Here is a 72089-nt window from a genome sequence, read left to right on the forward strand (position 1 = left end):
ATATAGTAATAGGTCTTGTATTCCTAGTGATCATTTATAGAATTATAAGAAGCCTTTCTATACTAGTTAGTGTCTTATGCAAGCAAGGACAGAAAAAGATGAAAAACCACGGTCAGAAAAAATAGACCTAAATGTCCAGCATTTTATAAAAATTTAGAAGAGGTGACATAGTAGGTCAAGCAAATTATAAGATACCGGAGATATCAGAGGGTGGATTGATGTAAAACGGTTTGAATATTCAGTCTAGATTACAAAATGGAGTCTAGCAGCCATTATTGTAACTATATTGTAGCTTTAATGAAACAAAGTTTTGCAAAAAATGTAAATGTTTATACCTTTCATGCTTCATGGAATGTACCTTTTCTCTAAGACCGTACTGACTCGTACTAGTGCTTATTTAGAAACATTGACAAGATAAACCTCAGAGACAAGGCCTCATATTTTAACACATAGGGGTATATTTACTAAGCTGCGGGTTTGAAAAAGTGGAGATTTTGTCTATAGTAACTAATCAGATTCTAACTTTCATTTACTTAGTGCATTCTACAAAATGACAGCTAGACTCTATAGGCAACATCTCCACTTTTCCAAACCCGCAGTTTAGTAAATATACCCCATAGCGATTAAGGAAGCATATTCTTTGAATAGAGGTGCACGTAATTAATAGTTAGCCAATAAGTATAAATGCCAAGCTAGACGCCCTTCTAGTTAGCCAATAAGTATAAATGCCAAGCTAGACGCCCTTCTACGCAAGGGGGCCAAGATTATTGCTTGTAGAACATATGTATAAATGTATTATTATTACCTCCTGCTTTAATCAGACTAGTTGGTCCGTGTACATGAGAGCTTATAAAGTTTACTCTATTTAAAAATATACTGTTTTCAGACTCCTCCTTTGAAATAGCTATGACATGTAGCTACTGTGTAGCAAAGAGCCTCTTTCTGTAATTATAAGACTGGCAGGAGGGTTTGTCCGACTTTTGTGATTTTTGAGAATAGTGTAAATCATAGGAAATACATGGTCAGTGTCGTACACCGAAGCCACAGCAAATTAGGATACTTATATAAAATCATCAGTGGTGAAAGTTCTGTAATTATAATATAATGTATGTTGCAGCCTTTACAGACACACATCCATTAATAAATGTATGTTAAACCTATTGACGATACATAATGAACTACTACATAAATAGTTTAATTTCACATAAACTGTTCCAGGGCTTACAACAGGTGATGGAGAGGATTATAATAAGGGAAATAGGGTGACTGCCTGAGGCTCATGGTAATAGGGGAGCCCACAGATCTGGCTCATCCACTCTGGGGACCCGCTACCACCTATATATTTTTATTTTACTGCTTGAGGTTGCTGCTCTTCTCTGCATACTGCCAGTGGCAATCAATGGCTTTCTGCAATTCTTTCCCACAAGGTGCACTAGCAGTGTGAACTACTGTGAAGAACACAAGAACTGTCCTCCACCAGAAACCACAGCTATGTGTGGGTAGTGGGGTTTGTGCATACATGACGAGGGGGAGAATGGTGAAGGAGCATATGTGACAAGGGGAGAGGGTATGGGCATATGTCCCCTCTCTGCTCTTGCACATGTGACCCCCACCACCCTTCCTCCCAATGTTACATATATATATTTTTTACCCCAATAATAATATTTATACTACAGCACACCTGCCATTACTAGACTCCTCTTTCACTAGTTCAACAGTCAAGAATCAGATTAATGGATAGTCCCTGCGAGTAGGGTACTGAATCTGCTCTCTTATCTAGAAGCAATGGAGAGCTGATTTAGTAGTATAGTAGTTCCATTAAAACTGATAGTAACATATATGTAACAATGGGAGGCATGGTCGGAGTCATTTGTGAGCAGCAGTGTAAAGGTGAAGGGGCATGTGTGAGAAAGGGAGAGAGAGATGGGGGGCATGTGACAAGAGGAGGGATGGGGTATAATGTGTGCCACTGAGTGATGGGGGTTTATAATGTGACCCAGGGCCAGGATAGAGGTACCTACAGTAGCACCATACATGTCTTGAGTACATATTAAATGCAGTCGAGACTTGCATTTAGGTGGGGGCCCATAGCATATGTACAGCCCAGGGCAAAAGATCATCTTAGCCACCACTGACAACAAGTATCAACAATATACCTGAAGCTGAAGTGAGTATCCGGGCCCTCTTAAGAACATCTTGGGCCCCCGGGCACAGCAGTGCACCGGGCCCTTATATATACAAAAAAAAAAAAAAAAAAAAAAAAAAAGATTATATATATATGGGCCCTGCAGCCCAGGGGGGCCCGTCAGAGGCAGCAAAAAAAAAAAACCTGAAAAAAAAGAAGAAAATACTTACCTTGCAATCAGCTGGCGATCCGGCTCCCTCCCTGGTCTCCTCCTCCGTCGCACTCCGCAATGGATATCGGGCGGGCGTGAAGTATTTTCTTCTTTTTTTTCAGGTTTTGGTTTTTTTTGCTGCCTCCGACGGGCCCCCCTGGGCTGCAGGGCCCCCGGGCACCTGCCCATTGTGCCCAATGGGAAAGACGGCCCTGGTGAGCATGGTACCTCTTAAACAAATAAATGGCAGGGGGCCCAGGGCCAATATGTTGTTATGTTGTGTTTTGTTATTCTCATTGAAAGTAGACTTATCTGTATAAGTAATTTATAGTCAGCATAAAGAAGTAAAGGGAAGTGGGGAGAATTGAACAATAAATTGCAAAAACAAATGATACAATACACAGTATGGGTTCTGAAGGGAAGGGTGTTCGCAGTTTGAGGGTCAAATAAAGGAAAATAATAAGCCATGCAAACATTTACTTATATTTATTCTATATAGAGTTTTTCATAGATACTATCGATTTAGTGAAAATATAATACAAGGAACTCTCAGCTAAAACTAAACTGCAGTAGACTCAGTATAAGAATACATTTTATAATATTCAAAACTAGTATATACAATTTACAACCATGACAGTATTTGGGATATATAGTATGATTTGCCTCATGCAAATCTTCTTTGGGCAATGATACCAGTGTCGAAGTCATCAAATTGGATAAAGTCATTTCAATTAAAATCGAGCAAACTTGGTTGTCTTTGTCTGAAAAGATGTGTACGGTACGCTACGGCGTACAAGGGCACGCTACGGCGTACGCAGCTACTACACGTGGCAGCAACAGTATTTGGTCTTTTACCATACATTCGCACAAACACGCATACTTATAAAATAGTACACATTAATGGTAGTTGCAACACATAGTCAGTTATGTCGAAATATAGTAGTATTTATGTGTTATATTAAAGTTACAAGCATATTAGTGAAATATATGGAACAGGTTGAAGGAATCATATCATGAGTGGTATCATAATAAACCTCTTAACATTTCCTACTGTTTGGTTCACTCTGCAAAGGAATCGCAGAGTGCATACGCAAATTATGAATGATAGGGAATTATGAACTACTTAAGACTAAGGAATCTTGGTGGGAAGAGCAGAGCATACCCCCTGGAGAGATGACCCCCTCCTTTGGATTTCTTAGGATGAACTAGCCAATGATTGACAACCCCTTGGACCTTCCTGAAACCTGGACCAATAGAAGCAAGCTATACCATCTTCATTGTATTACTGTATTTCTGTGTGCATATAAGCAGCAGCTTCTCATCTAGTGTTCAGACATCTTGTCCCCAGACTTCAGGATTGAATGACTGCACACTGGATCCAGAGCGCCTGCGATAAGTAACGGCTGTATTTATTATCACTTCGCTTGAACATATTATACTACTTTATGCGAATAAATCTTTGTGCTTTGGAAACACAAATCGAGGTTCGACAATCGTTATTGGTTAGCGACAATACGCACTTAACACCAGCAACAGCAAGGAATTGTTATTTTCATCTATGCGACACCAAAAAATATAGGTACAGCCTCAATTTTAAGTTTCTGCTGTCTCACATAAAATAATTACAGCTATAATAGGAACTTTCACTCTTTGTATGTGGTCATTTCATAAAATGAGCTGAGAAAGTGGACACTGTGCACTTCAAATTACTTAGAAATTCCTAACCTGGATGTGATGTGCTTATAAAATTTGTCTATCCTTCATGTTGCATGCTTCTCATTAGCCTGCAAAATACTATCAGAACATTTGCATATCTGGTTCCTGCAGTTTTTGTATCATGTCCCTCAACATGCTGTTACAGAGAGCAGCATATGGGTTTAGGAGAATTAACTGCTGTTTGGCAAAATCACTGCCTTGATTGGCTGCTTTCTGAAGGTCTTTTCTAGCTGCTTCATCATCTCCTTTTAGGCGCAGAATTAGTCCTCGCTGTACCAGAGCCTGACATCCTGCAACACCTTTCCCTCTACTCAGTTCCACTGCATGGTTCAGGTCTTGCAGGGCACCTGGGGATGAAAGAGGAAGAGACAGTTGTTTCAGTATAATTTACAAATACTTGCATAATTATTATTAACAATTTATTTAATAACTATTTAATACAAATTTGATAGTCCAATATAAAGAGGCAATCCTAAAATTATCTCCTATTCATCTCAATATGGCAAAAATTTAATTGATGGTAACAAACACTTTTATTTATACTAAGATATCAAGTGTTCCACAGCATGCTGTCTCTTCCCATAGTGAACTAAACTATAGTCAAATTTTACATAAAAAAATGCAATATCACACTGTGCAAATGACAGCATTGAACATTACATAAAAACAGATATCAGATAAGATCAGCATATAAGACACAGAGCATCTGCTGGGAAGTAATCGCTCTTAATGTCTGCTACAATTATAAGACTCAAACTCAAAGATATAAGAGCCTTTCAAGGTCATTTAACTAGTCAAGCATTTTCAAAATTGCACATGTTACAAAAGTGCACAGCAGATTTTTTGAAACAAGTTTCCGGGAGAGGAGGCGTGACTGGAGGGCAGGAAGGGGAGGGACGAGGCCAATAGCGTAATTTTGGCCCCGCCCCCGCGAAACCGTAATTTAAGCTGCGGGGGGCAGGACCAAAATGACGCGATTGACCTCGTCCCGCCCCCTCCCGCCCTCCAAAATGACGCGATTCTCTGTGAAATCCAGGATGCGGGAGAAATGCCAGCTCGCCCGGGAGACTGACCCGAATTTCGGGAGTCTCCCGAACTTTCCGGGAGAGTTGCCATTTATGAGATTGACACCAGGCAACACTCACTAGACAACTGGCTGACATCTATTGCCCCACCTGCAAAAACAGTGTTTTATCCTCCACCCAAGCACTGCAAACCAATCACAGAAAACAAATCAATTACACCCATGTGGTGAACCTGTGTGTTTGTGTGCTGCAAGAGAATCCCTGAGGGAATTTAATCCTGTATGCAGACTCCTTTGCATTGTACCTATCCATCTATAGTAGGCAAATAAGTTTGTCACATACCCCTCCCATTAGTGTCATCAACCTCGGTGAAGGGGACACCACAGAGAGCGCATTTGGACATCTCAGTTTTTATGCAGGCTCCCGGGCCTATGCTTCACTGTATAATTGTAGGGCTGGATCGCTAGGAACCACCAAATTAACCAGGCAGTCACTTCCTTGTTCCTATGCATCCGCTTCAACAGTGAATGATCAGTGACCAATGTAGCTTGTACCCAGAAAGTAGTATCTGACAGCCTCTGTGGCCCTAGTTTGGGGTGTACTCAGCACCAGGCTATGAACCCCTTATGTATCAATTGATATGATTATTACCCAATATAGTTCGGGGAGGTGCTCCAGTACTGTTTGGGAACATTAATACATAAAAGAGAAAAAAAGGAATAGTACTGAAAGGAGCACTCTTTTTATCAGATAATAGAATTTTTTATCATTTGTATATATTAAAATGAACAACCTTTATTGGTAAATTTAAAATTAATAAGCGAAATGTTTAAAATACGAAATATGGTGCAAATTGACCTGAATATTACATCAGTTAAAAAAGGTAGAAAACTACCATGTTGGCCTGTTGCTATGTATATCCCTCTTATTACTTAGTGGAGTGTATTAATGATACGTAGTAACTCAGGGTAATTATAAGCAGGGCTGTGGTAAACCTTATTATTTTGAATCCACCAGGAGGCAGGCTTGTGTCCGCCTACTGAATAGACTTAGCTAGTCCACATGAATCCTTATTACCACTCTCTAATCGTTATTATTATTATAAGGAGTGAGGAAATAACAAATCTAATGATTCATCAGTGAGAAAAGTGATCCCTGTCAGGGTATCACTACTCACTGGTTATAAGGGTAGAGACTAATGTGCTATATACATAGTCTAAGGAAGGTCCACTGGTTAATATGTCCACCAGCTTATAGAGCCCCTTGGTTCTAGACTGACTGTATAGATTGTTGTAAATTCACCCTAATATCTTCTATTTGGTGTATTATAGCGCTGAATTATCTGGCTGAATACATCGCTACCTATTGGTAGTGATTCTTGGACTGCTAAACCCTATGATACATTTCATGAATATAAGAGATTATATTGTTGTAAAACACAGATACTCTTAATTATTAACTAGTGAGGACATAGCACACAGGCTCAGCGTGAACGCCAACGCGCGTTTCGCTTATGAGCTTTAACGAGGCAACCAGACTGACGGTTCCAATTGGCTTTATAAAGGGATAAGCCCGCCCACTCTATGACGCTCGTGTGTAGCGTTAGATAGGATACTCTGCATTCCCCTGCCTCTGTGGCCCAGTTGATTGCTAAGCACTCACGTTCTACCATGGAGTATTTCTTCTCCCGTGGCGGAATATTGCAGCTTTTAAAGAGTATGGGTTTCTCTATCCCATCAAACCTCTGTGAGAGCTCAGCTCCCAAACCCACTCCAGTTGCATTAATTTGTAGATACAATCTCCTGTTGAAGACTGGTGCTTGGAGTATTGGTGCTGAGCTACTTAAAGATCTTGCTAGACAGCCTTTGCTGCCAGTTCAACTTGTCTGGACAAGACTTTTTAAGACGCTCAGTAAGAGGATCAGCTCTGTTGGCAAGGTTCGTCATGAACCGGCAATAGTACACTACTATGCTCAGGAAATTTCTCAGCTGGGTATTCCACACCAGTTTAGGCCAGTCTCTGACAAGCTACACTTTGTCCACTTGAAGCATGTGGTAGGATAAGGTGAAGTCACCCCCTTAGTATTTAGCTTCTAGCATGACCAATGCACACTTCTCAGGATTGGCAGTCAGACCGCCAACCTGACTGATGCCAACATTGCCTGCACCTTGGGTAGATGTGACCCTCTACCATGGGAGTGTATTACTATATCGTCTAAGTGTGCAGCTGCATACTCCTGGTGCGGCGTCAAGAGCAGATTCATGGCCCTCTGAAAGGTGGCAGGAGCCCCATGAACCCCGATAGTCAGTACCTTATACTGAAATAATCCATCTGGGGTTGAAAAGGCTGTCTTAGCCTTGGCAGATGGCATGAGGAGGATCTGCCAGTAACCTTTGGTCAGAACTAATGTGGTAAGGTACTGACTGTTGGCCAAGGTTTCCACTAACTCTTCAATTCTAGCCACTAGTATGTGTCTAAACAGGAAACTTCATTTAGCTTTCTAAAATCAGTGCAGAAATGAATACTTCAATTTGGCTTCGTTACTAACACAACAGGGCTATTAAAGTTGCTATTGGATTCCTCAATGACATAAAGTTCCAACATTTTATTAATTTTCTGTCTCACAGCTGTATGCCTAGCTTCAGGAATGCAGTATGGTCTTACTCTCACTACAACCCCTGGAGGTGTAACTATATCCTATTCCATGCAACTGGTAAATCCAGATACTTCAGAAAACACATCAAGGTTCCTCTGAACCATTTCCTCAATTTGTCATCTCTGCTCCAGCGACAGATCGTCCCTTATGGGAACTTTGTTTCCTGCAAACTGCGTTTATTAATGCGGTTTGTGACTCCTCCCTCTCATGCATTGGTTTCAGGAAGTTGATATGATATGTCTGGATTGGTTTCCTCCTGCCTGACTTTATAATTAACAAGCCCAACAGTCTGAACCACCTCCTACGGCGCCCCTGCCAATGTGTGAAGAGTTTACTCACTTGTGTGGGTACCAGAACTTTGTCACCAGGTCGGAAAGTCCCAATTACAGCTGACTTTTCATAGTTCTATTTCTGTCTTGCTTGCACCACATGGGTTCTTCACAGTGTTGCTCCCAGGCCACCTTAAGAACATCCAAAATGCCCCTTGGCTGTCTGCCATATAACAGGAGCTAAATCTTGTGAATGCTTGAGGCACCTCTCTCATTGTGAAAAATAAATAGGGTAACAACACATGCCAGTCCCATTTTTCCTGCGCTACTGCACCCTTAACAACCGGCACAGCTCTTTCATGATGTGGGTCATAAAGAGAATACACTGATCAGTCAAGATTTATTTGGGAATACTCAACCAGGTGCAGTACAGGTGGAGTTCTTTTGCTATTGTACTGGATTTTATATTACTGGGTCTATACCATTGGAATGGGTCCGACGTTGGATAAATTCTCTGACATACCAGACAAGTCGGGCAAAACTTCTTTTTTGCATCGTACAGCCCTGGTTAATAAAACCTGAGTAATATAGACTCCCAGGTTTTGTCTTCTCCCAAGTGTCTCCCACACAGATGTGTATGTGCAGCATTAAGTACAAGTGGTACATGGATTTGTGACACGAACAATTGCTCTACAATTTTATCTTGAAATTTAGAAATTCTATGCAGCAAATCATTTTTCAGAAATTAATAGGCAATACCTTCTGAAGGCCTGTCAGCCATTTCTACCTAATTTATCTCAATGACATTTTTATAGACATTTGCAAAGGTAGCATCTCCAAGTTGGTTTCGGCCAAATCTCTCAGTAGAAACAAGTTGGATAACATTGACCAATCTGAGTCTTTGTTGGGAGACGTGGCAGCTTCACCCAAGCTCTCGCTAACAAATGATGACAGGAACCAGTTCTGCATTGGAAATTGCCTAGCCTGCCTTTGTATTTTTACCATCCATTTAGTTGGTGGAGGTTTATTCTCCTGAACAGTACTCTGTTCAGGTTTTGTGGCAGAGCATGACACTTTCTCTCCCTTTCACTCAAGCTTGTTTGATAAAGTTGGACCTTTAGATGGTGGTTCAATTGCCGAGATATCCAGCTGGTCTTGCTCCTGGAGGATCTTTTTCAACAGCTGAAACTCTCTGCCAAGTATTAAAGGGTCAGATAGCTTTGGGGCAACTGACGCTATTACCATGACTGTTTGTCATCTCCCATCCGTTACTGTGAACTAAGAGACTGTATTTAGCCTTGGATCATCATTGTGGAACCAATTGGTACTGTTAAAACTTTTATTATTAAATATAGCCAGGTGGGCTGCACATGGACCAGTTCGAATATAAGGGGGCTGCAACACTGTTTCTGGCTACCCCCTCCAACCATGAGGACAGGAGTTTTGAAGCCACTAAAACCCTTTCCAAGTCATAATAGCATCCGAGGGGTTTAAAGAGGGAGTTGCACTTCATCAGCTAGGACCAAGTCCTGTGTACATTAATTTAAGCAACTATTGTTTCCTTTCAGATTCTGTCAGACTTCTGGGCTTCATCTCAGCAGGGGAAATGACTAACATCCATCCTACTCATTTCCAACCCTTGGTCATCTCTCAGCCATTCACAGGACCTTAGAATGACTTTTACAGGATGGAAATTTTCCTCATGGGGATTTTGGACATGTTAAAAGGACCCTGCAATGGAAGTTCCGAGTGTTTTGAGGATTTACTGAGCCTGGTGTTAGAGCTTTGAATCTTACCAGCTCATTTGTTATACCTGAATCTTGCAAAGGGCAGAGTAGCGTGATATCCTCAACTTCTAGAACCACTTCGCTAGATGTTCTCCTTTAGCAGCCCCCTTTGTGAAGAAATTGTTACATTCCACAGTACTCGGTTGCCCCTAGGACTTAGGTTTGGGTAGTAGCAGTTGTTGACCTGCCCGATGGAGAGAACAGAAAATCGTGGAGGTAATGAGCAATCAGGATATATTAGCCGAACACTGAGCCAGACAGGCAGTCTGGCACTTGTCTGATGGAGTGGACAGCTCACGGTAACAGGTAGTGAGCAACCAAAATGTAGTTGGAGGAACGCAGAGTCAGACAGGCAGGGATCACAAGTAGAGAAGACAGCGGAATCCTTTAAACAAGCCAGGGGTCAGGATAGGTAGAGATATAAGATCAAATCCATTTAACAAAGCCAAGAGTCAGTAGTGGAGAAGACAGCAATTCTTGTAAACAATCCGGGTCAAACACTGGTAGCAGAACAGGCACAAGGCACATTGGGTCAAGCAGGATATGCTGCCGGGAAGAAGTCTATAGAGGCAGCAGCACCAAACAGAACTGCAGGATGATTAGCTGCATTAGTGTGATAGGTGACTGCACACCTGAGGCTGCTAGACTGAGAGCTGAATGAAGCTTGTAACTATTTCCCTACCAACTAGTTGAATCTGTGAACTACAGTGTCACGAGCCGCAAGTCCACTGCTGGTCGCCGCGGCTCGTTTCCGGCTGCCTCTAGCATCCCGGTTGTAACTTCCATCTATACTTCTCGACTGTCAAAAGGGAACAGCCGTGACGTTTTTCACAGCTGGCTAAAATGACAGCGGCCTGGCTATAATGACAGTTGGGCACACGCGCACTGGGGAAATTAATTAACAGCCTCCCTGCCGGTTATAGTTCTCAGTTCCTGTTAACTATCCTGCTCCTGTGCCTTGTATCTATTTTTTTGGATTGGATTGCTTGTGTATGACCCTTGGTTTTTGATTCCCTGCCTGTTGCCCTGACCTCTGCTTCCAGTGGCAGCCTGGGCTGGGGGGCAGGGGGTGCATCTGCCCCCCGGGCTGGTCCCTTAGTGTACCTCCTTGGGCTGGTGCACCTGTGTTTTCCATTAAAATAGGCTGCTGAGTCGACTCTTGTCAGCCCTCCCCTGTCTGCTTTGTTTATGAACCTTCCTTATTTGCTGCCAGCCCTGACATCTTGCCTGTTCCTGACCACAGTATCTGCTTCGGACCTTAGACCACGCTTTGTTTACCTGCTACTCTGCGCTGCAGTACATACATAAACTTGTACTACTCTGAGTATAGGACCTGGGGGCATCCGAGTACCTGTGAGTGTAACGAGCTCTATGGGAAAGGTGGCTGCTATAGGTGAAGACCTCTCCATCTTGTTCTACAAGTGCATGATAGTAACCGCTAGCCGTAACATACAGGAATCCTACACATAGTAGTAGCAGTAATTGCACAGATGATAGACCAAACAAGCAAACAGAAAAACTCCAAATTTTTAACATTCTTCTTGAGGAGGGGTAGAAGGATCCCAATACAGATGTTTCCAAGTGTTTCTTTTATGGAAGTTATCCATTAATGTTTTAGCATGAAGATCTCTGGCTGGGACCCGGGCCATATCTTTCTAGTGGACAAATTTATTAGAAGGCTGCTGAAGAAGATTATACATAATCAATTATTATATATATATTTCATTTTCCTTCCTTAAGTAGCCATTGATAAAACTGGTTTCTATCCTCCCCACTTTATATAGCAAGACAGTAGCATTTGTCTGTGAGGTCAAATACATTTACATATGAAAACAATTGGCTTCCAACCACTTACATTAGTCCCTCCCCCAGAAGTGTCAGTAATTAACTTCTGCACAATTTTTTTTTTTTTACAGAGACCTGCTTACACAGACACACGAAGAACCTCACTCTCCCTATTTGGACACATGAAAAGTGTAACGTATATGGGCCCATCTGGGCTGTTTTAATATGTGTTAATAAGGGAATATATACTGGTTAAAAATGTTGAATATATGCAGTGTATAGACCCAGTGTATACTGGCAATGTTTTACTGGTAAAAGCTATAAACTATAGGAGCTGCATTAGGACAACATGAAGGGCTGGTATATTGGAAAAATCACATTGTCAGTAATGATGTGGTGTTTGAATGTGAATTGTACTTTGGTTTGTAGAAATGTTTGTGACTGTGATATTGTAACATTGTAATAAATTATAGTGAATACATTGTTTGTAAAGATATTTTAAATAGATGTCTTACATTGTTTGTAAGTAAGTGAAGATTGTTAAGAGATATTAGATGGAAAAAAAAGGTTGTTGTGGATATCTGTGTTGTAAGAAGATTGCAAAAAGTTATTTCTAAAAAATATCTGACAGAGCCATAAGCCATGTGGTCTAACGTTTAAGAAGTGTTAGTTTGTCAGTGATTGAGAGATATTGTTACATATTGTTATTTAGGAAGATACAATTAAATAAAATAAGTTAGTTTAAGTGTTTGGGAAATTCTTACTTGGGAAAGATTGTATACATTGTATATATTGAAATACATTTTATTTGACTGTGCCTATAATATAGCTTGTGTTATAGACCTCTCCCTAATGGAGAGTACTGGACAATGTGTAATGGCTACTAGTTAGAAATACAGACAGTATTGTGTAACACTGTCAGTGGCGCACGCAGGGGGGGTTTCTGAGTCTCTAGAATTTAAGACCACTTATTAAATCATGTACCATGTTAATTCGGTGTCTAGTTTCCTTGCTGGACAAATTTCTTACTCTGTTATTTCCAAATACAAGAAGACTTCAGTGGAAAATCTCCTTCACTCCTCTGTGTGTCCTTATCCCGCTTCTCTGTCGCTTCTCAAACCTTTCCCTGTCTGCTGCTTACCTCTGGAACTCTATCCCTATTCATCTGTGTCAAACTCTGTATCGTTAACGGTCTTCATGTTTATGCTTAAATACCATCTCGGCTGCAACTCGCCTATAACTGTTATAATTAATTAGAACCAATGCTTAGCATATCAAACTACTTGGCGACTATAATGTGGTTATATGAAATTCCAAATGCTTTCTCCTAATAAAATACACTGTATTCTGTATTGTAACTGGCATGATGCTGAGAGTGATCTAGTTTTGCTTTAGAATCGGTCACTCCTCTATGAAGTCACCGCCGAGAGACTTGGTTATTTTTTTTATTATCAAAATGGGTCTCAAAGAAATAGGACATTAAAGAGATCTTATAAAGTCCAATTTTAGCACATGCCATAGGTAAAACGGGAGGGGGGGGGGTTCCTAGTGCATGGAAAACCCCCCTCCAAGCCTGGGGCACTGTATAAATGAGTTGGCTGGACCCTGCCCCCGGTTCACACAGCTCTGCTTGAAAAGGGAGAGCTGCGTGCACCCAACAGTAGTCCACGCAGCATTGTCCATGTATATTATGGGGATAGGAAGAGTTGGAGAGCAGCCAAGCACTGTCTAAAATTATAGCCACGCCCCCATGCATGCTGGCCACGCCCACTGGCGACGTGGTGTGGAAACCCCCCTCTACAAATCCTGTGTTTGCCCCGGACTGTAAATATATGGTTAAGATAACAATATAATTGAACAATATGGCTAGATCTTCTAGTGACTCCTGGAATTATGGGACTCAGTAAAACAGGACATGTAATAATTTCAGTTTTGTTATTCAATATGGCAGGAAGGTGATATTTATACAGACTGTATTGTATAATATGCTTTATATATGATTGTGTTAATTAGAAGTATACTGTACTGGTTTTATAGCCACATATCTTGAGTGGCATAAAGCAGGCAATTAGAAAAATGGCCTCCAGGGTGCCACATGCTGTTCAGAAAGCATGAGATGAGGTTGGCCATTTTAAACAGAGACGTTGATGCAAGACTTGTCTGTAAGATAAGTTTTAATTTTATAATTTATTTTATAAGTTTAGTAGAAATAATAATTTTGAAAAAGGTTATGAATATAATTTTCTCTTTAGTTATTATCTTTTTGATGTAGTATAATAAGAATTTGTGAAGAGCTGCAAACATTTTATGGATTAATAATATAGATTAATTACAGTAATGATAAACCAAATCGGCGCTAGAAGATACTTACAGCTATAAGAGTAATAGAATAAATTACACCTTAACTATATCTGCTGCTCCCAGTGGGCAATCTACTAAAATTGCCCCTTAGGAAAACAAGAAATAATGAAAAAATGGAAATGCTGATATAGTAGATGATATATATTCAATAATTGTAAAATATTCAAACATGTAAATACATATAGTAAAAAATTGTGCAATAATATCCACAATAAATTGCTAATTGAAATCACTAAACCGGTATAGATATGCAGTCTGCAGGCGCCATTCTAAATTCCTTCTGTGAAAAAGGCCAGACAAATGAATATACGTATATCCTTACTCCTCAATATAATCCTCAAGAAGCATTGCCTATTAGTGAACCAGTAGGACAATACTGTTAAGAAAAGTCTCAGATGAACAGATCAGACATCGAACAGATCTTGTAGAATCCTCTGTACACAGATATATCAACGTCAAATACCTTGAGCACGTATTATAATTCACCTTAAGTGATTGATCTCAAGATAACGTCCATAGTGGATTTATTCGATAAACACAAGGCATTAATAGACGTGTCTCATTCCAATCTCCGTTAATAGGATGACAGTTCTTATTAGCCAATCTTGGCAAAAAAAATCTCATTTATATATGCACAAATCTTAGCGAGGAGTCACTTATCTGAGCTGGAACACAAGGACGTTTAAGGAATCCAGTCTTTCCTAATCCCATGCAAGTCAGCCAGCATCCAAACAGCAATGTTAACTGAAAGTGATTACATCACTTAACACGTTTCTCTGCCCGTGGCAAGGTTGACCTGTAAGTCTACAAAAATCCCTGTGGAAGCCCATTGGTATCTACCACACTTTGGGGTATATTTAAGAAATAACGGTAGTGCACTATCGTGCACTTACCGTGTAAATTAGTCCGGGATGTCTCATACTCAAATTTATTAAAGGTGCATCGCAGCAGATATCATGGATATCTGCTGCTTTGCACTCCTCATCGTTTTTGCGAGCAGTCACCATACAACAATATGGTGACTGCTCCTGGCCGCAGTCTTAAAAATATTTTTTTCGGGAACTTGTTGTGTTAATGTACGCCAGCTGAAGCTGGCGTACATTATCAGAATTGAAGAAATCCAATGCTGTCAGCTCTGCTCCGAAGAGCAGAGCTGGACAGCGCATGTGTGGAGGGATCACATGATCCCTCCCTGTCACTCAGCGCTCTCTCTCTGCAACGATTGTTGCAGAGACAGAGAGGGGATCTTTGCGCGCATGTCCAGTTCTTGGAACTGGACATGCGCAATTGAAGAATGAAAAGAACGAGGAGAAGACCCGGAGACAGCGCTTCCGAAGAGGGGGGTAAGTATGTTTTTTTACATCTTTTTTTTTTTTACAGTTTTTTTACATCAGTTCCGAAAAACTGCTGTTTCTGTGCAGGGTTGTACATAAATGTGAGAAATAGTTCAATCCTTATCATTGCGATAAGGATTGAAAACTACTTTTCACTTTATGTGAATATTGATAAATGTGCCCCTTTGGCTGATATCTTTATCTTCACCACACACCTACCAAGACTCGCACGATCGAGAATCATTGCTTTGAATCATCTCTAACATGCTATAACAACCTATGTCCCTACTACATTGACGGCAGCAGCAAGACAGATTCAGTCGGCGGATATACGAATAGAGCGCGCATGCGCCACTCCCCGAACAGACTCCGACTACAGGCAATGTCCACCCGTTATTTGGGAGGAAAAAGAGCACCTAAACCACAGGAGGAGAACATTATCCCCGACTGGCCGTGCCCTCAATGAAATGTAAGTTCATTGAACTTTCTATACGTACACAGCATTTGGACATTTATGGTTACGTATCCGTCTGGACTTATATGCATTTTATATTCATTTGATACACATCCCTGCATACCAGCATTATTGATCCACCTTGTACACCCCTTCACGTTTATAACTTTTATGGACTCCAATCATGCCTAGCTGGATTGATATCATCATATTTGAACTACGAGTTTACTCTTTTATTCTGATCACATTAGAAGTACCTCAATAAGAGTTGGGACTTTTATGCTTTATTACAATCTTGAACCACATTGGAAGCCATTGTGCCTATTCCAATATTTTATTTTATCTATATCTGTACCGGCCGGAATATGTTTATGTATGTTTTGTACAAGAAATAAATCCCAATATAAATCATATATTTACTTTATGTGCCCAGAACCTATTTCCGATTTCTACATTATCTCTTTGGGAGGGTGGGGATTTCCCTCCACACACCTCTAGGTTCTCATTTGTGGCTGCATATACATCTTGAAGGTAGCGCGGCCTTACCCATTCTTTTTTCTTGGCTTCTAAGATATTGAATAAGTACTCGATTAACCCTCTCAGTTTGTCCATTAGTTTGAGGATGATAAGCGGACGAAAAGTTAAATTCCACATCTAAGCTTGAGCAGAATGATCACCAGAATCTAGCTATAAACTGTGAAGCCCTGTCAGAGATAAAAATTAGAAGGGATCACATGGTAATTTAAAGATGCTCTGGATGAATAACAAAGCCAACTCTTTGGCTGAGGATAGCCCATGTAGAGGCACAAAATGTGGTCAACTACCACCCATATGGTGGTGAACCCCTTAGAGGGAATAAGGTAAACATTGAAATCCATTGAAATAAATGTCCATAGCTTACTGGGAATAGGGAGTGGCAGAAGATGTCCCATGGGGGGTCCACTAAGGCTCCTTTTTTTAGCACTTTTATCACAGGCTTGAATACATTCCTTTCTGTCCTTCCTCATAGAAGGTATCACTGATATAGGTAGGAGATGGTAGTTACTTGCAAGTATTTACACTACTGAGCTAGGAGATGTGGAGTCTAATGCGCCAATTGTGTTCACCAGGGAACCCCGCAAGGAGATTTGGACTTTGCTGCATGGGAAGTGCAGGACATGGTGCTCTAAGTCAGTTACTAGTGAAGTAGCTAGGTGAACAAAGAATATACACAGACAGTCTGAGTTTAAGCCAGCCAGGAATAAAGTACAGATTTGATATCCAAAGAGTGGTTGGGGAAGCCAGAGGTCAGAAGCCAAATGGTAGCAGAAGTACAGGAATCGGAATCTAAGAGAGTAGTCACAAACAAAGCAGAGTGAGGAACCAGGGGATAACCAGATAGTGAGAACAGTGAAAAGGTTACCAGGTGCAGGATACAGGAACAAGGAGGAGAGCTGGAGCAGGGGATACCTAATACTTTGACATCCTAATGGTGCCAGAGTCTCCTTAAATAATGAGGCAGGCTAATTAGGGGCTGATTAGGAGTCTCACGCGGCAGGTGATGTCACCGCCGCCAGAGCTCAGGATCGTGTCCCATTGCCTGGCAAATGGATTGAGCATGTGCCGTAGTGCTGCAAGTACGGCTGGGGGAAAGGTGTCCTGTTGCTGAGCAAAAGCCACCAAAAGACCGACGACTGTCCCTGCACGGCAGCAAGGAAGCAGGAATGGCGCCTGACAGAAGGCCACTAAACGGTACAAGACAGATCTTGGAAATTCTTATAGATTCCTGGTTTTCATTCGATTCTCTAAAAGCCATTTGCATCAGATGCTTAGGGACAAACAAGATATTTTGCGGAGTTTACGATGGAGCCTGATTCTGAGATGATTTCAACTGCATAGACAGATTCCGGTTTAGAACAACAACAATTTTTGTGGAAGGTATAATTGGAGCTGGAGGTTTCACTTCAGGGTGTTGTTGCAGAAAGCATCTAGAGAGGGCGTTAGGTCCAAAAGGTTATACTGAAGTTGAACCTGGAAAAGAATAGAGCCCAGTGAGCTTGCCTTGAGTTTAGTCTTTTTGCAGACTCAATATTCTGCAAGTTCTTGTGATCGATATACACAGTAATGGGGTACCTTGCCCCTTCAAGCCAGTGCCTCCATTCTTCGACGGTCAACTAGACGGCCAACAATTCTGTGTTGCCTACATTTTAATTCATCTCTGCTGAGGAGAATTTTTCATGAGAAGAATGCACATGGGTGTAATTTGTTTTCCAAGGGGTTAACCCATGACAGGATAGCACCGGCTCTGAGATCAGATGCACCCACCTCAATGATGAATAGTTGCTCGAGATTAGGGTACTTGAGCACGGGTGCTTTACAAAAAGCCTTTTTTTAATATAAGAAAAGCTTATGAAGCTTCTGAGGACCAAACCGACAAATCTGCTCCTTTACGGGTCATAGCAAGAGGAGTAACATTAATGACAAAATAAAAAGACAGTTGTTGTTAGCGCTTATCCTTACACTACATATCTGTGTGTATCTAGCAAAATGAAAACATGAGGTATTGGTTCATATTTTGATCACAACATTTAAGCTTGCATCCCAGCATCAGGGGCACCTCATTGTATGCAGGTCCTACACGGACGCTTTGAAGCAATATTAAAATGCAGTTAAAATCAGATGTACTCACCTCCCATATATAGATGTGTTGGAAGAGTACACTGTAAGGGATAAAAACAACAGCTAGTCCAGGATTTACTTGTAAACAGCTTCGCCGGAGAAAGCCATTATTGGAAATATACAGTGGACCTAAGTACCAGTTACCATGACAACTGCATCAGGACCACTTTGTTCGGAAATACATCTTGGCCAGACAGAAATCCCATAAAGAGTATTCTGTCTTAGTGAGGTAACTGTGAAGGACCATTAGCCACATTTTGTTAATTGAAAGTAATAATGGCTTAACATAAAATGACTCCGATATACTGTAAGGACTCCTGTGGGAATTGGCAACATACTGGGTGTTGTTTTAATTGTTCCATATTATTGTCTTAACTGTTGTATCTTCCATTCGTCCTTCCCTGTTTGAACAAAGAACGCCTAGATACTATGGTTGCCTATTGAGCATAAGTCCTAACACTCTAGTATTATCACACCACCCACAGTCAAAAAACATACTGGTAGGTTAATCTGACAAAAATGATGTGTGTGTCTGTGTAAGTGTATGTGTACTTGTATTCCTATGCTTGTGGGGACATTGACCTGTTTACAGCGGTAGGTGAAGTGGGCATGCATTTGCAACATAGGGTAGTGTGTGTTTGGGGGGGGGGGGTAACAGTAATGTGCATGTTGCAGATCATTGGTGATCCGATTGGAATTGAGTGAAAAATGGATGTTATGGGTGTATCTCAATCCACTGTAGAAAGAGGCTGAAGTGGAGAACTATATTAGGGTGGGGGATGGTTCCCATGGGCAGGGTTGGGAAGATGTTCTTGTATGAGCAATAAGCATTGAAAGCTTTAAAATTGCACCTTAAGACTCACACTATATACACAGGAACTATTTTCAAGCTGTGAACTTACACTCCTTATTTCAAAAACTATAAACTAACTATTCAAAGTATAAATATTAAAGGCTATAGACAGCAGACAAAACAGCATTCAACCCAAGAGCTCTACACTACACTCTTTTGCAAAAGTGCTGCATTTGCTGCTATCTAAAAAAATCTTATCACATATGATCTACTTACATCACAAGCTATATACAGAGTGCAAAGAAAAAAATATTTAAACCTACAGTTACAAGAAGATTTGAACTTCAAGGATAACAGATAAATTATTCTAAATAACACCCACAGAAATCTCCCTACAAGGATAATTGCAAGTGCAGACGGTCCAGAACTCAAAAATAGCCCGGCCTATCAGTGGCGCACGCAGGGGGGGTTTCTGAGTCTCCAGAAACCCCCCCCCATGCGTTAACTCAGTGCCCACCATATCGGCACTGTCCTATACAGCAGCCGCGGCGCTGTCAAAGAAGCGTCCGCGGCGGTGCTGTATTGTATACAGCAGCGCCGCGGACGCTTCTTTGGCAGCGCTGCGGCTGCTGTATAGGACAGCGCTGCCGAAACGGAGCTGCGCAGCAGCTCTCTCTCGTGGTTTTTTTTTTTTTGGTCAGGGGGGGGAGGAAACCAACCTCCTTCCAGCCTCCCACCTACCGCCCTCCCTATCCTGCCCTCCTCCTGCCTCCCTCCTCGTCATTCTCCTCTCCCCCCTCTCCCTCTCTGCATTCTCCCCCTTTCCTCCTCCTACCCTTGTGTCTCTGTCCGTCCTACCCTCCTCTTAGATTGTACGCTCCTTCGAGCAGGGCCTCCTCTCCTCCTGTTCTCCACCACCTTAACTCTGCTCTCCAGCTCCTTGTCTCCTCCGTGAGGTCCTCCTGCCCTTCTACCCCTCTAGCTACACCGCTGGGGGCTCTCACCTCTCATCTAGCTGTACATTGAGCTTCCGAGTTACTGTGCTTTTTGTTAACTGTTCCGTGCTGTCTCTCCCTGTATTGTGTTTCTGTCTGTCCCTGTACGGCACTACGGATACCTAGTGGTGCCTTTTAAATAAAAATTATTAATAATAATAATAATAATAATAAAAATAAATGTTGCCTGGGCATTTAAATTTCCCAAGCACTTGAAGGAAAGCTGCATGCAATTTCAAATTCTTTGGAATATAGTAAATTTTGCATACAACTCTGAGGTAATAAGGACAAGATGCAGTGTTTGATTCCATGCAAACAACCAGAAAAAGACATGGTAGCAACACATGAAGAAATATAAGCTAAACCACAGGTGCGACAAACCCAAACCTAGAAAAAACAGTATCCTGTATATGTGTCTTTGCTCAGCCTGTGCCACTTGACATCAACGGTAGGTTTTGAATGACATGACTAGGTGTCAGTGTAGTGCTTGTATATGATGTCCTCAGACAAACTGAATACATGATACTGTCTCCACAAGGCAGTGAACTGTAAATCTTTTGGTCTATGTCAAACTGAAAATCTAAAGTGATAACTGTGGTGACAGAAGGCCTGATTCATTAAGGATCTTAACTTGAGAGACTTCTTATTTCAGTCTCCTGGACAAAACCATGTTCCAATGCAAGGGGTGCAAATTAGTATTCTGTTTTGCACAGAAGTTAAATACTGACTGTTTTTTCATGAAGCACACAAATACTTGATAGCTTATTTGTACACTGACATTTAAAGTTGATATTTGTGTGCTACATGAAAAAACGGTCAGTATTTAACTTATGTACAAAACAGAACACTCATTTGCACCCCTTGCATTGTAACATGGTTTTGTCCAGGAGACTGAAATAAGAAGTTTCTCAAGTTAAGATCCTTAATGAATCAGGCCCCGAGTCACTAAACATACGCATTTAATTGTCCTTTGACAGGACATAGTAAATGGATCTCCCCATGTGGCATGTTCCAGACATGGGTACCCACAATGCAATAAAAACAAGTGTATGTGTGCGTGTGTGTTTAGATTGTAGGCTTAACATGAGGCAGGACTACATATTCTCTATTCTGGTTGGTGCTATATAAATAAATAATAATAATACTCAATCAAAAGAAACAGCACACCAATCAGGAATGGTAGATAACAGATTCAAGGAGAAAAAAATATTCTGAACCAGTTATTCAATATATTGTATATTATATTTTAAAGTGGCTATACACATTGCAATGTTTTAGCCAATTCGATTGATTTAGAACTGGGCACAAATTGCAGTGTGCTTCGGACCAACAAATTGCTGGAGCCAATCAAAATTTTGATGCCTGGTAAATCTAGATGACTTATAACTACATATGTCTATGTATGCAGTCATTGTCTGACCATTATAACTGTGCCCTATATGATCTGGCCATTCAGCCTGAGTGACAGACAGTTTGATGTTCCAGACTTGTCGACACACATCTATGTTTGTGTATGATCAAACCAACATAGATTTGGAAGCTGGACAGTCAATCTGAGCAGCCAAATCACCCTGTGAATGGGCACCTCTTTGCTATATTCAAAAGCTTATACTTCCTGTATTTAAATAAGTTGTATGCATGAACAGATCATATAGAGGTGCATTTGACACATTATTTGACAAGAGCCTAGTCTGATTATTTTGTGCTGTTGCTAACATTTACATGCTCAGATTGGTGACTGGTGGGTCTAGCCATTTTACATGTCATATGCACATGCAGGTGTATATGTATATGTATATGATGTATGGAACATGGCATACCCAAGCCCCATAACAAAATTTTGGCGAGGGCATGGCAATTCTATTCACCTCTTTGCCGCATAGAATCCGCACTCCCTGCAAGGGGCGGTAGCTACGCCATTGGGCTGACCTGACCTAAAATACTCTGTATTGCTGTTTTAATTCTATTGTTCTGAATCGCAAGAGCCTCACCCATTCTTCTTCTGCTTGTCTATGTGACTCCTGTTTTGAAGAATGAAAATAAAAGGTGCTAAGGTCAAAATCAAAACTCCTATAGAAGATTAATGAAACGTGTTTCATTAATTAGCATCTTTAAACCTTACAAAAAGCCTCTTACATGCCAGAGAAGCATACATACAGGCAGAGCCTGATTAACGTTTTGGTCTCTCTGGGCTATACAGATTAAGGGAATGGAGGCCTCTGGGCTAAGGCCCCCCCCCCCCCCCGTGATCCGAGCTGCCCGCGCCCCCCCCCTGTGATCCGAGCTGCCCGCGTCCCTTCCTCCCCCCGGCACTTACCTCCTTCTCCGGCGCGCTGTACGCTCTTTACTGAGGAGATCTCATGAGAGTGAGACTCACGAGATCTCCTCAGTAAGGAGACTACAGCGCGTCTGAGAAGGACCACAGTGAAAGTGCTCAGCAGCACTGATCACGCCGGGTGCCCCCCAGCCCCCGACCGATCAATACTGCTGCTGAGCACTTTCAAGGGCCGCCTGGATGCCATAGGCCCCTGGGCTGTAGCCCAGTTAGCCCTATGGTTAATCCGGCCCTGGCTATAGCCCAGGGGCCTTGGACAGCCGGGGGGCCCTAACAAAGATTATTACTTAATGTCAGCGATCAGGTCCCTTTCATTCAAGTTAGGCGGGCGCAGCTTACAGCAAATCTGATACTGTTAGCTGCCCTGGTGTCAGTGCAGGCGCAGTGCACAGCATGCTGCTTAGTGAAGAGGTATCATAAGACTATGACATAGTCTCATAAGACCTCCTCACTGACCAGCACACTGCGCACCATGCCCACACTGACAGTAGAGCAAGAAGAAATAAGAGGCGCCGCCCGGAGGCTGAACCCTGCAGCGTAGAAGAGCAGTTAAGTACTGTTTATCTATGTATGGGGGGAGCGTAGGTGATAGACTGGGGCTGAGGGGGGTCATGACGGGGGGATGGGAGATGAATTGGATGCAGGGGGGATGGGGCACTTTACAAATTACTGGTAGGGGTGTGCACCGGCCACTTTTGGGGTTTTGGGTTCTGATTTGTTTTGCCAAAACACCCCACGAAAGGTTTTGGTTCTGATTTTGGGTTTTGGGTTCTGATTTTTTTTTAAAAAAAGCATAAAAAGTGCTAAAATCCATATTTTTTTGTTTTTTTTTCACTCCTACACTATTATTAACCTCAATAACATTCATTTCCACTAATTTCCAGTCTATTCTGAACACCTCACACCTCACAATATTGTTTTTAGGCCAAAAGGTTACACCGAGGTAGCTGGATGTCTAAGCTAAGCGACACAAGTGGGCGGCACAAACACGTGGCCCATCTAGGAGTGGCACTGCAGTGGCAGACATGATGGCAGTTTGCAAGAGTTTGCTAGAGGTGCAAGATAGAATTGTCCTTGGGCCCTCCCACCCACCCTGATGTTGTTGAAATAGGACATTCGCACTTTAACAAACCAATCAGGAACAGTGAACGTAGTTTAATCTCTGGTACTAATATTTCTGGACAGCAGGAATAGTGAATGTAGTTTAATCTCTGGTACTAATATTTCTGGACTGCAGGAACAGTGAACGTAGTTTAATCTCTGGTACTAATATTTCTGGACTGCAGGACTATCTCTGATCGAGATGGTGGAGGAAATTGATGAGGAGGGTGTTGTTGGTGTGGATACAACAGGACCAAGGGATTTAGGGGTCCCTGGGCTGCTGACGGTCCTAGTCACAGGTCCTGAACTAAACACTGAATTATGAAGGTTCTTCAGGTGAGGTATAAGGGAGGTTGTCCCTAGGTGGCCAAGATCCTTACCCCTGCTTATTTGAGCTTTACATAAGGTACATATGGCCATACATTTGTTGTCCGGATTGGGATAGAAATAACTCCAGACCGAAGAGGTGCATTTTTTGGTCTTCTGCCCAGGGCTTTTTCATCCCATGGACAACAACTGTTTCCTTCCCTGGTGCCTCATTTAAGATAACCACATCAGCATCCTCCTCGTCAAGTTCCTCCTCAGCGCCAGCTACATCAATATCCTCCTCCCAGTGTACAACATTCACACCTTCATTAGCCAAATCTGTAACTGGACTGTGGGTGATCCTTCCAACATATGCAGAGGGCGTGCTGCAAATGGTGGAAGGAGCCACCTCTTCCCGTACAGTGATGGGAAGGTCAGGCTTCGCAACCACCAACACCCTTGGACTCACCTTGGGGATTTGTGATGTCATCTGTTTAGAAGGCAGAGTTGTTTGCTGTGTTGTTGATGACAGCTTAACTCTCTTTATTTTTTTGGAGGGGGGGGGAGGAGGAGGGCTTAGATCCTTGGGTGAAGCTGAACCACTAGTCCTGAACACGGGCCAGGGCCTAAGCCGTTCCTTGCCACTCCGTGTCGTAAATGGCATATTGGCAAGTTTACGTTTCTCCTCAGATGTTTTTAATTTAATTTTTTTGCTAATTTAAGTTAACTTTGGGTTTTTGGATTTTACATGCCCTCTACTAGGAGATTGGGCATCAGCCTTGGCAGACGACGTTGATGGCATTTCATCGTCTATGTCATGACTAGTGGCAGCAGCTTCAGCACTAGGAGGAAGTGCGTCTTGATCTTTCCCTACTTTATCCTCCAAATTTTTGTACTCCATTATAGTTTAATCTCTGGTACTAATATTTGTGGACTGCAAGAACAGTGAACGTAGGTAAATATTGCAGTACTAATATATCTGGACTGCAAGAACAGAGAACGTATTTTAATTTCGCAGTACTAATATTTCTGGACTGCAAGAACAGTGAACGTAGGTAAATATTGCAGTACTAATATTTCTGGCCTGCAAGAACAGTGAACGTAGGTAAAAATTGCAGTACTAATATTTCTGGACTGCAAGAACAGTGAATGTAGGTAAATATTGCAGTACTAATATTTCTGGACTGCAAGAACAGTGAACGTATTTTAATTTCGCAGTACTAATATTTCTGGACTGCAAGAACAGTGAACGTAGGTAAATATTGCAGTACTAATATTTCTGGCCTGCAAGAACAGTGAACATAGGTAAATATTGCAGTATTAATATTTCTGGACTGCAAGAACAGTGAACGTATTTTAATTTCGCAGTACTAATATTTCTGGACTGCAAGAACAGTGAACGTAGGTAAATATTGCAGTACTAATATTTCTGGCCTGCAAGAACAGTGAACGTAGGTAAATATTGCAGTACTAATATTTCTGGACTGCAAGAACAGTGAACGTATTTTAATTTCGCAGTACTAATATTTCTGGACTGCAAGAACAGTGAACATAGGTAAATATTGCAGTACTATATTTCTGGACTGTAAGAACAGTGAACGTAGGTAAATATTGCAGTACTAATATTTCTGGCCTGCAAGAACAGTGAACGTAGGTAAATATTGCAGTACTAATATTTCTGGACTGCAAGAACAGTGAACGTTTTTTAATTTCGCAGTACTAATATTTCTGGACTGCAAGAACAGTGAACGTAGGTAAATATTGCAGTACTAATATTTCTGGACTGCAAGAATAGTGAACGTAGGTAAATATTGTAGTACTAATATTTCTGGCCTGCAAGAACAGTGAACGTAGGTAAACATTGCAGTACTAATGTTTCTGGACTGCAAGAACAGTGAACGTAGGTAAATATTGCAGTACTAATATTTCTGGATTGCAAGAACAGTGAACGTATTTTAATTTCGCAGTACTATTATTTCTGGACTGCAAGAACAGTGAACGTAGGTAAATATTGCAGTACTAATATTTCTGGACTGCAAGAACAGTGAACGTAGGTAAATATTGCAGTACTAATATTTCTGGACTGCAAGAATATATTGCACTAAAAAATTTTTTTATACTTTTCAAATAATTTTTTTATCTTTTTTTTAAATTATTTTTGTATAATTTTTTTGTTATTTTTTTTATTTTTTTATGATTTTTTAATAATTTTAAAATAACAATGGCCTTAGAAGAACAGAGCACAGGACACAGGCAGCACCACTGGACTCAGCAGTACAGAGCACAGGACACAGCACCACTGGACTCAGCAGGACAGAGCACTGGACAAAGCACCACTGGACTCAGCAGGACAGAGCACTGGACAAAGCACCACTAAACTGATCAGAAGGACAGAGCACAGGACTAAGTAACCACTTCAATAAGCAGGACAGAGTGACAGGGGCTCCCAAACTACAACCTCCCTCTTCAGTGATCTGACCCAGAATGAAGATGGCGGCCGCGAGCGGGGAATTTATGACATCCGAGTCTCGTGAGATCCGACGCGAGACTTGGATGTCATAGCCCCGTTTTCGATTCATTTCGCCGCCGGAAGTACCCGAACAGTGCTCGGATCCCGTCGGATCCGCACTGTTCGGGTGGGCTCGGATTAGCGCAATCCGAGCCCGCTCATTTATAATTACTGTTGGCCTCACAGTACCCTTAGCCCAGGGGCCTACATTGGCTTAATCCGGCCCTGCATACAGGAGAGAACCAAAGCCCTGAGAAATAGTTGATAGTTGAAGTCAATGAATTAAAGCATTTTTGTAGTCCCACAATGTAAGTAATTCTTGCTATGCAACATACAACTTTACTATATTTTTACCTGTCACATTCCCCTCTAGTCGTAGAGCCTGAGCACGATTATTGTATGCAGATGCCCGATCAGGAAGGAGGGCAATAGCCTCACTGAATTTCTGCACAGCTGTCTTCACATCTCCAGTATCCGCTGCATTAACACCGCAGAGCTCTAAGTTACGAGCTTCTTCCACAAGAGCAGCTGGGAAACTGCTATCTATAACACAGTATCAAAATTGTGAGCTCAAAGTATGCTACAGAATGGAAATATTAAAATGAAGATTTTTGCATGTTCAAGCAGACTTAGTGAATATAGTATTAACTTATGTTACCTTAGATCAGTGGTTCTTAACCAGGGCTGCATGCTTCCCCGTGGGTGAAAGTTATCACACTAGATTTTTAGCATAAAATCATTTTTAACATTTAAATGTGTGAGTGTATACAACTCATCTTCGAGCGACAATTAAGACAGGCTACAATTTCATGGGCGGAACAGGGAGGAGAAGGGGTGTATATACAGTAAGGGAGTGCCAGGTTCAAGTGCACGCAGCATCATCCAATTCAAGCTTTGGGGCGTCTCTAAGGTAAATGATTTGCAGTTGTATCACTTGCACCAGGTACACTTGCATCTGGTGTCAGTGCCAATGATGATGGTTCCGTATACATGCTAGAACATGTGTTTGCAATGAAGAGTGAATGTAAAAATGCACTTTGTGTATAGTAGACATTAACATCATAATGTATTTCATGGGCGGGTCACTATATTATTAATATGTTTCAATATTTTGATACTTTTTTTTTTTTTTGTGCTGTTATGAGTGTTTTGTCGCTATCAAATAACGATTGTCGAATCTCGATTTGTGTTTCCAATGCACAAATATTTATTCTCAAAAAGTAGCAGAATATATTCAAGCGAAATAATAAGTACAGCCGTTACTTATCGCAGGCGCTCTGGATCCAGTGTACAGTCATTCAGTCCTGAAGTCTGTGGTCTAGGTGACTGAACACTGCATGAGAGCTACTGCTTATATGCAAACAGAGATACAGTCAAACAATGTAGGTGGTATAGCTTGCTTCTATTGGTCCAGGCATCAGGAGGGTCCAGGGGGTTACACATCATAGGCTGATTCAATCTAAGGAATCCAAAGGTGGGGGTCTCTCCAGGGGATGAGCTCTGTTCTTCCCGCCAAACTGCTCTGTTCTTCCCGCCACACTGCTCTGTTCTTCCCGCCACACTGCTCTGTTCTTCCCGTCACACTCCAATTACAATCAGTCCATTTGCATTTGACAGTTAATAATCATAGAAAAGATTTATTCCCTGACATCAATAACTAGAGTATGCAATGTGCAATCTCTTCGCTGAATGCACCAAACAGCTGCTGATGTAAAGGGGATTACTATGATATTAGACATATGACACATTTCTTTTAACCTGAACCATATGTATCACTAATATGCATATAACTTATAATATTACACATAAACACTACTATATTTCGACATAAATAACTGTGTTGCAACTACGAATAATGTGTACTATTTACAAATATGTGTGTTGGTTCCATTACACTCCAAAAAGGATCTATTAGCCAACCCTGTCAATCACATTCCCCAAGTAAAAAGAAAGAAATTCGGAGAGGCACAAGAGGTGGAAAATATCAGAAATTAAAAAGATATGCTATTTCTGCCAATGAAGAAAAAAGTCCTATAGTTAACCTTAGTCAACACACCCTTACCGAAGATCAGACATCACTTCTACAGAAGGGTCTTAAGTTTGCACCACAATCACAACCCAATAAATTCGAGATGTATCTCGATTTGCATAAATTTGTAAGGAAATTATGTCTTAAGAAATATTTTTTGAGACAAACACAAGAAAATGTACAGAATAAAGAAATTTCTGAGTATAAACATACAGATCTTAAATCAAGCAGCAAATTTTATCCATCCTTAGTGAAAGGTTCATCTATTGTAACATTTCAGAAGTTGGTAGAAAAAGAAATAGAATCACTTCCGGAAAAAATCAAGTCCAAACAAAACATATCACAAGGTGAGAAATTAGCTATGGAACAACTCAAAAGGAATAATGATCTAATAATCAAGCCAGCTGATAAGGGAGGGGGTATAGTGGTCATGGATGTCATTAACTATTCCAGAGAGTGTGAGAGACTCTTGTTAGACGAAAGCACGTATAAAAAACTCGAAAGAGACCCCACTTCCCAGTATCTGGTAGAATTGAAAGAACTGCTGGAAGAGGGACTACATTTAGGTATATTGAATAAAAAGAACATTCATATTTGTGTATTGAGCATCCAAGAATACCTGTGTTTTATTTTCTACCGAAAATACATAAAGACAAAACCAACCCTCCTGGTCGTCCGATAGTGTCTGGCATTAATAGTATCACTGCCAACCTATTAGGCTATATTGATTACTTTTTACAGGATCTGGTTAAAATCCAACGGAGCTATCTCAAAGACACAACAGCAATTCTAAAGAGTTTAGATAAAATCAAATGGAAAGATTCTTACCATCTAGTCACATGCGACGTGAAATCGCTTTATACTTGCATAAGACATGCAGAAGGATGTGAACACACATACTATTTGTGACAGACCCGGGCCTTATATTGAGAATATCCTGCCAACCCGGTCTGTCCTCAGTGGGCCAACTGAACAACCATGGCCCACTCTGTTATTAAATGCCGCCCGGTGGCCAGATCTCTTATTGCTGTGGTGTCCAGAGAGGGAGGGGAGAGGCAGCTCACAGGAAGTGGGAATCAGCTGTGGACCCTGTGACATCAAAAAGTAGTGGAATGGGTTAAAAAGAGGAGGGTCAGGACCTTATCTAAAATCAGGAGGGGGTCTCTCCCTGTTTGCTAACTATTGTTCTAGCAAGTCTGCAACACAGTCCGAATGGCACCATCACCGCAGGGGGGAGACCACTGATGTCATGCACTATTTCCACCCCTGTTACCACCCAAACTCTCCACACCACCAATCAGAAGAGGACAATGAGTGGGGGGTTGTGGAAGGGACAAAAGGGGAGCTGTCTGGGGGAGGCAGGAAGTTGTTGGAGAATCTTGAGACAGTGAGGACTTGGACTGTTGGAGAGTAACCGTATTCTCGCAGGGCCTTAAAGGAATGCTTAAGGCAGGAGCTTCTTGACAGAGATCGGACAGTGTACCTCTAGGACTGATTCTGTTACCACTCCATCGGGAGACACTCGCAGATTCTGGGGAATTGGTGAGCCTACATCGGTAGGGAGACTATACCCAGGGTCCCACCAATCTGGTGGAGAGTTGGCCGAGCGGCTGGGATCAGCAAGATACACAGACCCACCTTAAGGATCAGAAACCGTGGCCCACTTGGATTGTCAGCTGTGGATTTTATTACCAGGAGTTTGGGCCTGCTAGGACTCTGTGCTTGGAGGTAACCTGCTGGGGACTTTGTTGGGGAGTTTTTACTTGCACTGGTGATTTTCTGACACTTGATATATCTGGTGGGGGAACAAGTTTCTCCTTGGGGAGCACTGTTGTATTTTACTAAGTGTGTACACTTTGTTTAATAAAAGGGATTATTATTTCTTTCCTGTCACCTTACCTGTGTGACCTGTGAGCCTAGAGGACAGAGTATCTAGTGAGCTTTGGTTCTAACCCCGGTGTCCTCACAATTTTGGTGGCAAGCAGTGGGGTCACACAGTCCCAACGTTTGGGTAGAGCGCAGGGACTCGTATCCAGATACGGTCAGGCTCTGTAAGGACACAAGTCAACAGTCTGTCAGCACCAGTGTTAGTAAAAAAAGAACCTACCTGGGAAGTCAGCAGGAATGGCCACAGAAGCAGAGCAGATCAGTTTAAAAGCCACAGAGAGATTCTATATGAAAGCAAGGAAACAACACTTGCAGGGGTTCTGCAGAACCAAAGGGGTGGACTTTGATGACACAGACGTGCGTGAAGTTCTGGTGGCCAAACTAATGGAATGGAAAAGGGCTTACCCTGTGGAGATGGAAGAGTCAGAGGTGGAGGAGGAGGAGGCCAAAGGCCAGCCACAGAGACCCCCCAGTGGGACACAACCCAGACCACCGTCCGGCACTCCAGCAGTGTTTCAAGATTGGCTGACAGCACTGGGGGAAAGGGCAACCCTGCATGAAAGGGCAGCCGTACTCCAAGCAATGTTGGGGGTAGCAATTGAGGTACCCCAGATGCAGAGAGAAGAAGGTTGGGGAGAGGCCCGGTTGAGACCTCAGCTGGGATATAGTGGAGTCCCAATTTTTAAAGAGGCAGTTGCAGACATTGATACCCATCTCCAGGTTTTTGAAAACTTGATGGGAGTCCATGGGATTGAGGAGGAAGAGTGGTCCAAATATCTGGGACCCAGCCTGACTGGGAGAGCGCTGGAAGCTTACCAGGCTCTAAGCCCTCAAGAATGTGGGGATTATGGTACGGTGAAAAAGGCGCTGATGGTAAAATTCCAGTTAAATGCAGAGACCTACAGATACAAGTTCAGGACTTTAAATAAAGGAGGGTCACAGTCGCACCAGGAATTTGCCAGCCAGCTACAGAGGGCCTGTGAGAAATGGTTGGAAGGGAAAGGGGCTTGCTCCGCTAAGCAAATTAAAGAGCTCATTATGCTGGAGCAGCTGACTCTAAAAATGGCCCCAGAGATCCGGGAATGGCTGGCGGACAGAAAACCTGAGACCCTGGAGGAGGCAGCAGGGCTAGCTGATGAGTATGTGGTGAGTCGACCCAGGTGGAGAGCCCCTAGTATGCCTAGTCAAGCAGCTGCAGGGAGGGGGAGCCGACCAATTCCAGCAAGTCTAGCGACACCTGGAGGCCCCTTTATTAGAGAGAACTCTGCCCGGAATCCAAGAGATGAACCAGTCCGATCCAGACCCTGGGACCTGAATCCAAAGAGGTGCTATCGGTGCAACCAGGTGGGGCACTTCCAGAGAGATTGTCCCTGTATCAAAGGTCCGATGCCAGGAGCCAGAGCTGCACCAGTGGCCGCTGTACAGTATGCCCCAGGAGATTTTGAAATCGGCATTGAGGCCGAGCCACCCTGTCCTGATGTGCCAGAGGCAAGGGACGGGGTGTATGTGGTGAACCTGATTTTGGGGGAGGGGAGGCAGAGCCCTAGGAATATGCAGGGTCATCTACAGGACGTGTGGGTGGGGGACTGCAAGGTCCAGGGGTTGAGAGACTCAGGAGCATCCCTGACCCTGGTGGAGCCTGATATAATTAAAAGATCCCAAGTTATGGAGGGACAGCAGGTACGGATTTCCACGGTGGGGGGCCATCTTGCAGATATTCAAGTGGCCCGGGTACATTTGGATTGGGGGGCGAGATTTGGAATGGTGGAGGTGGGCATCCTGGATGGACTACCAGCAAAAGTGATTTTGGGGAATGATTTGGGCCAGGGAGTGGTCACTCACTTTGTGCAAGCTGTGACCCGCAGCCAGAGCTGAGTGCAAGCCACAGCTGCACAAGAAGCCGTAACGCCAAGGAGACCACCAAGACTAACCCCAGAAACCAGAACCAAGGAGCCAGAGGCAGCACCATTGGTGAGTAACCCTAAAAGATCTGATGTTGTACCAGAAATTGATTTGGGGGAGGAGGACAGAAGGGAATTTAGGAAGGCCCAACAGACTGACCCATCCCTAGCCAAACTGAGGAGTGCAGCAGACGCTGGGGGAGGTGAAGTGGCAGGCAGTAAAGTAGTGTGGGACAAAAGGCTGTTATATAGGGTAGTCACCCCCACCCTAGATCAACACCCAGGGACAGAAGTGAAGCAGTTGGTAGTACCCTGGGCTTACCGGACCCATTTATTAGCGCTGGCCCATGACATTCCAGCAGCACTTTGGCACCAGAAAAACGTTGGCCCGGGTGTTGCGGACTTTTTTCTGGCCTCAAGTCACCCAGGATGTGAAACGGTACAAAGCCTCCTATGACACCTGCCAGAGAATAGGGAGAGCCCCTAAGAAAGTCCCACTACAATCCCTGCCTATAATTGAGGAGCCCTTTGCACGGGTGGCTATAGATATCGTAGGTCCATTAGCCATCCCCAGTTACACCGGAAAAAGATTCATCCTCACCCTGGTGGACTTTGCCACCAGATACCCAGAGGCAGTAGCCCTGTCGTCCATAGACGCAGAGCATGTGGCCCAGGCTCTGGTGGACATTTTCAGCCGGGTAGGATATCCCAGGGAAGTGGTTACTGACCAGGGGACCCAATTCCAAGGGGACCTAGTCCAGACCCTATGGGAAAAGTGCGGCATTAAGCCCCTGTGAACCACTCCGTACCATCCCCAGACCAATGGGTTATGTGAGCGTTTCAATGGAACGCTGAAACACCTCCTGAAGGCATATGTACAGTCTGAAGGGAGAGACTGGGACAGGGCCCTGCAGCAGCTCCTGTTTGCATACAGAGAAGTGCCCCAGGAGTCCACCGGATACTCTCCTTTCGAACTTTTGTATGGCCGGAGGGTACGAGGCCCCCTAGACCTGGTTAGAGAGAGCTGGGAAGGAACGTTCCAGGCTAATGAGCAGCCTATCCTTAAATATGTAGAGAAGATGAGGGAGAGGATGAAGAGGGTAGCGCAGCTGGCGCAAGGCCATTTAAAAGGAGCCCAGGCAAGACAGAAAGAGTGGTACGATGCCCACGCTCAGGATAGGAAGCAGAACGCAGGACAGAAGGTGATGGTGCTAGTCCCAATGAGACGGAATAAACTTCAAGCCACCTGGGATGGCCCATACAAAGTGGTGAGGCAGGTAGGGCCGGTCAACTATGTAGTAGCGCTGGATGATGAGGAAACCTGGCTGAAAACCTTCCACATCAATCGACTAAAAAAGGTTATGTGGAACGGCAGATGGCAGCAATGGTGGTGTGTTGTCCCCCCATGGGTCCCACAGAGGTAGACCCCCTACTGGAGATGATAGGGGAGGTGAGAGAAGAAAAGGGGGTGGAGACCGTGACAGTGGGGACGCAGCTAGGAGAGGGAGAGAGGCAGGAAATAAGGGAGGTGCTGGAAAAGGAGCAGGCCCAATTTACCTGTAAGCCCGGGCGTACCCACCAAGTCAACCACCATGTAGACATGGGGGAGGAGAAGCCCATAAGGCAGGTAGCATACCGCATGACCCCCGCAGTACTGGTCCAAGTACGGAAGGAGATAGAGGAAATGCTGGCCTTAGGAGTAATTAAGAAGTCAAATAGTCCATGGGCTGCAGGGGTGGTATTGGTCCCGAAGAAGGATGGGACTACCCGCTTCTTCGTGGACTACCGTAAACTAAATGAGGTCACCACCACTGATGCTTATCCCATGGCCCGAATAGATGAGCTACTAGACAGGCTAGGGGCAGCCAAGTTTGTGTCCACTTTGGATCTGAGCAAGGGCTATTGGCAAATTCCCCTCACCCCCAAAGCTCAGGAGCGGTCAGCCTTTATAACCCCACTGGGATTGTTTGAATGTACGACCATGCCCTTTGGGATGAAAAATGCTCCAGCCACATTCCAACGGATGATTAATGACCTGTTGGGGGGGTGTCAGGAATTTGCCCAGGCTTACTTAGATGACATTGCCATCTTCAGCCAGACGTGGGAGGATCACTTAGTGCAAGTGTCAGAGGTCCTGAGGAGAATCAGGCAGGCAGGGTTGACCATTCGCCCAGACAAATGCTTCATGGCAATGGCAGAAGTGCAATACTTGGGGCACCGTGTTGGTGGGGGAATCATACGCCCTGAACCGGCAAAAGTAGAAGCCATTGTTCAGTGGCCCCGACCCACCAACCAAAAGCAGGTACGAGCATTGCTCGGGATCGCAGGGTACTACAGAAAATTCGTGCCTCAGTATAGCACTGTTGCCAGGCCCCTGACTGACTTGGCAAAGAAAAAATACTCCAGACATATAGAATGGACCCCAGAGTGCGAGGGAGCCTTTGACGCTCTGAAGGCAGCATTGACCCAGTCCCCAGTGTTAGCAGCCCCAGACTTCAAGAAACGATTTCTGGTACAGACAGATGCTTCAGGGTGTGGACTCGGTGCTGTGCTCAGCCAAGTGGGGGAGGATGGGCATGAGCACCCAGTGGTTTATTTATCCCGAAAGCTTGTGGATAGAGAGGTAGCCTATGCCACAATTGAAAAAGAATGCCTGGCCATAGTGTGGGCCCTAAAGAAATTACAACCCTACATTTATGGGCAAGAGTTCACAGTAATTACAGACCACAACCCCCTTTACTGGTTACAAAGATCTTCTGGGGAAAATGGGAGGTTATTACGGTGGAGTTTAGCATTACAAGGTTATAACTTTACTATCTCGCACAAAAAGGGGAAAGACGGACGGACTCTCCAGAAGAGAGGAAGAGAACCCTTCATTAAGGAACCCACCGTGCCAAGGTAACATCTGGAGCCTGACCACCAGACTCCAACTGTCCCCTCGATTTAATAAGGGGGAGGTATGTGACAGACCCGGGCCTTATATTGAGAATATCCTGCCAACCCGGTCTGTCCTCAGTGGGCCAACTGAACAACCATGGCCCACTCTGTTATTAAATGCCGCCCGGTGGCCAGATCTCTTATTGCTGTGGTGTCCAGAGAGGGAGGGGAGAGGCAGCTCACAGAAAGTGGGAATCAGCTGTGGACCCTGTGACATCAAAAAGTAGTGGAACGGGTTAAAAAGAGGAGGGTCAGGACCTTATCTAAAATCAGGAGGGGGGTCTCTCCCTGTTTGCTAACTATTGTTCTAGCAAGTCTGCAACACAGTCCGAATGGCACCATTACCGCAGGGGGGAGACCACTGATGTCATGCACTATTTCCACCCCTGTTACCACCCAAACTCTCCACACCACCAATCAGAAGAGGACAATGAGTGGGGGGTTGTGGAAGGGACAAAAGGGCCTTAAAGGAATGCTTAAGGCAGGAGCTTCTTGACAGAGATCGGACAGTGTACCTCTAGGACTGATTCTGTTACCACTCCATCGGGAGACACTCGCAGATTCTGGGGAATTGGTGAGCCTACATCGGTAGGGAGACTATACCCAGGGTCCCACCAAGCTGGTGGAGAGTTGGCCGAGCGGCTGGGGAATTGCCACTGGCGTACCTGCTGCTGTCGTAAAGTTTCTAAGATGCCAAAGGGCCCCAAAATCATGCACTATCCCGAAGGCGTACCTAGAGTCAGTATATATATTAGCTGATTTACCTTCTGCCAACTCACACGCTCTCCTTAATGCTACTAGTTCCGCCACTTGGGCTGAGTGAGGTGGGCCAAGGGGTTCAGCTTCTACCACACCCTGATCGTCTACAACAGCGTAACCAGTACATAGTTCTCCCGTCTCTGTCTGTCTATGACAACTCCTGTTTGTATAAAACGTATGGGGGTGTCACGTATGTCGGACCTTGCAGTAAAGGTCTGGTTCAGGTGTTCCATACAATCATGCGTATCAGTACTCTTGCCTAACTCATCATCAACCAGGGTCTCCTCACCTCCCACCCTTTGTGTCTCTAGAGACACTTATGGAAGGTATGTAGCTGGATTTAAGGTGCTACATCATTTGATGATAGTGTTTGAGGGTGCCATCAGAGCTAGTTCCCACTTTGTGAATCTAGCTGAAGAAACATGTCTGGTTTGAGCTGAATTTAACAGAGCTGATACAGCATGGGGTGTATTGACAGTTGAATTATGTCCTGAAACTACGTCCTCGCTCTTACTTACTAGAAGAGCAGTTGCTGCTACACTTCTGAGACATGTTGGGAGTGATCTTGCCACAGTGTCCAATTGTGCACTGTAGTATGCTACCGGTCTGCTAGCGTCACCATGTTTCTATGTGAGGACACCTGCTGCACAACCATCAGCTTCCGTACAGTATAGTTCAAAAGGCTTTCATAATCAGGTATTCCCAATGCAGGTGCTCTAGTCAGAATATCTTTGAGATTAAAGAACGCTTGCTCTGACTCTTCTGTGTGTACGACACGTTCTGGTTTCGAGGAAGAGACTAGCTCCTGCAATGGTAATGCCAGAATAAAAAAAACCTGGGATCCAGGATCTACAGTATCCACACATCCCCAAGAAGGTACGAATCTGCTTCTGGCTCTGCGGCAGAGTCATGTGTTGTATAGCTTCAATCCTGTCGGTTGTCAGGTGTCTTAGCCCCTTGGTGAGGCAGTGTCCTAAGTATTTGACCTTAGTCTGACATGGCTGTAATTTATCCTTTGCCACCTTGTGCCCTGTTTGTGAGAGATGGAGCAACAACAATTTAGTATCATGTAAACATGACATAAAAGAATCAGAGCACAGCAACAAATCGTCCACATATTGAATTAGAACAGACCCATTGCGGGGTTGAAAGGATTGCAAGCAGTCATGTAAGGCTTGGGAGAAAATACTGGGGCTGTTAATGAACCCCTGCGGTAGTCTGGTCCATGTGTATTGCACTCCCCGGTAGGAGAATGCAAAAAGGTATTGGCAGTCAGGGTGAAGAGGGACTGAGAAGAAAGCAGAACATAGGTCAATGACAGTAAAATGACTAGCAGATGGTGGAATCTGCATGCGGATGACAGCTGGATTCGGCACTACGGGGAATTGGCTCTCAACAACTTTATTAATTCCCCTTTAGTCCTGGACTAATCTATAGCCCCTCTCCCCACTCTTCTTCACAGCGAAAATGGGACTATTTGCTCTGCTGGATGTACGAAGTAAAATCCCTTGTTGCAACAGCCTCTCAATAACAGGATATACCCCCAATTCCACCTCCAGTTTTAATGGATACTGTGGGATTTTTGGAGCTACCCTACCACTTTTTAGATTTACCATGACAGGGGCTACGTTTGCCATTAGTCCAGTGTCCTGTCCATCTCTGGTCCATAGTGAACCTGGTATTTCCAGCAACATCCCCTTTACTTGAGATGGACTTTGTTCTATAACAGTAGAGTGTAACATTAACCTTTGAGGGGTGTCCAATATATCCTGTACCTCATGCGCGACCTTCTTTAGTATGTCTAAGAACACACCATCTGAAGTACAGTATATGACACATCCCATTTTACATAACAAATCTCTCCCTAGCAAGTTAGTAGGAGCCGCTGCAGCTAAGAGAAACGAATGCTTAGTATGCAGGGGCCCGATAGTAACTTCAGCGGGTTTAGTTAGAAGATAATGTAACACTACTCCCGTTACCCCCATAGCTGGAATAGTCTAACTAGTTACCTGTAGCTTGAAAGGAGAGGTTATCACAGATCTGGCCGCCCCTGTATCTATAAGAAAAGTTTGCTTCCTACCAGCTATGTCAACTATCATTATTGGTTCTTCTCTCAGACTCTCAGTTAACCTCACTGGCTGTAGACTACAGGTATGACCTTACCTCTAGCGCTGACTATTGCTTTGCTGCTGTAATATGCGCGGGCAGGTGTGAGTCTTCTAGTCTATGTGAATCCCTCCTTGGAGGATATCTATGCGACCCTTCATTAGAATTATTTCTTCCCTTAGTACAATCTCTCCTCATATTTCCTTCTTCTTTGCAATTATAACATCTCAACATTCTGCGTTTCCTGTTATGTGGGTTATAGGCTGGTGGTCGTGTATGCATTCCCTCTAATGCTTGTATACTCACCGTCATCAACTTGTCACTCTTTTCTTCCTTTTTCCTAAAGATATTTTTATCATGCTGCACAGCAGACTCCCTAAGGGAATCTACCGTGATGCCTCTCCAATTAGTTAATGAGGTTTGTACTCTGGTTTTAAAATTTTCCCTAAGACCATCCATTAGTACTCCTACAGCTACTTCCCTGTGATGTGGGTCCTCCCCTATGTTTGATATCCCAGTGAACCATGTTATCGCTGCTATAGCTCTACTAAAGTAATCTGATGCTGTTTCACTATCTTTTTGTTTTATAGTGAAAATCTTACTCCAATTCGCTACTACTGGAAAATAGATGGCTAAATGTTTGACAATCTGTTCTATATTCTCTTGATTAATCTCATCTGTCAAGGTGTCGTCTTCCTCCAACGAACAATCTTTAATAAATTGTTGTACGTTAGTATTGGGAGGAAGACACGCCCTCAACACTACACGCCACTCCTTATCTGTTGGTTCGTGTGCATTTCCCAAGTCTTTAACAAACTTCTGACACTTAGCCAACTCTTTTCTAGGACCTGGGAATTCAGTCATAATGGAACGTAATTCTGATCTAGTCCAGGGACAATGCATTGTAACATTTCTTAAAGGAACTACACCATCCTAATCCGCCTTCCCATTGGGAACTGATATTGTGCGGACTGGATACGTACCCACTGGTTCACTATCTTCAGGGTTAGCTACTTCAGTACTTTGAATATTGTCTCTCTTAGTGGTCACACTAATCTCACCTATCTCAGCCATTGCCCCCTTTCCATACTTACGCTGAACCTCTAACATATTAACAGCATGGGCAATGGCTGAAATTACCGTGGGTTCATCCTCTTCTTCAGAAACACTTGCTTTTAACTGACTTAAAACAGGATATAACTTAGCAATTTCTTTTTTTTCATTTTTAATAACGGCTGTACTTACTCCCCCCGCCACACAGGTTGGCGGGGCCACGCTTCTCAACGGCTACTTCCGTTGTGCGCGCGCTTTTCGCCACGCCTACTTCCGCTGTGCACTTGCTGCTCTGCCACATGTTGCCTTCCATTTGCCACAATTTTAAACAGTCATTATGTTTATTTCTCACTTTTGTTGACTTATTAAAAGCACACTTTATCTTTTACGTTATTTGATACCTCTGCATTAAAACTCCCTATTGTTGGGAAAGGCCTAACACAATCTTTGGTCATCTTGACCCACGTGTCGCAATACGCAGTTGCGTATGCACCATATTTATTACACATGAGAAATCTTGCTGAACCAATAGACCCTTCCTTAGGGAGTACCTCGGCCATCTCTAGTGTCTTCTTAGCACCCATGTTGAACAATAGGGTCCCAGTAATATCACAATATCCTGCCACACAAATAGGGTTCCAGAAATATCACAATATCCTGCCACTAATTTCAACACTCTGCCACCCGCAATCTACCGCTAGAGATATTTTACTGGCCCGTGAACGTATTTGCTACAAGCTGTGTCCACTCGCTTCCTCTCGTATTGAACGAGGACCCCTAATACAGAAATATCAATGCGGACTAAAGGGTTATCAGCTCCTCGATTACCCCTGACTCTCCAACAAAATCTGTTGAGTTTATTACGTCTGGCAGCATCCGGTTAAGTCAATTACCAGCCTTACCAACGTAATTCCTCCCCGTTACCCTCAAGTCACAATCACGGCTTTCCTTGCCGTGCGGTGCAATAGCAACGCTTAAAGCTTATCAGCAAGCGATGAGATTACCCTTGGGTGCACGTTGCGAAACTTGCATAGTTTCCGCCCCCGGTATACCTGCCTTGTATACCGTACACCAGTTGGGCACCTGCCTCGTCAGACAGCAACTGACACTCTATTCAACAATAGATCAAACCTTAGTGTATTTAAAGTCAACAAATCACACGACATACACCTTTTCTGCGCAGAAAATCAAAGTTCCCAACAACAGTAATAATGTCCCAGAGGTTTTAACAAGTAATTATACTATGCATGTATAACAACTATCAAAACGATTGTTTAACCACGTGGCAAATCTACCGGAAGTTCGCGTATGCAAAGCAGGAAGTACACTTATGCTAAGCAATGCAATACAGTTAAAACGCACAATGACAGTAAAAAGAAACAGTTTTCTCTTTTGTCCCTAGATTCAGTTAGCGTACCTTAGATAATGCAAAACGGACATTCGGTTTCACAACACAGAGTAAAATTCAGGTTTTGAACACATTGCGTTCTTACCCGTATATGACGCGTCTCCACCCTTTGTTGGGGAACCGAAATCCGTTGGTCTTGCGTATCGTCCGGCAACGAAACCTCCAAACTCAAGAGCCCCCAAATTGTTATGAGCGTTTTGTTGCTATCAAATAACGATTGTCGAATCTCGATTTGTGTTTCCAACGCACAAATATTTATTCTCAAAAAGTAGTAGAATATATTCAAGTGAAATAATAATAAGTACAGCCGTTACTTATCGCAAGCGCTCTGGATCCAGTGTACAGTCATTCAGTCCTGAAGTCTGTGGTCTAGGTGACTGAACACTGCATGAGAGCTACTGCTTATATGCAAACAGAGATACAGTCAAACAATGTAGGTGGTATAGCTTGCTTCTATTAGTCCAGGCATCAGGAGGGTCCAGGGGGTTACACATCATAGGCTGATTCAATCTAAGGGATCCAAAGGTGGGGGTCTCTCCAGGGGATGAGCTCTGTTCTTCCCGCAACACAGCAAAATTTCTTCCCGCCACACTGCTCTGTTCTTCCCGCCACACTGCTCTGTTCTTCCCGCCACACTCCAATTACAATCAGTCCACTTGCATTTGACAGTTAATAATCATAGAAAAGGTTTATTCCCTGACATCAATAACTAGAGTATGCAATGTGCAATCTCTTCGCTGAATGCACCAAACAGCTGCTGATGTAAAGGGGATTACTATGATATTAGACATGACACATTTCTTTTAACCTGAACCATATGTATCACTAATATGCATATAACTTATAATATTACATATAAACACTACTATATTTCGACATAAATTACTATGTGTTGCAACTACGATTAATGTGTACTATTTACAAATGTGTGTGTTGGTGCGAATGTATACTAAAGTATAAAAACTGTTATTGCCACGTGTTGTGGCTGGATACGCCCTTCCACGCCGTAGCGTGCTCTACGCATAATTTCAGACAAGACCAATCAAGTTTGCTCGATATCAATTGAAATCACTTTATCCAATTTGCTGACTTTGACAGTGCATTCTCCCAGGACTTTATATTCCATATTGTATGTATCCTGCAGTGCATTGTGTCTGTCAGTGCAGAGCGTACCTAGACCCGTAATCAACAAGAGACGTCTCTTCACATCTGCTTGCAGTTGAATACGGACGTGCGTGTGCTTAATTTATGTGTGTTTTCTAAAAAAACGCACATTACAATGATTTTTATATTCCTTAATAAGACAGGCCCTATATGGGGAAATGGACAAAATGAGGTAAAAAATTCTGAATGTTTTCACAAATTTTTTAATAGTAGTTTAACATAATTAGTGCAAATTCAAACACAATTAGACTTCTGAATACAGTGATACCAAATATGGGCAATTTATATGAAATCTAATGCAATTATCACACCAGGAAACAAAAGGAACACATTTTCATTTTGAACATTGATATCTTGGATTGGATAAGTAATGTCAACATTTAAAATGTCTACACCAAAATGACGACAGTAATAATGTCTACCTGTTCATAATGTCAACACAGTTAAATTGTCAACATACATAGGGCCTGATTCATTAAGGAATGTAAAGCAAAAAAAAGGAGTAAGTTTTCTCCTGGACACACCATGTTACAATGCAAGGGGTGCAAATTAGTTTATTATTTTGCACGTAAGTTAAATACTGGCTGTTTTGTCATATAGAACACAAATACTTGATGGCTTAATTTTTGCACTAAACTTTAACGTTGATCTAGTACATGTTCTTACTCAACTATATATGTACCCACATTTAAAATTTACCTTCCCCTCCAATGCAACATGGTTTTGCCAAGGGGCAAAGTTTATCCTTTTTTTTTGCTTTACCTTCCTTAATGAATCAGGCCCATAATGTCTACACATTCAGAGGTTGACATGTAAAATGTGTACAGGGGTTGTAATGTCGACACTGAAAAGAACAACATAAATGAATAGATGTAAACAATAAAACCGCAAATAAATGTAAATAAGTAAAAAAACAAAAAACGGTATGATCCACCCCCAAATAGCTTAACCAACCTTGGTGCTGCCAGCCTAGGCTGCTACTAGCAAAATCAGGGATCAAAAAGCCTGTGGTCCCCCTGATTTTACCTTTACCAGCACTAGGCTTTGCCAGCCTGGGTTGGTGGCAATATAGCAGGGAAACCAACAGTGTGGGGTCCTCCTACCATAATCCCAAACCAGCATCAGGCTTGTCAGAACAGGGATGGATTCCCTAAGGAGATCGGGTCCACACACACACACACAAAAAAATGCAAGTTTCTTTCTCTGATGAATCCCATTTCAAATTGTTTGGGGCATCTGGAAAAAGGCTTGTCCAGAGAAGGAAAGGTGACTATCATCAGCCCTGTGTCATGCCAACAGTAAAGCATCCTGAGACGATTCATTTGTGGGGTTACTTCTCAGCCAAGGGAGTGGGTTCACTTACAATTTTGCCTAAGAATACAGCCATGAATAAAAAATGGTAGTATCCTTCAAGAGCAACTTCTCCCAACCGTCCAAGAACAGTTTGGTGATGAACAATGCCTTTCCCAGCATGATGGAGCACCTTGATATAAGGCAAAAGTGATAACTTAGTGGTTCGGCTATCAAAATTTCAAAATTTTGGGTCCATGGCCAGGAAACCGCACAGACCTTAATCCCATTGAGAACTTGTGGTCAATCCTCAAGAGGCAGGTGGACAACTAAAACCCACAAAATCTGACAAACTCCAAGCATTTATTAGGCAAGAATGGGCGGCCATCAGTCATTATGTGAGAAGTTGATTGACAGCATGCCAGGGCGAATTGCAGAGGTCTTCAAAAAGAAAGGTTTACACTGCAAATATTAACTATTTGCATAACATTAATGTGATTGTCAATAAAAGCCTTTTACACTTATATAATGTTTGTAATTTTACTCCAGTATACCATAGAAACAGGTATCAAAACACTGAAGCAGCAAATTTTGTGAAAACCAATACTTGCGTAATTTTCAAAACTTTTGGCCATGGCTGTACAGTGCTTTCTTATATGCACACTTGTATGCAGATGCAGAGATGCAGGTTGTCGTCTGCTACACGTCCATGCAGTTTATATATGTTGTGGGCAGACTCTCCTAGTAACTATGGGGAGCCTCCAGATCACTTTGTGAAGTCTTTGGGGACTTAATAACATATAGTGGTACACAGCTATCTCTTGCTGCGTTCGGTCTCTTACTCAGTATACTGGGAAGTACTCATATAGCTGAACATGTCAGAAACATTAAATAAGGCTTAGAATCACAGTGTGTGTGATTGTAATAGTGAGCGCCGAATCTGTGTTATGTTGGGTACTGATTAAGATGTGGACTAACTGTTAGGAACCCCTCCAGCCAGCACAACACAACCCGGAATCTACTCTGCCAGTCAGGTGTTCACTGGAGCCCCTGATGGTGGGGACAGACTGGGCTGCAGACTGACAGAGGGTTGTGAAGTGTGTACCGGCTGGGGAGAACCCAGGCAAGAAGAGTCAGGTCCACGCAGAGGTCAAAGGCCGGCAGCAAGTAGCAGTATCGATGAACAAGCTGGGGTCAGAGGTCACAGGCAAAGTAGCTGAACGAGTAAACAAGCCAAGGATCAGGGTCACAGGAAACACGAGCGAAGTCCAAAACAAAGCCAAGGGGTCATACACAGGAAGTCAAATATAGATATCAGGATACAGGAACTGGAACAAGCAGGTCAGCAGACTGGAACACAGGAGCTATAACCGGCAATGAGGCAGCAGACCTCATTGCCTTAAATACCCAGCTGAACCAATCATAGGTTGAACACACTCCTGCAGGTTAATAGAGCAGTCACTAACAGAGCCAATCAGGGCTTGCCCCTGACCTGCACAGTTGCAGGCTAATGCCTGTAATTGCCTCCTATAATCTGCCCATAAATTAGCCCACAGGCTGTAGAACGCTGCGCCCGGCCTCCTCCTATTGCCGGGACGCAGCTCTGAAGCGTCTACTGGTTGCCCCGGCAACGGCCGGGTTATGGCCGGAAATGACGCCCCGGTCGTCATGGCGACGGCCGGGGCGCGGGTGTGTGAGTCGCGGCGGATGGGCACCGCCGTGGCTCGTAACACTAACTTATGATTCCTGGCTGCTGCTTTACAATCTAATTACAACTTAGTCCTGTATTAGGTTAGCTGTGTGCATTTCTATTTTTGACATTTAACAACAGGGAATTTAGTTATGTATAGGAGACGGAGTGTTGGCGATCCATTCCAAACAAATAATAATAATAAAACGTCATTGACATTAGCGCTCCAATTTTTTCCCACTCTGTCAGAGCCTGAGGTTATAAATAAACCTGTCGGCTATTAGAGTTTAATTTCATTATAAGGCGGGTTGCTTCTATATTCAGTTGCTGGATTATTTTGGGGATCAAGCTGCCAGACAACAATTTTTTTTGGGCAAAGACACTTGGAATTTTTTTGGGGTTTTTTTTTTTTTTTACTAACTTAATTTGGATTTAAAGCTTACAAGACTGGATCCTACAGAAGAAAGAAGTACAGAGTTGGTAAGTATGAATTATTCTTTAAAATAAAATCTTGTGGTTTTAACGAGGGGTGTTTTTTGTTAACATTTTGCTTTGGTGCACTACAAAACACAGCAGGCCCTAGGTGTCAGGGCATGCTGGCACTTGTGGCTCCCCAAATTCCAGCATGCCCTGGCAATCATGGGTATGATGGTGCTTGTAGCAATCCAAGCACCAGCATGCCAAGTCTGTTCATGGCAGCCCGTGCTTGCTAAAACCTAGAGTGCACCAATGTAAAATAGTGTTTCATTGATTTTCTTCTCTCTTTTTTTTCTAACCATTAATTACCCCACACCCAGGGCCGCCGAGAGGGGGGGGGGGGCGGGTACAGTTTACCCGGGCCCGGCCATGCCAGGGGGCCCGGGCCGGGCCCTCGCTGCTAATTAATTTTTTATTTTTATTTTTTAATTTTTCTCTCTTGCGCTATTTTTTTTTTTTTTTTCCGCGGGGGGGGGGGGGGGGGGGGTCTTGAATTTCTTGGGAGCTGGGAGAAAGAATAAATTGAAAAAAAAAAAATACTCACGTGATCGCGCGGCGCCGTGTCCCTCCTCTCCTCCATTCACACTGACTGCCGGGCGTGACGTCATCAAGTCACAGCTGTCAGTCAGTGAGGAGCGCCGCAGCCAGCATGAAGAAAGAAGACAGAAGAGGAGACAGAAGAGCAGAAAAGAAAAGAAAGAAGTTGACAAAAGGTAAGTAAAGAAACGGAGAGGCAAGGGGAGGAAAACAGAGAGGGACAGTACTATAAAGAAAGGGGACAGAGAAACAGAGGAGGAAAAAAAGGAGAGAGCTACAGAGGAATAAAAAAAAATTGGGGAGAGAGGAACAGAGGAGGGGAAAAAAAGTGGGAGAGAGGAACAGAGAAGGAAAAAAAGGAGAGAGCCACAGGGGAATAAAAAAAAAATTGGGGAGAGAGGTACAGAGGAGGGAAAAAAAATTGGGGAGAGAGGAACAGAGGAGGGAAAAAAAATTGGGGAGAGAGGAACAGAGGAGGAAAAAAAGGAGAGAGCCACAGGGGAATAAAAAAAAATTGGGGAGAGAGGAACAGAGGAGGGAAAAAAATTGGGGAGAGAGGAACAGAGGAGGAAAAAAAGCAGAGAGCCACAGGGGAATAAAAAAAAAAGTGGGAGAGAAGAACAGAGGAGGAAAAAAAGGAGAGAGCCACAGAGGAATAAAAAAAAGTGGGAGAGAGGAACAGAGGAGAAAAAAAAAGTGGGAGAGAGGCACAAAGTAAAAAAGAAGGGGGAAAAGCAGCATGGAGGTCGCAGTGTGAGCATAAGGGGGTACAGTGTAGTTGTGATGAAGGGGCACAGTATAGTGTGTGTGATGGCACAGGGGGCTTGTTGCAATGTAGTGTGTGTGAGGTAGGTGGCAGCTAATTAATGGGCGCTATTTTGTTTGTAGGGTGATGGTGAGGCAATTTAATAGTAGGGACTATTAATTTAAGATGGGGTGGTTTGGGGGCTATTGAATCTTGGGGTGAGTTTAGGGAGAATGAGGTCTATTTATTAAATGTGACTATGAGTTATTTAATGGCAGTGATGGTTGCGGGAAATAGGTATTGCTGGGGCTGTTTGCAGGAAGGGAAATAGGTTTATTTATTAAATGTGAATAGTATTATTTTAATGTTGGGGCTGGAGGAAGGCCTAATTATTAATCGTGGGTGCTATTGATTTAACGCCGGGGCTGGCTGTAATTTTCTAAATGTAGCCATTTTTTTTTCAAAATAGGTCCTTCAACATTTCTGGATCCGGACAAGCCACAACTAAAGAAACCAGCAGCCACAGGTGGAGAAAGTGAGAAGAACAGGTAGGAGAGAGCAGCACAGTGTGTGAAATGTTGTGATTCTAGTAGGGACAATACCAATTTTTGGTGAATGTTGTGCCCAATGTAAGGTGTAGGCCAAGACTGAACTGTTTGTGTACACACTGCATTGTTTGTATACTACCCTGTGGTGGTAGATGTCCTGAAAGTCAGGAGTGCTTGAACATATGTGACGCTCCAGCGAATTGAGAGCCTAGTGTTTTTTATGTTAGCCACGCCCCAATGGCACGTTTGCCACACCCCCAAATGCATGACCACACCTCCCAAAAATTTTGCACCGCCGTTTGGCTAGCGACGCCCCTGAATGTATGACCATACACCTAAAATTTTTTGCGCCGCCTTAGGGCTTACTTCACTATGAGGGGGGCCCCATGAATTTGTTGTACCCGGGCCCTGAATTCTTCTTGGCAGCCCTGCCCACACCCACCACCCACAGGTGTGGGAAGAGTACTAGTGCTGTCAGCACAGGGCTGGGTATCCCTAGGGAGGAGGACTGCAATTTTTAGCAGACCCCAACTCCCTAGGATATCCAGTCCCATGCCGACTAGCCTGGAGCTGGTCAGCACGGGTTGGCATCATGGCAGGGGGACCCACTGCTGCAGATTGTCCTTCAACCAGCCCTAGGCTGGCAGCACTAGGGCTGATACGACTAGGAAGGGCATGTTTAATTTTTTTGGGAAAAATTATTTATTTTTATCACTCTATAGCCGCTTTACCCGCTGGCATTTTAATGGCGGCATTGTGTCTGTCGGCATTTTCACTGTCGGCAATCACAATGTTGGTATTTTGTCCATGTTGTTGAATTTTACATACAGGCATTTAGACTGTCTGAATTTTCGTGTTGGTGGTATTTCTACCGTTGTAAATATGACTACCACTGGCCAAGACGCAGGGAAGGAAAGTGTGGCAGATGGGGTGCCCGGAGGCAAGAAATGAAAGTGTGGTGGAAGTGTGGTTGTCTGGATGTGCGGATGTTTGGAAGCAGGGAAAGGGAGTCTGGCAGATGAGGTGCCTGGGTGCAGGGATGGAGAATGTGGCAGATGCGGTGCCCAGGCGCTGGGAAGAGGGAGTGTGGCAGAACGGGGTGCCTGGATGCAGAGAAGGGAAGGGGGGGTTACAGATGGGGAGCCACCAGTCTCCACAATATATTAACCCTTTACACACACAAACACACACGCAGACCCAACAATAAGATAACCCTTTACATACACACACCAATCCCTACCAGGGGCAGATTTATATATTTTCTTAGGGGGGAGAGAGTCATCCCTCCTAGCAGGGGTGAGCTGCTTGCGGGTATTCACTAGGTACATGTGCCTGGCTGCCGAGAGGCAGGTAGAGGATGCTGTCCGGATGCTCTGATTGTCTTTAAAATACAACTGAAGCACCAGGACAGGATTCTCTGTCTGCTCTTGGTCACCAGGCACATATAGTTAGTGTGTGGCCACAAGCAGATCACCCCAAATGCCCCCTCTGGATTCGCTAGTGATCCTTATAGCATGTTATCCTTTTACATATACACACACACACATAACAGCATTTTAATAATTTACACACACACACATCAAACCCTACAGCATTTTAACCATTTACGTACACACATACCAGCCCCTGCAGCATTTTTAACATGCAAACACACACACACACACACACACACAAAGAGCTTCTGTGCATGGGTCGTTGCTTCTCCCCCTCCTACAGGAACAAGAAAGAGGAAGAAAGTTCTGTCTTCTTTCAAGGCATACTACCTGACCCTGACACCCCTGGTGCACGATCTTGGCCCCGCCTCATACAGAAAGGAGGTATGGCCTTCGGCCAGTGGGGCCCCCTAGTTAATCCAGCCCTGTGCTGACCGGCAAAGCCTAGTGCTGGTAAAAGTAAAATGAGGGAGACTCCACAATTTTTGTCCCCAGATTTTGTTATTACCAACCTAGGCTGGCAGCTGTTGAATAAGAGGCTTGGGGGGAGAGGGGGGTTACAGCCGTTTTGTCTTTTCATTTTACATTTATTGACATTTTTATTGTTTACATAGATTAATATGGGGACTGCGAAGCTCTACAATGCTTTGAAAAGCTTTGCATTTTGCAGAAAAGTAATGCCTTCTCAGAGTGGCGCTACCTGTAATTTTCTATGGGATCCAGTTGAAGCCTCTCTGGCTTTGCTGGATCCCTCATTGTGGAAGTGATAGCACTTTCTCCAGTCACCAGCAGCGCTACAGGGGGGAGAGTTCATCTGGGGGGGTGGTACAACACTACAAGGGGGGAACTGTCCGCAGTACAGGGGGACTTCGCAGTAGCCCAAGCATGGTACATTTCCGCAAGGCTTAAAAATGCATCACTGCAATTTGCATCGATGTATATTGATTGGCACCGCATGATGTTAATACATAGACTAGCGGTTCCCAAAGTGTGCGCCGTTGCTCCCAGGGGTGCCGCGGCGCTATCACAGGGGTGCTGTGGCCATGGGGAAAAAAAAGCTTACCAATCGGGTGGCGTCCGTGACCCAGCATCCTCCTCTCTCCTCGCTTCTCACTGAATGTTGGACATGACGTCATCACGTCCAACATATTCAGTGAGGAGCGGCAGGAGAGAGGAGGATGCTGGGTCCCGGGCATCACCAAATTGGTGAAAAGACAGAAGAAATAGAAGAAAGAAGGCCAACAGGAAACAGCAATGGAGGGTCAAAAAAATTAAGGAGGGGGCAGAGTGAGGATGAATGGGCACAGAGTGTGAGGATGATGGGGCACAGTGTACGGATATGGGGCACAGTGTGAGAACATGAAGGGGCACAGAGTGTGAGGATGAAGGAGCACAGTGTAGGGATATGGGGCACAGTGTGAGAACATGAAGGGGCACAGAGTGTGAGGATGAAGGGGCACAGAGTGTGAGGATAAAGGGGCACAGAGTGTGAGGATGAAGGGGCACAGTGTAAAGGTGAAGGGGTACAGTGTGATGATTTTTGTACATGTTGTAGTTTCATTTTGTTTTATCTTATTCCTCTTATTAGCTATAAATTATTATTTGACAGAAATATAATTGAAAAAAATATATATAAATATTGTTTTCCCTTGGATTTATGTGTATTATTTTTGCAAACAACTTACTAAGTATTTTTGTCATGACCTAAATACTTATTACGTTATTTTGACCCAACTACTTAGAAAATTGGACTGCTTTGTAATTATTTTGGAGGGGTGCCTTGAAAAATTATGACGACTCTAAGGGCACCGCGAACTGATAAAGTTTGGTAACCACTGACATAGACCCTAAATTTGTAACTACAAGGTACATGCATTACATACAAATAATCTGATTCTGGAACTTGTCATAGGAATCACTGACATTAGTGAGTAGAACAAGCTGTTTTATCAAGAGATATGAGCTCCACAAAACATATGAAAGATAATAAATCATACTCGTCCGGGAGAGGGGCGTGACTAGAGGGCGGGAGGGGGCGGGGCGCCTCGAATTGCATCATTTTGGCCCCACTACCACGAGTAAAATTATTATTTGTCGCGGGAGGCGGGGCCAAAATTATGCGATTCTCTGTGAATCGCATCATTTTAACAAGGGAATTGCGGGATGCCGGAGAAATGCCAGCTCTCCCAGGAGTTTGGGGGACTGACCCGAATTTCAGGAATCTCCCGGACTTTCCGGGAGAGTTGGCAAATATGGAATAAATGTAATCTATGTATTGTGATCAATGAATTGCCTGTATGATAAGCTTGATTTGCTTTTGGGCACTGTCACATTAAAATAAATTGGCACATTAAACAATGAATATATTTTTTCAGCATAATGCCATTTTGCAGACCTTATACTAATTGTGATAAACCTTATTATATGAGGTGATTTGTTGAAATTGACAAATGTGGATTAGTAGCTTGCAATAACAGCATCTGCAGTAAGCCTTAATCAGTGTAATAAAAGATAATGAAAGTAAATTTCACTTTGGTTGCTATGACTTACTGGACATTTGCACTTTTGTACCACCTTAGTATATTATCATCTCTATTTTATTATTTCTCTTGCTGTATATCTCCATGATAGTTTCCCTGATTTAACGGTTTCCTTTTTAGGAGCATCGCATTGAAAAGTACTGCATGCATTTGTTACTCTTAAAAACAGTAAATAACTCCCATGAAATGCTTTTTTTTAATAATAAAATTATCTGGAAAACTATAAGATAGAATACCGAAGTCCAGGACTCTGCAATTCCCACTGTACTCACCCCGGCCTTGGCTGGCTAACTGACAGTTGTACAGGGATCAACAACCTGGAAGTCTTTAAATGAATACAGAGAACTACACAATTATTATGTGCTTCTCTGTGAAAAGTCTGCTCTTGTAATGGTTGCTAGTTTAGAGATGTTTGTGAGGAATACTTACTGCACCTATACTGAGAAGCATTTGAACTTTCTAAAACGCTATAGCATTCAAATTATTAAACAAATATTTACTTTGGAAAGCACACATAATGTGTGATGATTATGTGTTATAACTACAAACGGTAGTTTAACCAAGTTTAACATGATATAACTCACCTAGATCTGCGTCCTCATGTGTATCACTGTCTTTCTGTCCAGAAATATCACCAAATGGAACATAAGAATTAAATATGGCATGCAAGACTGCTGAATCATTTGGGGTACACATCGTGCACCTACCAACTAAGTGACGCTTCTGGAGTTATGTGAGGAAATGTGCAGACACTCTTATCTTTCAGAATTTAAGGAGTGACAGCAGCACCCAATAGGACTGAGGGGTGGATGTGACTTTTGGCCAGATGCAGCACACAGCTGGTAGTACTAAAATACAAAATGGGAAAATAAGGGGGGGTAGTGAATGTTACAGAAGGAGGCACATGCTAGGTTTATTTTTTTCAGTAGCAGATTTCTCATTGCTTTTATTGCCAATATGTTTTTTTTTAAGATTAAAAAGGCCCTCCCAGGATGAGAAAGGGAAAGGGAGAGAGAGTGAGAGAAACTAGAAATCACCTCCCTAAGGGGCCTATTTAAGAACCGCAAAATATGAAAAATACTTTTCAATCTTCATCACATAGATAAGGATTTAAAGATCTTTCAAATGTATCAAAAAAATCACGCAGGAACAGCTGTTCCGAAAAACAGCTGTTCCTGTGAAGGGTAACATTTACTTTTCAAGGGCTATTCATTGCCTCTTAAGTCCAAAGAAAATTGCGATTATTGCATCTTCCTGCAAATCCTAGTGATGACACATGCGCTGTCAGCTCTGCTCTTCAGAGCAGAGCTGACAGCACTGAAACTTTTCAATGATGATAATGTATGCCAGCATGATAAAGAGATTTATTTTTTTCTTTGACTATTGTTAAATAGCGTTGTTGATCGGTCCCCATACACTTTTATGGGGACTGCTCAGTAAAATGAACACAGATGCAAAGCAGCAGATATCTGTGATATCTGCTGCGATGCAATGATGATAAATTACATTTTTGCGTTAACAGGGGAATATTGTTTGATAAATAGTCCCCTAGCTGAGAGAAAAAGAATGAGAAGCAGAGAGATTAAACAGTCTTCCCCCTAGAAGACAGAGAAATAAAGAGATTAGAAAGTGCCCTCCTTTGATTATAGAGAGATAAATTAGAAACTCCCCCTATATGAGAGATAAAGAAAGAAATTATAAGCAATAATAAAAATCTAGTTGTACCCCAATTTAATAAGAAAACTGAGTGATACTCAGCTCCCTGGAGATGCTGGTAGGTAGTGGCAAGAGAACACTTACCACTTACCAGTTAGTGAAGGGTGCCTCTGAGCATGCACAGTGGAACAAAATAAATGTAAATGTATTTTTATTTTTTTTAAAAAAGGTAATATTTAGAACAATTTTAACATCTTTACCTAAGGAAAAAATTATTTACATAAACAATATTACTGACGCCCTGCTTTCGCGATCTCAGGAGAAAGAAAGCGGTGGTTCATGGCTAATAAGCTTCAAAGCTATCAACCAGGTGACTTTGATTATAAATAGGCCCCTAAGGGTTGTGTCAAAAAGGAGCATTTGATTGCTGCATATCTGCAGACACTATCAAGGAGTGAGATTGCTGTCACTCACAAAATAGTGGAGCTGCAATGGTGGGTACCATGCTTGCCAACTTTAATGGAATTTCCATGAGGCTCACAAATTTATGGGAGTCCTTCCTCACTAGTAGGCATCCTCCCGTGGTGGAGGCAGGGATTAATGATGGGATTTTGCATCATTAAGCCCCGCACTCTCTATGCAATGCTGTTGATTTAGCCATTTCCTAGCAGGGGCAAGACCACACCCCCTAAGACTCCTGTCACATGACCTCCCCTCTGGGATCTCCCAGAGTGCAGGTTTCTAAAGTCGAGAAGTATGGTGGGGATGTTCTCCCCGTGTTTTCGTGGGTTTCCTCCGGGTGCTCCGGTTTCCTCCCACACTCCAAAAACATACTAGTAGGTTAATTGGCTGCTAACAAATTGACCCTACTTTGTGTGTGTGTTAGGGAATTTAAACTGTAAGCCCCAATGGGGCAGAGACTGATGTGAGTGAGTTCTCTGTAAAGAGCTGCAGAATTAGTGGCGCTCTATAAATAAATGGTGATGATGATGATGTGGACTATATTTTGTGCTACATAACTGCTCAGACCTTCAGTTGTATATACTGCATGTGTGTATTCCAGTGAACACATAAATCCGTGAATTAGCAGCTGCACCATTTTGTGGCCTTAATTGTCTTAATTTCATTGTTTTGTGGAGTTTGAGTTCAAGAGTTTCAATAGTTTTCTTACATTTTTGAAAGGTGTGTATGTGTAAAGAACCTTAATCAGACATGTTAAACTGTAAGGATTTCTTTCTATGGAATTTCCTAGCTTTTTGTAAAGTTAGAATATTTATGATATAAAATTCAGAAACATGAACACCAAAATTTTACGGTATATATGAATCCTTTGGCCCATCTAGTTTCCACTATTGTTTCTAATCCCTAGTAAACAAGCATGTTTAAATTGCTCTATAAACTGCATAGTGTTAATGTCTCTTTTTTCATGCACCTCAAGTCACATTAGTATGATATATGTGTTACTGTTACTTAACCTAAAAATAACCACACAGACACATTATTAACTTTGGAAAAAGGTTGCAGTTTATTAATAATCATTATCTATAATATAAAAGCCTAGCGGCGTGTGTTAGTCTGTGTGTGAAAAAAAAAAACAAGCAGCAGAGCCACCTGCTGGGCGGAGTTATACACTGACCTACTAAATTCTTAGCATTATCTAATATATAAAAGTAAAAGCCTAGCGGCGTGTGTTAGTATGTGTGTGTGTGTGTGTGTGGAAAAAACTATTTTCTCAGAAAGGGCTCATCCAAATGACCTGAAATTTGGTATACTGACATTATTTGACAAAAAAATTAGAATAGTGAAGTCAGTTAACTTCCATCATCCCCCCTTCCCCCCGTGGGAGGGGTAGTAAAGGCTAAATTTACGAGTTGAGGGGTCAAACTCATTTTCGTGAGGTAATTTTACCTCATGAACACACATTAAAAAGGGTGCTTGCATCGGGACGTAACGCTCTTCCCCTGAGGAGGCCTGGGCTAGGCCCAAATGCATGACAAGAACCTTTTTAAGACCTTAAGTAGCTTGATTTGACTAGAATGCATGAGTATCATGCACGGGTTAACTTGTATCTATATATGTATATATGATGGCGGCGAGAGCAGAGCAGTCAGCTAACAACCGTTCGTTAAACCAAAGCAGTGTAAGTCCAATTTGCCACTGATCCCAGGAATAATCCTCTACTATTGGTCGGTGATAAACCTGACGTCAGCCAGGATTCTACTTCCCTTCTGAACTTGACATTGACGTGTCCACACAAAGCAGGTTAATGGATCCTTTGAAAGGGGCAGTGACGTGGGGTCAATCACTGTTAGCATCATCTTGATTAGTCGCTGACTGCATTGCTCTCCTTACCACCACTGTGATCTTTTAATGGACTCACAGCCCGACATCAATAGACCTTACCCCAAATAACAATATAACTGATCTATAAACATCCAGAGCTATTCCTAGGTAAGGTGTACACTATCAGGCCAGAACAGGTGTCTCTGCTGTATCATAATCAATGGGTGTGCAATTACCATACCTCCCAGGGATACAGTGACTCACTCTGTGGCTCTATTAGTTTACTGCAGGAGTCTCAATAGAAAAAAGGAGGAGAAAAGTTGTAATATAATAGGAAAATTTCTTGTGCGGGAGACAATCCAAAGTATCCAGTTTTACTGCAGGAGTGTCCGCAATATGGGTGCAGAAATGGGGGTCCTCCAGGAGAGCCGGGAAAATAATATTGGAGCAGATACTCTCATCACTGGGCACCGTGGATATATAGCAAGTCTTCTCTAATGGCTATAATCAAGGACTTACCCATGCCTAAATCTTTACCCTCAAGGTGCAACACAATTATGTCAAGGGGGGGGGGGCAGACAGAGTTATTTCACCCTCCACAAAGGCATGAGAAAAGGCCTCTAAGGCTTCCCTTACCCACACGCCTGAGGTCGACAGTTAGGGGAAAGGGGACAAATCAGGGGCTAGCTGGTGTTTGGCAGCCCAGTGCACAATTGAGTTGCCCATTACCCATATGTGGATCCTCTGGCCCAGTATACCAATAACAAGGAGAAAACATCTTGATAAGGGCTGTGTTAAACATGCCAAAACAGTAGGCTAGGGGAACAGACTCCTGCCACAACAGTGGGTCGCACACCATTAAGTATAATCCTGCCAGAACAGTGGTCAATGTACCAAGCAGACTCCTGCCAAAACAGAGGGTCGCCTTAAATTATTGGACCCCTGCCCTAACAAGGATAAATAGGATGAGAAGCAGCCACTGCCATGAAAACAAGGCGTATGGGAGGGGTTAGACAGGAGAGGGGAAAACGGTAAACCATATGAAGGTAAAAAAAAACATAAAAACTTGGAGGCTCGTTAGCTAATCAGGCCTGTATCCGGGGGAAAAATGGAAAAAAGTCTCTTCATGCCCAAGTTAAAAGCGACAAGCAGTTGAGCCCTGGTTTTTCTGATTTCCAACAGCCCAGGAATCGAAAGGGCAAGGAGGAAGCGCCTCTTTTGGCTTCAGCAGTAGCTGACATAATCCTGAAAAATGAGGTGTCATAGAGGGCAGGGTCTGGGACTACTTGAACCAGTTTTTAGAAGAGCATTAAACTGAAATTTGGAGAGGGGGGACTCATCAGCATGTAACAGCTACATGTCTCGGGGATGAACCCCCGCCAATTTGGCACACAGAGTGAGTGGGCATATGGCAGACAAAGTTATCCATCGCCCTTTGTTCAATTGATCCATCTTTGTATGGTGCAGTTTACAAGCTATGTGTGTGTTAGCGATAATTGTGTACTTAGCGAGCAAAGCTGTACCTATAGATCTGTTGGACCACGCAACTGGCTAACATCTAAACGCACTGTGAAAGACCAGCGAAAAAGCAAAACTTAATAACATGGTCTCATGTGAACTGGCAGCTATTGCTCCAATCAAATGCTTCAGGTTATCAACGGAAATTGGACATCTACTGCCATCCCTGTGGGGTTCATTTTTGCCCATCCTTTCAGGGCCTTAGAAATCATGAAGCATTTGGTAGCGTTTGTTCTACTGTGCAGCCGTGCAATAAAAGAAATGCCCGCTAATGTTGAGGCCATGGTCGTCTTGCGTCCTGGTCATCGCACTGCTGTGGTATCTGTTCCACATAAAATTTACAATCTTGTCCATCTGACCTAAGGTAATTGGGGCCCTTGAACCCAAGAAAAGTTCCCACTGTCGCTCAATAAGCCCACCTTGTAGATTGTGCCAGGGCTGCTTCAGCCAGTCCTATTATTTTGATTTGATCATCTGCCAAGTGAAAAAGGTACATGAAATACTGTTTAATTCAGCAGAAGGGGCAGGTTCTCTGAAGTGGTGTCAGTGAAATTGTGAGATGACATCTGCTAACTGCGTTGTTTCTGCCAGGAACATGGTGTGCTTGGAAATTAATATCATTCGCCATATATTCCAACACCAGCCTACGCAAAAGGTTTACAGTGGGTAACAAGGTTGCACTTTGGCGATTGATTGCCTGCACCACCCCCAGATTATAACACCAGAAAAACATATTCTGGCTAGATAGGCATTGGGACCACAGTTCTATTGACAAGGGGAACAGTTCCAGCACCGGCAAATTACCCACCAGACCGCTATTTCACCAAGCTGCTGGCCAGGGCGCAAGCACACCATTCTCCCTCGATAAAGTCCCTGAAGTCATTGGCCACAGAGGCGTCAATGTGAAATTTCAGGGATAGGTTAGAGACTTGATGGCTAGGAAAAAGTCGAACAAATGCAAAGGTGTCCTTGGATCTTTTATAAATTCCACTACTGGCTAATTTCAGATTGTATGATCATACAAGAAAGGAGAAGATGTCCTCCAAATATTATTCAAAAACAAAGCAGCGATATTTTTAATATGTGTCCAGCTGATAGAATGAATTTAGGTAACATAGCAGATTAGCCAAGAGTCTTGTTTTGTAGTGTAATAGCCAGTGTTGTTCACGGAGAGTCATAGCTCACACCTGCAATGCTCCGAGATTTACACTTCTCACAATTTTATCTCTCTAGCTGCCAGTGTATAAAGCAGATTACCTAGCCAATAAACAACCTACTGGGGAGATAACCAGGTCCGGAAGCAGAGGGGTAGGAAAGGGGCCAACCCTGAGTCTCAGGCTAACCTCTTTGTTCACCTTGGTAGCCAAGATGCCAGGCAGTAGGGCGGCTGACCGGAGGTTAAGCATGGTGGTATACCGCACCTCTTCAACCATGGGAATATGAAAACTGCAGAAAAAACCTTGTGCAAGAAAATTAGCCTGTGAAGCATTGGGGAATAGCTGGCGCCACATGTCCAGCACTTGCAAATTAGTTGGAGACTGGGCTTTAAACCTCCTCCTGTGGATCTGCTACACACCAAGCTCCTGGGGCATTCTCGCATTGGGTGAGGGTCACTGCAGTTGGCGCAGATATGTTGGTACAGATATGACCCCACCTACTGCAGGTTATGCAATCGTATGAGAAGCAACGATTTCTAAATTGTTGGGGAATGTTATGCCTCCCCGACCCTGGAAACCTGCTGATTACTGGCGCCTAATAGGCGACCCTGCTCTGGCACATCAGTGCCATCCATGCCTTAACGTCCTTGCAACCAAAGGGGATAACTGTCAGCCTGCTCACTTTACATCAAAAACATTCATCGTATGTTCACCAGACGTTAGCTCCATCAGTAACAACCATTTTGTTTATTAGGTGGAGGTAGCACCAGACATCTATTAGGGTCCCTGATCTGGTTTCTAAATAGGAAGCCGCAAAGACACAATACCCGTACAACCAATTAGGAATAATCCAGAATGCTTCCTCAACTATCCCCCCTTTATTGCAGGCTGCTAGAAGCTTCATCTTTGACATATCTATAAGGGAAAACATGTCCATATATATCCCTTTGTCTATTTTGTCCTTCCCACTGCAGCGCAATCCTGTCAGCAACACCGTGTTAGTGATGATTTGTCGTAATTATGTCCATTTGTAGCTAGAGTATGTTATTTATTTTTATCAATCTCAATAGCTAATATTCTTTTGAAATATATATAAAAAGGTTTATTTCTTACATTTCGTTTGTAAAAGACATCTTATAATGTAATTCCAATTGAATTGCCCACTCGTTTATCGGAAGTGGATGGACGTCTCCTGCGGTTCAAACCAATTTCCAGTTTGCATTTCAAATCTCTATGTGGATTTCTAGATTGTACTTGGAACCTTATATGATTGATTTTCTTCTACTGCATATCGGAAGTGGATGAACGCTATTTGCGCTCCAAAAAAAAGTTTCGGTCTGTATTACAGGCTTCCAGTGTATAGATCACCTATACAAATTTCCACCATGCTTTTCAAGACTCTATTTCGATTTATTCACGAGTGGTGTAAGTGTTACCGCTACCAGCTATTATCATAAGCTTACAGAACTATCTGCAGAGGTGTTCACCTATAGCAGCCACCTTTCCCGTAGAGTTAGGTATGCTCACAGGTACTCAGATGCCCCAAGGTCTTAAACTCAATGTAGTGCAAGCATTTGAGTAATTCCGCAGCATGGGAATAGGAGGTGATGACAACAGGCACCATTGGCAGGAACAAGCCAGGGTCATAGGGCAGGGACAATCAGCGAAGTCAGGTTCCGTCAAAGATCAGGGCCGGCAGCAAACAAAGGTATCTGAGTCACAAGCAAAGGTCAGGGTCATGAGCAAATAATCAGAAGTCCAGGAACACAAGCCAAAGATCATTCACAGAAAACAGCCCAGGAATAAGCCCAGTAGAAAGGAACAGGTCAGTAGCCAGGAACTGAACGCTATAACCGGCAGGGAGGCTAAAAAAAAATAATTTATACTTGTGGCGGAGCCGTCATGACGTCACACGTCATGACGGCTCTGTGGGCTGGGCTGGGACGCGCTTCAGGTTTGCGGCCGCGCGATGTAACGTCAGAACGTTATGTGCGGCCGCGTAGGACTGGCTCAGAGGGCGCACAGATTCCCGGAGGCTGCAGAGGCTGCTGAGGTGAGTATTTTTTTTTTTCACAGGGAAAATGGGTGCAAGGAGGGGGAAGAGAATGTCTGCACGGGGGGAGAGAGGACAGACCCTGATAATCTCTCATGGGGGAAGGGGGGCTGTGTGTCACTGGGGGACTGGGGTGGGCTGGCTGGTTATGTGTCAATGGGGGGCTGTGTGTCACTGGGGGGGCTGTGTGTCACTGGGGGCTGGCTGGCTGTGTGTCACAGGGGGGGCTGGCTGTGTCACTGGGGGGGATGTGTGTCACTGGGTGGGGGCTGTGTGTCACTGGGGGGGCTGGCTGGCTGTGTGTCACTGAGGGGGAATGGCTGTGTATCACTGAGGGGGGCTGGCTGTGTGTCACTTGGGGCTGGCTGGCTGTGTGTCACTGTGGGCTGGCTGGCTGTGTCACTGGGTGGGGGGCTGTGTGTCACTGGGGGGTGGCTGTGTGTCACTGGGGGTGCTGGCTGCCTGTGTGTCACTGAGGGGGGGCTGGCTGTGTGTCACTGAGGGGGGGCTGGCTGTGTGTCACTGGGGGCTGACTGGCTGTGTATCACAGGGGGGGGTGCTGGCTGTGCGTCACTGGGGAGGGGGGGGTGCTGGCTGTGTGTCACTGGGGGGGTGCTGGCTGTGTGTCACTGGGGGGGGCTGGCTTGTGTCACTGGGGGGGCTGTGTGTCTGGCTGGCAATTGTGTGGAGTCTGGACATTTTATATATATATATATATATATATATATATATATATATATTAGTCTGTGTGTAGGGCCATATTTATATTAGTGTGTGTGTGTGTGGGGCCATGTATATATTGTGGGTGTGTGTGCGCAGTATTTTAATATAATATGTGAGGGAAGGGAGGATCTTAATATAGTGTGGGAGGTAGGCTATTTAATGATGGAGTGTAGGTGGGGGCTAATTATTTAAGGTGAGGTGAAGGAACCTTTAATTTCATGCTGGGGTGGTTTAGGGCTATCAATTGAATATGGTGCTGATTTTGGGGAGGAGGTCTATTTATTAAATGTAAATATGAATTATTTTTTGCTGGGGATGGTTGTGGAAAATGGCTATATATATTAAATTTTAATGCTATTTAATTTATTGCTGGGACTGTTTACAGGAAGGGAAATATGTTTTGAGTAAATGGGTATATTGTTAATATAATGTTGGGGCTGGTTGGAGGGAAATAGGTCTACTTATTAAATGTGAATAATATTATTGTGGGGACTGGAGGGAAGCCTAATTATAAAATGTGAGTGCTATTGTTTTAACACGGGGGCTGATTGAAGTTTTACAAATTTCATGTATCCCATTTTTTTTCAGAATGGGGCATTCAGTATTCCAGGATCAAGATAAGAAAGAACTGAGCTAAAGAAACCAGCTACTACAAATGGTGAAAGTGACCAAGACAGGTAGGAGAGAGCAGGACAGTCTGCCAACTGTCCTGAATCTGGTGGGGCAGTCCTGAATTTGGATGACTGTCTCACTTAGTCAGGATTTGGTTTGACGGCAAGGACAGTTAGGAGGTATGTCCCGCTTCACAACGTACTGCTTGTGAAGGCAGAGCTGTGTGCTTCTAACAGTAGTGCACACAGTATTGCCTGTGTATTTGTCTAAAATGATAACCATGTTAGATAATAGGGGCCCTGCTGTCTTAAATACCCCGGGTCCCCTGAGCCTTAATCCAGCTCTGGTTAGGGGAAGGGAACTGATAGCTGCTCTCAGTTCCCGGACAGGACACACCCTGCAGAGCAAGCTGAGGAGCTCTAAGTATCACAAGATTTGGTAATCTCGTGAGACAAAGAGCTTCCCTGCTCACTCTACAGGAAGTTCCCACCCTGATGGATGTCAGCAGCACTAGAAGCATACATAAGTACAGTGGGCTGGGGATGGCGTGATGTGGCTGGGAGGGCGTGATAAATGTAATGTTTTATTATAATATATGTATTGATGCCCCATGTTGGCCACACCCACAACACAATGTGGTAACACCCTTTTCGGCACTGCCGTGCAGCGGTGGCACACAGTTTCTTTCATTCTGGGACTGCGGCGGGCCTGTGTACTTTAAATGCCAGGGCTGATTTTTACTCCCAGTCCGGCCCTGTTGATAACCCTGGAGAATGGATAGCAAATTCCACCAATGATAAAACTCCAGCTGGAGGTGAATGTCCCTCTTCGCCACAACATGTTTATATATTAACAACTACCTGCGCATGTGTCCGGCTGCTGGATCACGCCGAGATGCGGAGCTATTTGCAAAGAACGTCCTGACTGTTGTCCTGGCAATGGTCGGGATACAAGGGGAAATTACGTCCCAGTTCCAGTCCTATTGGCGACATCCAGGATGGAGCTGACGAAGGATCCGAGAGTCACGGCAGCTAGGGGCACCGCCGCGCTTGTGACAGTAAGATGATGTTCAATAAATTAATACATTTTGGAATATTTGCTATTAAACTGACATAATTATTCATTCTTTGTCTTAATTATCATAATGTACATCTATATAAATATCACCGAGTATGTGATATCATATAACACAATATACATAATAAAACTCTTTCATGCCTCATACAATGAAATACCCAAAATTAACACATGTGGATTACATTTCATTCAAAATATTTTCCTTAAGGTGTGTTTACATTCTTGCAATACTAAAAGAAAAGGGAAAAAGAACAAAAGAACAAAGAAAAAACAAGACAAAACACAAATTTAATATAGAAGCCATTTCAAGTCTATATTTACGCAGTGTTAGAGAAATGCACCATCTTACCTCCCAAAGCATCATTGTGCGCTACTGCAGCTGTCTCAACTTTAGGAGTTTTAATTAGGTGGACATGCAACAATTTCAATAGACTGCGTGGACCCTGCTATGCTTTGGTCGAGTCGCCAGTAGTGGTGGACATAGGAGGGCTCAAATTGGGGGTGGTTGTGGTCATACAATTTGGGGCGTGGCTATGCATCATTGGGGCGTAGCTAGCGGGGAAAAGCTCTAGGCCATGAATTCGCTGGAGCGTGACTTTCAGGACATCTAGCACCACAGTGTAGTATAGAAAAAATGCAGTGTGTATAAAAAGAGTTCACAGTCTTGGCCTGCACCTTACATTGGGCAGAATCCTCTCCAAAGATTGGGATTGGCATAATAGAATCACAACATTTCACAAACTCTCCTACTCTCTCCTACCTGTTCTTCTCACTTTCACTACATGTGGCTGCAGGTTTCTTTAGTTACGGCTTGTCTGGGTCCTGGAATGTTGGGGGCCCTATTTGGAAAAAAATGGGTACATTTAGAAAATGACAACCAGCCCAGCGTTAAATCAATAGCACCCACAATTAATAATTAGGCTTTCCTCCAGCCCCAACATTAAAATAATAGTATTCCCATTTAATAAATAAACCTATTTCCCTCCCTACATACAGCTCTGGCAATAAATTAATACTATTTACATTTCATAAATATACCTATTTCCTGCAACCATCACTGCCATTAAATAATTCATAGTCACATTTAATGAAAGAGACCTCATTCTCCCCAAACTCAACCCCACATTCAATAGCCCCCACACCACCCCATCTTAAATTAATAGTCCCCACTATTGTTTGGAACCCCTCCAGCCAGTACAGCAAAACCCGGAGTCTGCTCTAAAAGTTTGGTGTTCACTGTTGCCCCTAGTGGTGGGGACAGACTTGGCTGCAGACAGACAGAGGGTCGTGAGGTGTGCACTGGCTAGGGAGAACCCAGGAATAGAGTTACCAAGGCAGTAAAGTAGGAAGTGCAGGAGGGAGTCAGGTGAGACACCGAGTGGATGGTGTCAAGACTGATATATCACCCGTGGCCACTGGAATAAATATAGGAACATCTGATAGAGAAGTTCCCTGCTACACAGCAACATCTGTACCAGTGCTTTTCCGGAAAGGAACTTGCAGTGATAGGTAAAGATTATGAAACTGAACGTAGGCAATTGCCAAGGGTAACTAAAACCCACAGTACCGGTGAGAGTCCAGAGATATTGCCATCTACTATCAGTGCTCAGGGCTTCCTACTTCAAGGACAAGATTGATGATATCAGACTAGAAATGGTATCCTCTTCCTCGACAAGCAATCAGCTCAATTCCTTCCCATTACCCTCTGACACCCTCTCTTCAATTGACCCCACAAATGAAGAGGAAATTTCTACGCTCTTCTTATCTTCCTACTCTACCTCCTGTCCTCTTGATCCTATTCCCTCGCAAATTGGTAGATCCCTGTCTTCTGTGCTCATTTCACCTCTAACTCAAATCTGTAATCTCTCACTCTCTACTGGCATCTTTCCATCACTATACAAGCATGCAGTGATTAATTCTATTCTAAAAAAACAAGATTCCGACCCAAACTCTCTATCAAATTATCGTCCCATCTCTCAGCTGCCGTGCCCCTCCAAGCTTCTAGAGAGACTTGCCTACACTTGCCTCACACACTTTCTTTCTGCTAACAACCTGTTGGATCCTCTTCAGTCTGGCTTTTGTTCTCAACACTCCACAGAGACTTAGTTGACCAAGGTTGTCAATGATCTGATCACTGCTAAAACTGAACGCCATTACTCTCTCCTAATTCTCCTGGATCTCTCGGCTGCATTTGACACCGTTGACCACTCTCTTCTCCTACAAACGCTGTAATCCCTAATCCCTAGGTCTTCAAGACACTGTTCTATCCTGGTTCTCATCCTACCTTTCTAATCGCTCTTTCACTGTTAATTTCTCTGGAGCCACCTCTGCTCCGCTTCCCCTATCAGTTGGAGTACCACAAGGCTCAGTGCTAGGTCCTCTGTGGTTCTCTATCTATACCGCTTCTCTTGGAAATCTAATAAGTTCCTTTGGATTTCAGTATCATCTCTATGCGGATGATACCCAAATCTATCTATCCTCTCCTGATCTCTCGACATCTGTGTTGTCCCGTGTAACTGACTGTCTTTCTGCCATTTATTCTTGGATGTCCTCTCGCCAACTCAAACGTAATCTTTCTAAAACAGAGTTAATAATATTCCCACCCACCAACAAGAGCATACCTGACATTTCTATCTCTGTTGCTAACATGACCATAAATCCCACCCCACAAGCTCGCTGCCTAGGTGTAATCCTTGACTCACACCTATCCTTTGTTCCCCACATTGACTCTATATCTAAATCCTGCTACATACATCTAAAGAACATTTGCAGAATTCGCACATATCTCACGCAAGACACTGCAAAAACCTTAATTCATGCACTCATCATCTCCCGCATTGACTATTGCAATTCCCTCTTTACTGGTCTTCCCAAAAACAGACTTAAACCTCTACATCTATTTTGCACGCTGCGGAAAGACTGATTTTCCTTGCAAATCGTTCTTCCTCTGTTGAATCACTCTGTATGTCTCTACACTGGCTGCCTGTTTTGTACCGAATCCAATATAAAATACTTTTACTAACCTACAAGTCCATCAACAAAGCTGCACCAACATACATCTCCTCTCTTGTCTCAAAATATCTCCCAACTCGGCAACTCCGTTCTACACAAAATCTGCGTCTCTCATCCACCCTCATTACATCCTCCCATTCCCGGTTACAGGACTTTTTTCGGGCTGCACCCACTCTATGGAATTCTCTCCCTCCCACAGTAAGACTCTCCTCTGGTCTACAAACTTTCAAGCGTTCTCTGAAAACCTACCTCTTCAGACAAGCTTATAATATTCCTCAGCCACCCTCTTAACCTCGCTACCTTTAGCCTGTTACACAATTTCACACAAGACAACTACCCCCTGACCAACATTGTTGTGTGACGGGTTCATTTAGCTTATGAGTCACTTTTACCTTTGCAGTCTGGCTGGGCCAAAATGCAAAATGTAGACTTAACCTCATGTGTCAATCTCCCATTGTCCCATAGATTGTAAGCTTGCGAGCAGGGCCTTCTCACCTATTTGTCTGTTTTACTCAGTTTGTTTATTAGTTTACTATGTTTGTCCCCAATTGTAAAGCGCTACGGAATATGTTGGCACTATATAAATAAATGATGATGATGATATTAGGGAAACCGTTCTTAGGCGGTTGCCAGGGGCAAGTGCAACCCACAGTACAGGTGAGAGTCTAGAGATTTGAAGAAAACAGTTCTTAGGCGGTTGCCAGGGGTAACTACAATTACAGGCACACAGTGATATATGTAAACAGTCAAAAGTACCTGTGGCAAGGTTGAGTCCGGAGCCAGAGGAAGATTGTAGAAATCTGAGCGTAGTGATGCTGCAGGGGCCCTGTCTCTGTATAAGGTTAGGATGAGCAGAGGAGCTGCAGATCACGCCGGAGCCATGCCTGGGAGCACGTCTTTACCGGGGTCCAGGAGATAGTCCAGGAGATAGTTGACTGGTGAGTAGATAGTAGAATAGGCAGTAACACAATCAGATCTGGTACACGGGATATCAACACAGGAGAAGAGTCAAAGCAGAGCCAAGTTGGGAAACACAGGGGAGCCCGGCGAGTCATGACCACTATTACATTGCCCCGCCATTACCCCAAAAACAAAATAGCACCCATTAATTAGCCACCATCTACCTCACGCACACTACATTGCCAAAAACTCCCTGTGCCATTACACACACATAATTGTGCTCCTTTATCATCACTACGCTATACCCTCTTATGATCGCACTGCGTCCTCCATGCTACTTTTCCTCCCTTCATCACACTGTGCCATGCTGCTTTTGCCCCTCTTCACACTCTGTCATGCTGCACCCTCCCTTCATCACCCTGTACTAGCTGCTCCACCCCTTTCTTCATCCCCCTGTGCATTTTATCCTCAACTTTCTTCATCCCCCTATGCTTTTTTTTCCCCCCTTTCTTCATCACCCTGTGCCTCTCTGCATTTCTCCACTCTTTTACTTACCTCTCTATTGCCTTTTTTCATCTTTATTTTTTTTTTACTATCTTCTGTCTTCCGTGCGCCGCTCCTCTTCATCACCCTGTGCCTTTTAGTCCCCCCCTTTCTTCATCTCCCTGTGCCTTTTATCCCCCCCTTTCTTCATCCCCCTGTGCCTTTTATCCCCCCTCTACTGGGGGGGGGGGATAAAAGGCTCCCCGCAAAAAAAAAATTTGCGCCCACTTTTATAAATTATTTGTTCAGTCAATAATGCTTTTTAATTTAATACAAATCATATAACACACTTTAATAAAGAGAGTAATATAAATACATTAAACAGCAAACATGAATTGCTTTATAAATAATACAAATGAAGAATATGTATTCTTCGTAATAAGATTTTACATTTTTTGCTAATTAGTTTGGTTGTGCCCTCTCCATCACACTATGCCCCCTTTTGATCCCACTGTGCCCTTCATCATCACACTGTGCCCCCTCCTCCATCACACTGTGCTTTCTCCTCCATCACCACTGTTGCCCTCTTCCTCCTCCATCGCCACTGCTGCCCTCTCTCTACTCCTCTTGATCTCCTCAGTCTTTTTTTCTTCTCGTCCTCTTCTGTCGGTGTGTTGGCTCCTCTCTACACCGCTCCTCACAGAGTGTGATCGGAGCAGAGGGAAAAGGAAGATGGGTGCCAGGTGCAGCAGACAGGGTTTTTTTTTTGCTTTTTATGTCGGCAGACAAATGGGAATAGCAGGCAAAAGTGGAGCGCCCCTCAGTCTTGGCGTCCTTCAGCATTGCTTATCCCGCTTATCATATTCCAGTGGCCCTGGCTACATACTTATGTGATCCGAAGTAATGGAAATAAATATTAGTACTAAGAGTTTGATAATAAATGTTGTTTTAGAGGCCTGTTCTTGCGCCTGTGTAACTTTGACTAAATTTAAAACAGTTTTTGTTAGATCAACCTGATTTAGTGAAATATTAAAAGCAAAAAAACATAAAATTTGAAGCCATAGGTGGTAGTGGTTCTACAATCTTGTCTCCCTTTTAATATTGGTGAGATTTTACAATACCAGTTTTAAAAAAAAAAAATTGTCTTCTGACACGTGTGGTGTAAAGTGTTAGCAGAAGTTCCATTCAACCACATGGTTTTGCAGTGCTGCCACTTGGATCTGTGTGAGCTCTACTCTTTACATGTTAGGGTTTCTTCAGTGTCGCCCCCTGGCTGGTGAACCAAACCTCTCTGCCTTGTCCAGTTGTCCAGTGACATTCGTTTGTGTTGGGCTAGTGAGTATGTCACATTTGCTAGTGAGTGAAGGGAAAGGTGCAAGAGGTGGTGTTTGGAAAGCAAAAGGCTAAATTAGTACGCTTAAGATATGGACACAATACTGTGAAGAACACTAGTGTAGCAAAGGTGAATTCAATGCAATTAAAATATATATTTGCAGAATAGTATTTGACAATGAAAATTTCCAAACTCTCTTTAGAAAGAGAAAGGGCTCACGGCACCAAGTATAAAATTTAAGGCATTACCCCTTAGTATATCTTCAATTAAGACTATTTCAAGAAATACATAATCTTGAAGGGTGCACCCAACACATTATATTGGAAATATCAAAGAGAAAAAGAAAAAGCATGTGTATCCCAGTGGCGCTCCGGGGTGGCCAGTAATTAAAATATAACTTTTATTAGGTATACATTAAAAAGTGTAAAATTGAGTGGAGAAAGAGCGAAATAATAAAAACAGTGAAAATAAAAGACATATGTGCTGTGAATTTAAAAACGCAATAGAAATTGCATAGCCTCGCTGTTACCCCAAAAATATATTTCAATAATGTGTAAATAATCATAAATCCGCTTATTCTTAAATTAATCTTCATCTATCATTTGCGATAGATGAGAAAAGAGGGTTTGATTCTGCCTTTTACCAAGTCAATTCCACTATATCCAGAAATAAGGCAGATATATCATCTAGGTCATATTTTTAAATTAATCCCATAAAGATATGAAATTCTACGTTTTATGGAATCCAAACTACATCTGTTTATTGCTTCCACCTCATTATTCGTTGGATTCAGCAACCACGCTGCAGATCGTTGCGCATCACCTCTGATCCTGCTTAAGGACTTCCACAGCTCATCAGGACCTCAGTGCTTCACCATCCTGCAGCCTGTTGTTCTCCTGTGTATCACCTCTGCAGTCATGACGCTGCTGCCACTCTGGAGATCATTGCGCATCAGCTCTGATCCTGCTCCAGGGCTTTCAGCTCATTGGAACCTCAGTGTTTCATCATCCTGCAGCCTTGCCCTTTTGTGCATACCTGACTCACCTTCTTCGCAGTCTAGATGCAGCTGCCTCTCTGCAGACCGTTGTGCTTCTCCTCTGACACTAATCCAGGGCCATCCTGTTCACCAGAACCTCAGTGCATCAGCACCCCATAGACTGTGACTCTCTCTTGCTATCTAGAACTACCACTTACCTGTTGGAGCCGCATCAGTACTCTGACATATCTGCATTGCCACCTTTATCTTGACCATCCATCTAGTCTCGCTCATCGTCCCCCTAGAGGACTGCGACCTGTGGTTAGTGAGCCGCTAAGCCCATATCCCTTTACGGGGATCCCTGGTGAAAATCTCTTCCGTTAGACTCCGTGCCTCTCTGGGGGTAGTATCCACCTGAGCAGACTTCTATGCCCATCCTGACTCTGAATCCGTGACAAATGCTTACAAATGGTGAAGGAATATCTGACGTAAATGTGTTAGGAACCTAGAAACCAGGGATCATCAAGCAGAATGGTTTAGAATAAGACAGAGACTAACTCATACCACACAAAAATTGTGCTAAATTTTAGGAAGGCTGACAGAGTTGAGGAAATTGAAAGGAGTACAAAAGAGGTAGGAAATAGTTAAAAATGCAATACTAAAAGCAACAGACCTTTTTTTTTTATCAAAAGGGTCAAGAAATGCATAAGGAAAACTAAGCCAGTGTGGTTTGCAAAAGAAGTAGCGAGTATTGTGAAAGTAAAAAGAAGGCCTTTAATAAACATAAGCAGACTCAGATTAATGAAGACAAAGAGGTGTATCTGATTAGACAGAAGGAGGCCAAGAAGTTAATCAGATTAACAAAGGCACAAGCTGAAGAGAACATGGCCCAGTCAGTAGGTAAAGGGGGCAAAACTTTTTCTAGATACATAAGTGAAAGGAGAAAAACAAAAGAAGGAATATTAAGACTAAAGACAGAGAGTGAGAGTCTTCTTGAGGGAGACAATGTAAATAGATCAACTTAATTATTTTTGCTCAGTGTTCACTATAGAAACAGGGGAAGGGACGTGGCCTGGAAGCCATCATGAAAGGACACACAGAGACAGAACTCCATTCTTGCACACAGCAAAAACCTTATTTGTGCACCGAATGGTACTATTGGACCGCACCTGTGATCAGGGCCGGATTAACCCGAGGTCTAACTGGGCTGCAGCCCAGGGGCCTCGGGCATCCAGGGGGCCCTTGACAGAGTTCAGCAGAGGTATTGATCAGGACGGGGATGGGGGCGGGGGCGCCCCCGGCCCCATCAATGCTGAGCTCTGTCACTGCAGTCCTCCTTCTGCGGCGCTCAGTAATCTCCTTACTGAGGAGATCTCGCGAGAGTGTCACGAGATCTCCTCAGTAAGGAGCTTACAGCGCGCCGCGGAAGGAGGACTGCAGTGACAGGAGAAGAGAAGGTAAGCGCTTGGTGGGGGCGGTCGGTCGGCTAACAGGGGGGCCGGGCTGCTAATGGGGGGGGCCAGGCTGCTAATGTGGGGGGGGCCTCACGAGGGGCCCCATTCCGTTAATCCAGCCCTGCCTGTGATTCTGCACACTCTCCAAGCTACACTGCTGAAGCCTGCAACCTTCACTGCTGACTGTCACGGCAGACATCTTAATCCATGGTTGCTTCCACAGCCCGGCGCATTGTGCTCTACCAAGTCGCCTCAGCACTCAATTCACTTAGGACCACTTCAAAATTTACCTCAACTGCTCATACAGAGTCTCCCTGGACCACGGTGCTACCGCCAGCTGCTCCTTCTGACTGCACCCGCATTGGACTTCTCCACCAGTGGCTAACCTGGTGTTGAGCGTCCCGCCAACCCGTGTTCTTTCCTGGGTCGGATTTGGCCATTGAGGATTTCGTGCTCCAGGAGTCCTGCTTCCCACTATCACTTGAGATATATTCCAGCAGCCATACATTGACGCATCTAGAAGCATCTTATACCCAACATTAAGTACTACACTGAGGAGGATTCAGTTTGTTTTAAAGCAGGGTAACGATATTCGTTCTGCATTAAAATCATTTTAAGAATTTTATAATCTCGCAGCAGTGGCATAAACGTCTTATTTATACACTGTAAGAACTGTTAGCACTTGATATAATCTCTCTGTATTCTTTTTCCTGCCATTGCTTTCCCAGGTTCCGATCACTAGTCACAATCTTGGATTTTGGTCCTTCAAATTGTGAAACCTGGCCTTTAACTTTAATTAAATTGCTCTATATCCCACCAACTGTGTGAAACACAAACTCGTGTTAAACAGTAAAGATAGCCAAGACTGAAAGCTTAATTTCTTCCTCCGCATTAGAAGTTTTTAAATTTATCAGTATATAGAGATTTATCCTATATATTCTTATTGAATTTTGGCTCCTTACTGAATACTGCAAGACTCGACTGTATGCCACCTTCCCTTTCTTCATACTGAATCTTGAGTGTTATGTTTTATAAATTTACAGATTCTTTAAAAAAGCAAAGCCTTGTTATGATATACTACCATCTAGTGATCCAATGTGGTATTGCGATCAATTACTCATTAATTTTCAACTACACATTTTAAAAATCTATTTCCTGTTCAAGTTGTTTCCTTTCAAATTATTAATTGTTCCCTGAAGAATTGCTCCTTCAATCACTGAACTACATTTGTTGGTCACTCTTTTGTACTCAGCACATAACCTTGTATGAAAATTTAACATTGTACCATAACTGAATCTGAGGATCATCTCACTGGACTCACTCCTCCATTTGGATCCCTGTTTTACCTGTTTATATATTTTCTAATTTTTATCTTCTCAAATGGTTAAATGAGTTTAGCAGAAAGTTATTAACTTGTATAGTCTAACAGAAATTTATATCCTTTTGTGACTATCTACTTGTGAATAGGGATGAGCGCACTCGGATTTATGAAATCCGAGCCCACCCGAACGTTGCGGATCCGAGTCGGATCCGAGACAGATCCGGGTATTGGCGCCAAATTCAAAAGTGAAACTGAGGCTCTGACTCATAATCCCGTTGTCGGATCTCGTGATACTCGGATCCTATAAATTCCCCGCTAGTCGCCGCCATCTTCACTCGGGCATTGATCAGGGTAGAGGGAGGGTGTGTTAGGTGGTCCTCTGTGCTGTTTAGTTCTGTGCTGTTTAGTTCTGTGCTGTGCTGTGCTGTGCTGTGCTGTGCTGTGTTCTGCAGTATCAGTCCAGTGGTGCTGTGTGCTGTGCTCTGTCCTTCTGAGGTCAGTGGTGCTGCTGGGTCCTGTGCTGTGTCCTGTTCAGTCCAGTGGTGCTGTGTCCTGTGCTCTGTGCTTCTAAGGGCATAGTTATTTCCCCAATATTCCCCTGTGTTTA

The 72089-nt window shown here is 43.5% G+C and overlaps 1 protein-coding gene across 1 annotated transcript; it reads right to left on the reverse strand.

Annotated features, from left to right (window-relative positions):
* Window positions 1–3724: 3724 nt before the first annotated feature.
* On the reverse strand, window positions 3725–51671 carry TTC36 (tetratricopeptide repeat domain 36). The gene is made up of 3 exons (XM_075189723.1): window positions 51509–51671; window positions 26775–26963; window positions 3725–4399 (listed from the first exon to the last, which is right to left on the reverse strand). Exons 1-3 carry the CDS (start codon window positions 51618–51620, stop codon window positions 4134–4136), a joined length of 567 nt encoding a protein of 188 aa, XP_075045824.1. The 5' UTR covers window positions 51621–51671; the 3' UTR covers window positions 3725–4133.
* Between the last annotated feature and the right edge of the window lie 20418 nt (window positions 51672–72089).

Source organism: Mixophyes fleayi, chromosome 11 (assembly GCF_038048845.1).
Source record: "Mixophyes fleayi isolate aMixFle1 chromosome 11, aMixFle1.hap1, whole genome shotgun sequence".
Classification (NCBI taxonomy): domain Eukaryota; kingdom Metazoa; phylum Chordata; class Amphibia; order Anura; family Limnodynastidae; genus Mixophyes; species Mixophyes fleayi.

Coding starts and splice junctions, on each gene's coding strand:
- TTC36 (XM_075189723.1), bottom strand. CDS start 51,620: ATGTGTACCCCAAATGATTCAGCAGTCTTGCATGCCATATTTAATTCT. Junction 26,964..51,508: donor ACATGAGGACGCAGATCTAG/GTGAGTTATATC, acceptor ACTGTGTTATAG/ATAGCAGTTTCCCAGCTGCT. Junction 4,400..26,774: donor ACTAGAGGGGAATGTGACAG/GTAAAAATATAG, acceptor TTTCATCCCCAG/GTGCCCTGCAAGACCTGAAC.